General features: G+C 36.2%; 1 protein-coding gene across 7 annotated transcripts; it reads left to right on the top strand.

The window, feature by feature from the left end:
- Positions 1–30,456: 30,456 nt before the first annotated feature.
- On the top strand, positions 30,457–49,198 carry LOC137245621 (putative inorganic phosphate cotransporter). Of its 7 annotated transcripts, none has more exons than XM_067776577.1 (5): positions 30,457–30,736; positions 38,525–38,718; positions 44,914–45,050; positions 46,361–47,437; positions 48,718–49,198. In XM_067776577.1, the coding sequence occupies exons 2-5, from the start codon at positions 38,622–38,624 to the stop codon at positions 48,886–48,888; spliced, it is 1,482 nt and encodes a 493-aa protein (XP_067632678.1). In that variant the 5' UTR covers positions 30,457–30,736; positions 38,525–38,621; the 3' UTR covers positions 48,889–49,198. The 7 variants fall into 7 exon arrangements, with proteins under 7 accessions (XP_067632678.1, XP_067632677.1, XP_067632675.1 ...); XM_067776576.1 differs by having other exon boundaries at positions 30,457–30,732; XM_067776574.1 differs by having other exon boundaries at positions 30,457–30,598.
- Positions 49,199–72,089: the final 22,891 nt, after the last annotated feature.

Raw genomic sequence — 72,089 nt, forward strand, 5'->3', positions numbered from 1 at the left:
AACTAGTCCTTATACACACCAGAATCGTACCAGATGCCATACTAGTTAGTATATGCAACAGGGTCATACCATGCTAGTCAGCCTCTGCGTCAGCATAACACCAGATGGCATACTAGTTATTATAAATACCAATATCATAGCAATTGACATGCTAGTTAGGTGCCGTATCTCATCTTCCCGGAGATGTTCCCTTATCCCTCTGGGAGGCGGGGCTAGATCAGGCAGTTATTTGCTTGGATTCCCCGCCTTGTGACAATTCAGCAAGAACTCATTTAAGTTGAGCTCTTTGGCTTCACATGAAGACATGCCGTGGTAGTTCTGAGTGCAGTATATGGCACGCCTTCGGCGTTTTCCAGTGTCTCATTTTTTAGTCAGGCGATCAAACCGGTTACGTGTATCGCATGAGCAATCGTCTAATTTCTTTGTAAGTTGCGCTGCCGGCAAGCGACTTGAGGATGTTTTTATGGCTTTTTAGATTAGTGTCCAATATATACATCATCTGTTCCTTAAAAGTCTTAAACATAGTGGACGTGGTCGTCAATAGTTTCGGATCCCGCGAGGTGAATAAAACAGAAAGACTGGGTAGTTAAGTATTCATTTTGGAAATTTATTCGTGTATTGAGAGGCCAGGGCCAGTTGTCATTATCGTGTAGCCGTCGACAAAACATATGTTGGTATCTCGTTCTGGTGGTAAGGGAGCTTTGATATGTATACATTAAATAGAACCTGGGATAGTACCCCACCTTTTATTTAATGCTCCTAGGTTTCTAGATTTCGCTCTTAAATCGAACCCATGCTTACCGACCACTCAAATAATCTACGGTTAATGTTTTTAGACAAGGGGTGAAGCTCCTATGTTTTGGAGTAATGCGCGGTGGTTGGCTGTGTCAAAAGTTTCCAATAGGTCGGTAGTTATGAGTCACCATCTTTAGCTGAGTTTTCGGGTTTGATATTGGGATTATTTTTTCTATTCTTTATTATTCTGATGAATGACAAAGGCTTAAATGATAAGTAGAAAACATGCGTTAGGTAGTTAATTCCTTTATGAACAAGGTGTTTGAGCATCGGCATAGCTATTCCATCTGGCCTATTGATTTAAAAGGCTTGGCTCTTTTAATGGCTTCTTTAAACTGCAGAAGTAAAGGTGAGGTGGTATGTGCCCGTTATTTGTACGAAATCTTGCCTTGTTAATTGATGTATATATGCATTGCAAATTGCCCGCAGATAACATAAGCGCATTTCATCGAGTTCGACAGCCAAAATCCAAATGAAGTACTAACTCGTTCCAATAACGCCACAAAATTGTAGTCAATAAAATATTCAAAAACTGACCAGTATGAATAACCTCGAAAAATTTTAGTCAATGAACTAGAATGTTTGGTGGCTACTTTGGCTTTTGACTGAAGGGCAGTTCGCTATAAATTTGTGTGCATATTAAGGATTATATTATTTCTTAATATAAATGTAAACTTTGATGCCTATGTGTGTCAGAACAACCGTTCTCTACATCGCTATGTATGAGTTTTCATCATAGTATAACATTTAAATAACCTCTGTGGGAGAGGCCTTAGCCATCTCCAGTTGATGAAAATCGTAAATTGCATTTTTAATAACCATCCTAATATGTATGAAAACATATGTACAATAAAGTAATACATGAATTTATTACTTGAACAATAGAATTTATCTTAAACAAATAATGATAAAATTAATGCGTGTGTATTAAACAATAAAAAGTAAATAATTTTACGATTAAATGAAGTGCTAGATATTTATATATCTACACTGATTTTCAAATAGGTGAAGGTAACTTCAATATGCACATCAACATTAAGGTGTAGAATTGCTATAATAAATTCAGTGAAAGAATTAAAGATTAATAACTAATTCCCTCTAACTACCAATTAATACTACTTAACGGAACATGTCATTACTTAGTATACTTTTGCTTTTTTTATAAATATTATATCATTTTTTATGAAATGAAAGTGTTTAATTATACGTCATAACTTATTACCTTCTAATAAGCATTAGGGCGGGTTGATTTGTGGGGAGGCAAAAAATCGCCCATTGCTCTGTGAAAATCATATTCTAGGGATCAAAATAAGAAACTTTGCCCATGGAACCATACCTCTAAAACGAATACTGATGTTTCCCCCCCCCCCCCCCCCCCCCCCCCCCAATTTGGGTCGAACTTTTGGGTAGGGGCGAATTTTGAAAAATCCCACTTTGACCCATTTAGAGTGCTCCAAACGAGTCCAAATGTATAACTGACCCACACTAACTTTGGAGGCTCGACCCACCGATGCCAATGGCATACCCCCTGGAACACCTACAAAGATAGTGGGGGTCGGTCATACATTTGGACTCGATTGGAGCACTCTAAATGGGTCAAAGTGGGATTTTTCGAAATTTGCCCCTACCCAAAAGTTCGACCCAAATTGGGGGGGGGGGGGGGGGGGGGCATCAGAATTCGTTTTAGAGGTATGGTTCCTTCGGCAAAGTTTCTTATTTTGATCCCTAGAATACGATTTTCACAGAGCAATGAGCGATTTTTAAATCGACCCGCCCTAATAAGCATGCAGTGATTTATTTGCGTTTTTTATACTCAGTTGAGCAGAGCTCACAGAGTATATTAACTTTGATTGGATAACGGTTGGTTGTACAGGTATAAACGAATCGAGATAGATATAGACTTCCGTATATCAAAATCATCAGTGTCGAAAAAAAATTTAATTGAGCCATGCCCGTCCGTCCGTCCGTCCGTTAACACGATAACTTGAGTAAATTTTGAGGTATCTTGATAAATTTGGTATGTAGGTTCCTGGGCACTCGGACTATAACCACGCCCACTTTTTCGATATCGAAAATTTCGACAAATCGAAAAAGTGCGATAATTCATTACCAAAGACGGGTAAAGCGAAGAAACTTGGTAGGTGAATTGGACTTATGACGCAAAATAGAAAATTAGTAAAAGTTTGGACAATGGGCGTGGCACCGCCCACTTTTAAAAAAGGTAATTTAAAATTTTTGCAAGCTGTAATTTGGCAGTCGTTGAAGATATCATGATGAAATTTGGCAGGAACGTTACTCTTATTACTATATGTATACTTAATGAACATTAGCAAAATCGGAGAACGACCATGCCCACTTTTAAAAAAAAAATTTTTTAAAGTTAATTTTTAAAAGAAAAGTTAATATCTTTAAAGTATATAAGTAAATTATGTCAACATTCAACTCCAGTAATGATATGGTGCAACAAAATACAAACTCCGCCCTTTTTCATTTAATTTGTCTAGGATACTTTTAATGCCATAAGTCGAACAAAAACTTTCCAATTCTTGTGAAATTTGGTAGGGGCTTAGATTCTAGGATGATAACTGTTTTCTGTGAAAAAGGGCGAAATCGGTTGAAGCCACGCCCAGTTTTTATACACAGTCGACCGTCTATTCTTCCGCTCGGCCGTTAACACGATAACTTGGGCAAAACTCGACATATCTTTACTGAACTTAGTTCACGTACTTACCTGAACTCACGTTATCGTGGTATAAAAAATGAACGAAATCCGACTATGACCACGCCCAATTTTTCGAAATGGAAAATTACGAAAAATGAAAAAAATGCCATAATTCTACACCAAATACGAAAAAAAGGGATGAAACATGGTAATTGGATTGGTTTATTGACGCAAAATATAAATTTTGAAAAAAACTTTGTAAAATGGGTGTGACACCTACCATATTAGGTAGAAGAAAATGAAAAAGTTCTGTAGGGCGAAAGCAAAAGCCCTGGGAATCTTGGCAGGAATACTGTTCGTGGTATGACATATATAAATAAATTAGCGGTACGCAACAGAAGAAGTTCTGGGTCACCCTGGTCCACGTTTTGGTCGATATCTCGAAAACGCCTTCACATATGCAACTACCACCACTCCCTTTTAAAACCCTCATTAATACCTTTAATTTGATACCGATATCGTACAAACAAATTCTAGAGTCACCACTGGTCCACCTTTGTGGCGATATCTCGAAAAGGCCTCCACCTATAGAACCAAGGCCCACGCCCTTTTAAAAAACTCATTAACACCTTTCATTTGATACCCATATCATACAAAAAAATTCTAGAGTCAGCCCTTGTCAATCTTTATGGCGATATCCCTAAATGGCGTCCGCCTATAGAACTATGGCCCTCTTAAAATACTCTTTAATACCTTCCATTTGATACACATGTTATACGAACGCATTAAAGGGTTACCCTAGGTTCATTTTCATACATGGCGATTTTCCTTTACTTTGTCTCCATAGCTCTCAACTGAGTATGTAATGTTCGGTTACACCCGAACTTAGCCTTCCTTACTTGTTTATTTTAAATTAAAGCGTAGTTAAATCGTAGGCGAAATAATTAATATAGAAATAATAATAGATCCGAAATAATCTAGAGCGATGAAAATTAATTAGGAATAATTTTGTTGTTGTAGTTTTTGTAATTATACTTAAGACCGATTTCAGAAGAATATGTTAAATGCCACTCAACTTTAATCGTATTGTTATTTAAATGCTACTTTCTTTTTGTTACGTTATTCATGATCCCCGTTTAAATACAATAGGCCAAATACGATAAGGCCATGTCCGTCCGTCTGTCCTTCCGTTAGTACGATAAATGAGATAATTCAAAGACGAATACCACTAAGCTTATGAAATTAAGTGAGATGATTGGTTTTATAACGCAAAACATAAATTCCCACAAAATTTTAATTTGGGCGTGGCACCACTCACATTTAGGAGAAGAAAATTTGGAAATTTAAGAAGCTGTATATCAAAAGCCGTTAATGATATTACATTGAAATTTCGCCGAGATACTATTCTTGCCAAATTGTATAGACCGAGTGAAGATAATCAAAATTGGCTAAAGACGAAGCCCACTTTCCTAAAGGTTTGCAATAACTCTATGGTATTGAACTACATTTGACTCATATTCTACCACAGTAGTGATATGGTTGAGCCACTAACAAAACTTAAACAAATTTTGAAAATGGGCGTTACTCGCCTCTTTTTTGTTACTCTTTCCAAAATACTTTTAATGCCATAAGTCGAACAAAAATCTTCCAATCCGAACGAGAGTCCCGGACTTGTTCGACCCAAAAAAAGAAAATAACTTTCAAAATGGGTCCCTAAAAAACAGCATTGCGTACCTCAGAGTGCTCATAGTCTTATAAAATTGTTAGCTGTATATAGACGGTTATAGATAAGACATATACATTGGCCTTTCCAATGGTATATATAACATTTAAGCAAGCTTTTATTTTAATAAAAAATATTGATAGTTATCTGAAATGCGAATACATTGTAGAATGTCAACACTGGAGGTAGAACTCTCGCTCAAAAAACCGAAGGTCCTAGGTTCGGCTCCAGGGAAATGTTACATCACATAATCTAGAACAGTTTTCTAAAAGAGGTCGTCTATCTGCAATTGTTTAGCAAAACGTTTAAAGAGTATTTTCACATTGTTAAGCTTCTTAGCTAAAATGCAACTTCTTTATAGTCGGTTTAAGGTGCTGCCAAATGATATGGAAAATTTAAAAGAAGAACAGCCCACAAATGCACGGCCTAAATTCCCTCGAACAGCGCCAAGTTGTCATTTCTATATTCAAATTTGACGTGGTTTTTACCTAGTAAAGAGGATATCAATTAATGCAATACTGATTTCACGACTAAAGTTAGGGGCAGTCCAGCTCGTGATTGATAACACTCAATTTGTTGATATTTATCGATTACACTTGTAGATACTTATATGAGTTAACTTTTGACAAGGTTTATAGAAACTGTCTGTACAAATTTGTGCAATTGCTTTCGGTGGCACGTGATGTTGCTTTGCACACAGGTAACACAACATAACATTAACTTTGGTAACATAACGGTTGGTTGTACAGGTATAAAGGAATCGAAATAGATATATCGAAAAAAAATTTTACTAAGACATGTCCGTCCATCTGTCCGTCCGTTAACATGATAACTGGAGCAAATATTCATATATCTTCACTAAATTCGGTATATGGTCTTATCTGTACCGAGAGTAAATTGGTATTGAAAATTAGTGAAATCCGATGATAACCACGCCCACTATATATACACAATTTGGAAAACACAAAAAACTTTATTATTTAGTAAAAAATTTGTGTTGAACTGATATTGAGACTCTTGATACAAATTTTAAAACATTTTTGAAAATGGCCGTGGCACCGCCCACTTCTGATAAAATCAAATATTATTAATCGTAACTCAAAAACCGTTAAACCTATAATGTGTTGCCTTTACTATAAAGAATGTTTCGAAGAAAAATTAACGAAGTCGGTTAAAGACCACGCAAACTTTTACATAAAAGATTTTTAGTGGGGTCGTGGACGAATAAAATAAGCTAAAATTACAACAAGAATTGGGAAAAAGTTCTAAGTTTTTAAAATGGACGTGCTACAGCACCATTTATGACTAAGCAATTTTCTATGTTTAGGGAGCCATTACTCGAAGAAAAATTAACATATAATAAAATTGGGTATACATGTTCTTACAAAAGGAAATATTTGTAGTAAAAATGGAAGGGATCAATAAAAGGTAACGCCCACTTTTATAAAAAAGATGTTTAAAAGGGTCGTAGACTAGAAAAAGAAGCTATATCATAGCGAAAAATACACTCTAAATCAGTTTTGCTGAAAATTACGTCGATAATAGTAGGACACATTACCGAATATTATCGACCTAAAATTACACAACTCATTTTTTAGACATTTTTGTTGATTTTTAAACAAAATAAGTGTAAAATTTTACACAAATTATGTTTAATTTTGATTACCTTTTGAACATAATATGTTCAATTTTCTGCATTTCTTGTTTAATAAAAACAAATACAAAGATATTTATGTATATATACATATGCATATATACAGTACTGAGCAAAAGAAAAGTAATCAGCCTATTTTCTAAAGGTATATTTTCATTAAATATAATATAGTTTATATTAAATAGGATGATTGCTTTACGATAACACGGTAAAATTTATTTTTTGAAATTTTCTTTTACACTAATATAAGACAAACAAGAATTATAATTACATTTTTATATGTTCTTAGGAATAAGGAAATACTTTTTCAGAAGTTTCGTTACAGTTTTGGCTAATTTTGCCATACTAAAGCTTAAAAATTCAATTTTATAAGGAAAGAAAACTACATATATCTTTTTAGATAAAAACTAATATTCATTTGACAGTGCAAGATTTCTTGTGTTAAATAATAAAAAAGGGAACGCAATATTTACCGCCTTTGGCACTGATTTACTCAGACTTACTAAGGCTTTATTTAAATATAACTTATGGGAATTGTTTAGATAACTTGGTCTAGTTTTCTAATAAGTGTATTAATTTTTCTTAAATTGTTTATATGTAGTTTTTTTCCTCGCATTTGTGAGGGGTAAAATCTAAAAAAATATCTCATTAAGAATTCAAAAGTTTGTGATATTTGCTTAGGATGAACTACATTAAAAACATAATAGTAGCAGAGCAGCTGTAATACTACATCCACAATATTAAAATCATCCTCCTTAAATGTAATTTCGTTTTCAAACCAAATATAAGCTACGTGGGCACAGCTATCCAGTGGTGATGTCGCTAGGAATTAAAAAATATAAAAAAACAAGTAAGGAAGGTTAAGTTCGGGTGTAACCGAACATTACATACTCAGTTGAGAGCTATGGTGACAACATAAGGGAAAATAACCATGTAGGAAAATGAACCGAGGGAAACCCTGGAACGTGTTTGTATGACATGTGTATCAAATGAAAGGCATTAAAGAGTATTTTATGAGGGAGTGGGCCATAGTTCTATAGGTGGACGCCATTTAGGGATATAGCCATAAAGGTGGATCAGGGTTGACTCTAGAATGCGTTTGTACGATATGGGTATCAAATGAAAGGTATTAATGAGTATTTTAAAAGGGCGTGGACCTAAGTTCTATAGATGGACGCCTTTTCGAGATATCGCCGTAAAGATGGACCAGGGGTGACTCTAGAATGCGTTTGTACGATATGGGTATCAAATGAAAGGTGTTAATGAGCATTTTAAAAGGGAGTAATCCTTAGTTCCATAGGTGGACGCCGTTTCGAGATATCGCCATAAAGGTGGACCTGGGGTGACCCTAGAATTTGTTTGCACAATATGGGCATCAAACGAAAGGTGTTAATGAGTATTTTAAAAGGGAGTGGGCCTTAGTTCTATAGGTGGACGCCGTTTCGAGATATCGCCATAAAGGTGGGCCAGGGGTGACTCTAGAATTCGTTTGTGCAATATGGGTATCAAACGAAAGGAGTTAATGAGTATTTTAAGAGGGAGTGGGCCTTAGTTCTATAGGTGGACGCATTTTCGAGGTATCGCAATAAAGGTGGACCAGGGGTGACTCTAGACTTTGTCTGTACGTTATGGGTATCAAATGAAAGGTGTTAATGAGTATTTTTAAAAGGGAGTGGGCCTTCGTTTTATAGGTGTTCGCCTTTTCGAGATATCGCCATAAAGGTGGACCAGGGGTGACTTTAGAATTTGTTTGTATGATATGGGTATCAAATGAAAGGTGTTAATGATTATTTTAAAAGGGCGTGGGGCTTAGTTCTATAGGTGGACCCCTTTTCGAGATATCGCCATAAAGGTGGACCAGGGTTGACTCTAGAATTCGTTTGTGCAATATGGGTATCAAACGAAAGGAGTTAATGAGTATTTTAAGAGGGAGTGGGCCTTAGTTCTATAGGTGGACGCCTTTTCGAGATATCGCCATAAAGATGGACCAGGTGTGACTCTAGAATGCGTTTGTACGATATGGGTATCAAATGAAAGGTGTTAATGAGTATTTTAAAAGGGAGTAATCCTTAGTTTCATAGGTGGACGCCGTTTCGAGATATCGCCATAAAGGTGGATCAGGGGTGACCCTAGAATTCGTGGGCCTTTCTGGAGGGTGACTCTAGACTTTGTTTGTACGATATGGGTATCAAATGAAAGGTGTTAATGAGTATTTTTAAAAGGGAGTGGGCCTTCGTTCTATAGGTGTTCGCCTTTTCGAAATATCGCCATAAAGGTGGACCAGGGGTGACTCTAGAATGAGTTTGTACGATATGGGTATCAAATTAAAGGTATTAATGAGAGTTTTAAAAGGGAGTGGTGTTAGTTGTATATGTGAAGGCGTTTTCCAGATATCGACCAAAATGTGGACCAGGGTGACCCAGAACATCATCTGTTGGATACCGCTAATTTATTTATATATGTAATACCTGCCAAGATTTTAAGGGTTTTTTTATTTCGCCCTGCAGAACTTTTTCATTTTCTTCTACTTAATATGGTAGGTGTCACAACCATTTTATAAAATTTTTTCTAAAGTTATATTTCGCGTCAATAAAACAATCCAATTACCTTACCATGTTTCATGCTTTTTTTCGTATTTGGTATAGAATTATGGCATTTTTTTCATTTTTCGTAATTTTCGATATGGAAAAAGTGGGCGTGGTCATAGTCGGATTTCGTTCATTTTTCATACCAAGATAAAGTGAGTTCAGATAAGTACGTGAACTGAGTTTAGTAAAGATATATCGATTTTTGCTCAAGTTATCGTGTTAACGGCCATGCGGAAGGACAGACGGACGACTGTGTATAAAAACTGGGCGTGGCATCAACCGATTTCGGCCATTTTCACAGAAAACAGTTAACGCCATAAAATCTATGCCTTTACCAAATTTCAAAAGGATTGGTTGATTTTTGTTCGACTTATGGCGTTAAAAGTATCCTAGACAAATTAAATGAAAAAGGGCGGAGCCACGCCCATTTTTAAATTTTCTTTTATTTTTGTATTTTGTTGCACCATATCATTACTGGAGTTGAATCTTGACATAATTTACTTATATACTGTAAAGATATTAAATTTTTTGTTAAAATTTTACTTTTAAAAAAATATTTTTAAAAGTTGGCGTGGTTGTTCTCCGATTTTGCTAATTTTTATTAAGCGTACATATAGTAATAAGAGTAACGTTCCTGCCATATTTCATTATGATATCTTCAACGACTGCCAAATTACAGCTTGCAAAATTTTAAATTACCTTCTTTTAAAAGTGGGCGATGCCACGCCCATTGTCCAAAATTTTACTAATTTTCTATTTTGCGTCATAAGTTCAACTTATCTACCAAGTTTCGTCGCTTTATCTGTCTTTTGTAATGAATTATCGCACTTTTTCGGTTTTTCGAAATTTTCGATATCGAAAAAGTGGGCGTGGTTATAGTCCGATATCGTTCATTTTAAATAGCGATCTGAGATGAGTGCTCAGGAAGCTACATACCAAATTTCATCAAGATACCTCAAAATTTACTCAAGTTATCGTGTTAACGGACGGACGGACGGACGGACGGACGGACGGACGGACATGGCTCAATCAAATTTTTTTTCGGTCCTGATTATTTTGATATATGGAAGTCTATATCTATCTCGATTCCTTTATATATGTACAACCAACCGTTATCCAATCAAACTTAATATACTCTGTGAGCTCTGCTCAACTGAGTATAATAAAATTGGAAAAATGTATAACTAAGATCGTTTATAGAATGGAAATTTACCAACTATTGATATCCAGGGAGTTGGTTCCTCTATGTCGCTTTTTATTTCTTCGATTGTTGATCCAAACTATAAATAGAAAAATATATATTAAAGAAATTTATGATAGTCTGTAAGTTTAAAATTTCAATACCTTTTAATCTTTGAAAATAAGTGTATCTTTCTCCTTAAAAGAATTGCAAATAGCTTTCAAAATTAATTTTTCATCTGCATCTTGTTCGATACCGAAAAAAGATTTCATTTTGCTACAGGATGCATAAAATGTTTGCCTAAATGTTTCAACCTTCAGTCCCATAACTTTATTGAAGTGATCATAAAGGCATTCCTTTCGAAAAATCATAGGCCAGTCATTTAAAATATCTTTAACTGTTGGAGTTTGTTCCGAATCATTGAAAAAACTTCTTAGAAGTGAAAAGCAATCTGTCATGTACTTTTTAACAGTTTCATTTTCCACTGCACTCAAATTTTTCTTTTGATACATTGATATTAAATATTGTTTTTTAGTAAGGGCGTCTTTGTTATTATCGTCTGTTTCTAGTGGTTGTAAATTTACACAACTTCTGGATAATGCGTTTAAAATTCTTTTTTTGTGAGGCATACGAGAGTTTACAGATTTCATTTTTGATGCAGTGTTCAAAAAATTGTTACGGTTTCTCATAGTAGCGATTAATGAAACTGCGTAATGCGACATGACATTTCCTTCGCCATCTCTCTCAATAAATGAATCTGGGTATTTTCTTGAAGCTTTCTGTGCAATAGTTCTATAGACATTCATTGGTATATACCATGATATACCCCGCAGTTCGTCGACTAAAAAATTTGCGAATGACTTTAGGAGTTTGCCGAGCTTTTGCTTGCTGTTAAGTTTGCCAGTTATTTCAGGAGAAAGCTTAGCCCAAAGGATCTCAAAGTTATGGAATAAGTCGTTAACAGTTTTCGAATTATCAATAATTTTTGAACAAGGGCTTGTATTTTCGCAAGGTAAGCCTGCACTAGAATCATCAGCGAAAACGTATATTATATTCTGTGTCTCATTATTTTGGCAGCTGTATTGGTTAGGTGCAGAAATTTCATTTTCCAACAAAACTTCTTGTTGGTTAACTGAAGAATCAGAAAAATCAAGATGTTGCTTGTTCTGTTGTGATAATGGCACAAAACTTTGCGTAGGCCCTTCAAGTGTTAGATTTTGAGATTACGCTGGTGTTATTCTGCTATCATCATGATCAGAGATGGTTAAGACTGGGGATGATCCTGACGCTTCATCTAAAAACGCACTTCGTTTCGTAAAAGATATACCATTTGGACTCCAAATTTCATCGCGCTTCAAAATCATAAGAGTACTTTTATCTTTCAGAAAACACTCCAAAACTTCGTTGTCATCTATGTCTGTTCCATCAGATTCTAGGACCAGTCTACTACCATTAAGCGCATAGTGCTTTGCTGAAGTTATAAAAAAAATTAGCTTCAGTTTAAAAAGTACTTGACGTAGAAATAAAATCCTTAAAAAAATCACACTTGTACTTTTTTACTTACCTACTTCAATTATCAAACCAATATTTGGCTGGCATAAGAACGCTTTTTTCTGAGATCTATCAGAATTCCAGACTTTACATAAGTACTTCTCCATGCTTTTAATTAAACAAAGTGAGATTAACTCAAACTATATATGTCTAAATTAAGAAATTACATTAAAATAATTACAAACACAATAATTGATGGAAAGGTATATATAAATTAACTCATACTAAGTATATACTTTTAAATTACATTACATTACATTTTGATAATTATAAATACAGTAATTGATAGAAAGGTATAACTTTAGATATGTTCTACAAATGAACTAAACGGCGCAAAATAGTACTTTTGATTGTAGTTAAATAATTTTATAGGCTGTTTTATCAAAAGTTTGTTGTTATTAATAACGCCAAATTTTTTGTCTCCTTCAGACAAAGATTCAAATAAGTTTGTTTCAATATTATATTGCATTTTGAACATACCACCATAAAGCATAAATTCAGTATAATCCTTTTTTATAAAAATTGAATCTACATTAAGCACATGAATTTCATTTTGGTCGTTTATTGAAAATAAAACATAGTCCTTTGCCTTATAAGCTGTTCCAAGAAACGTTATCTTTGTTGACACATATGTAAAATTGTTTGGAATGCTTAAGTTAGAATTATATCTATTGTATTCATGAAAAGTTTCACATTTAACATCTGTCGCCAACCGGTTTCCAAAGAGACTTGATTGAAATAGTTGGTGCCTTTTTGACATAGTAAGAGTAATATTTTTAAAGTTCTTACACTTTTTTGCTATATTTTTGAAGTATTGGTGTTTGTGTTCAAAATGCATGGTAAACGTGTTTTTCAAGGGAACAAATTGCTTAATTAAATCTGGATAGTGTTTCAAGTAATGATGCTTTGGTCTTAAGTTCATATTCCGATTTCGCCCTTTTTCACAGAAAACAGTTATCGTCCTACAATCTAAGCCCCTACCAAATTTCACAAGGATTGTTAAATTTTTGTCCGACTTATGGCATTAAAATTATCCTAGACAAATTAAATGAAAAAGGGCGGAGTTTGTATTTTGTTGCACCATATCATTACTGGAGTTGAATGTTGACATAATTTACTTACTGTAAAGATATTAACTTTTCTTTTAAAAATTGACTTAAAAAAAATTTTTTTTTTAAAAGTGGGCGTGGTCGTTCTCCGATTTTGCTAATGTTCATTAAGTATACATATAGTAATAAGAGTAACGTTCCTGCAAAATTTCATCATGATATCTTCAACGACTGCCAAATTACAGCTTGCAAAACTTCTAAATTACCTTCATTTAAAAGTCGGCGGTGCCACGCCCATTTTCCAAAATTTTACTAGGTTTCTTTTCTGCGTCATAAGTTCAACTCACTTACCAAGTTTCATCGCTTTATCCCTCTTTTGTAATGAATTATCACACTTTTTCGATTTTTCGAAATTTTCTATATCGAAAAAGTGGGCGTGGTTATAGTCCGATATCGTTCATTTTTAATAGCGATCTGGGATGAGATCCCAGGAATCTACATACCACATTTCATCAAGATACCTCAAAATTTACTCAAGTTATCGTGTTAACGGGCGGACGGACGGACGGACGGACATGGCTCAATCGAATTTTTTTTCAATCCAGATGATTTTGATATATGGAAGTCTATATCTATCCCGATTCCTTTATACCTGTACAACCAACCGTTATCCAATCAAAGTTTATATACTCTGTGAACGCTGCTCAACTGAGTATAACAAGTAAGGAAGGCTAAGTTCGGGTGTAACCGGACATTACATACTCAGCTGAGAGCTTTGGAAACAAAATAAGGGAAAATCACCATGTAGGAAAATGAATCCAGGGTAACCCTGTGATGTGTTTTTATGACACGGGTATCAAATGGAAGGTATTAAAGAGCATTTTAAAATGGAGTGGGCCATAGTTCTATAGGTGGACGCCATTTCGGGATATCGCCATAAAAGTGGACCAGGGGTGACTCTAGAATGTGTTTGTACGATATGGGAATCAAAAGAAAGGTGTTAATGAGTATTTTAAAAGGGAGTGGGCCTTAGTTCTATAGGTGGACGCCTTTTCGAGTTATCGCCGTAAAGGTGGGCCAGGGTGACTCTAGAATGTGTTTGTACTATATGGGTATCAAATGAAAGATGTTAATGAGTATTTTAAAAGGAAGTGGGCCTTAGTTCTATAGGTGGACGCCTTTTCGAGATATCGCCGTAAAGGTGGGCCAGGGGTGACTCTGGAATGTGTTTGTACTATATGGGTATCAAATGAAAGGTGTTAATGAGTATTTTAAAAGGGAGTGGGCCATAGTTCTATAGGTGGACGCCATTTCGATATATCGCCATAAAGGTGGACCAGGGGTGACGCTAGAATGTGTTTGTACGATATGGGTATCAAATGAAAGGTGTTAATGAGTATTTTAAAAGGGAGTGGGCCATAGTTCTATAGGTGGACGCCATTTCGAGATATCGCCGTAAAGGTGGGCCAGGGGTGATTCTAGAATGTGTTTGTACTATATGGGTATCGGGTATCAAATGAAAGATGTTAATGAGTATTTTAAAAGGAAGTGGGCCTTAGTTCTATAGGTGGACGCCTTTTCGAGATATCGCCGTAAAGGTGGGCCAGGGGTGACTCTAGAATGTGTTTGTACTATATGGGTATCGGGTATCAAATGAAAGATGTTAATGAGTATTTTAAAAGGAAGTGGGCCTTAGTTCTATAGGTGGACGCCTTTTCGAGATATCGCCGTAAAGGTGGGCCAGGGGTGACTCTAGAATGTGTTTGTCCTATATGGGTATCGGGTATCAAATGAAAGATGTTAATGAGTATTTTAAAAGGAAGTGGGCCTTAGTTCTATAGGTGGACGCCTTTTCGAGATATCGCCGTAAAGGTGGGCCAGGGGTGACTCTGGAATGTGTTTGTTCTATATGGGTATCAAATGAAAGGTTTTAATGAGTATTTTAAAAGGGAGTGGGCCATAGTTCTATAGATGGACGCCATTTCGATATATCGCCATGTGGGCCAGGGGTGACTCTAGAATGTGTTTGTACTATATGGGTATCAAATGGAAGGTGTTAATGAGTAGTTTAAAAGGGAGTGGGCCTTAGTTCTATAGGTGGACGCCTTTTCGAGATATCGCCGTAAAGGTGGGCCAGCGGTGACTCTTGAATGTGTCTGTACTATATGGGTATCAAGTGGAAGGTGTTAATGAGTATTTTAAAAGGAAGTGGGCCATAGATCTATAGGTGGACGCCTTTTCGAGATATCGCCGTAAAGGTGGGCCAGGGGTGACTCTGGAATGTGTTTGTACTATATGGGTATCAAATGAAAGGTGTTAATGGTATTTTAAAAGGGAGTGGGCCATAGTTCTATAGGTGGACGGCATTTCGATATATCGCCATAAAGGTGGACCAGGGGTGACGCTAGAATGTGTTTGTACGATATGGGAATCAAATGAAAGGTGTTAATGAGTATTTTAAAAGGGAGTGGGCCTTAGTTATATAGGTGGACGCCTTTTCGAGATATCGCCGTAAAGGTGGGCCAGCGGTGACTCTTGAATGTGTCTGTACTATATGGGTATCAAGTGGAAGGTGTTAATGAGTATTTTAAAAGGTAGTGGGCCTTAGTTCTATGGGTGGACGCCTTTTCGAGATATCGCCATAAAGGTGGGCTAGGGTGACTCTAGAATGTGTTTGTACTATATGGGTATAAAATGAAAGATGTTATTGAGTATTTTAAAAGGAAGTGGGCCTTAGTTCTATAGGTGGACGCCTTTTCGAGATATCGCCGTAAAGGTGGGCCAGGGGTGACTCTGGAATGTGTTTGTACTATATGGGTATCAAATGAAAGGTGTTAATGGTATTTTAAAAGGGAGTGGGCCATAGTTCTATAGGTGGACGCCATTTCGATATATCGCCATAAAGGTGGACCAGGGGTGACGCTAGAATGTGTTTGTACGATATGGGAATCAAATGAAAGGTGTTAATGAGTATTTTAAAAGGGAGTGGGCCTTAGTTATATAGGTGGACGCCTTTTCGAGATATCGCCGTAAAGGTGGGCCAGCGGTGACTCTTGAATGTGTCTGTACTATATGGGTATCAAGTGGAAGGTGTTAATGAGTATTTTAAAAGGTAGTGGGCCTTAGTTCTATAGGTGGACGCCTTTTCGAGATATCGCCGTAAAGGTGGGCCAGGGTGACTCTAGAACGTGTTTGTACTATATGGGTATCAAATGGAAGGTGTTAATGAGTATTTTAAAAGGGAGTGGGCCATAGTTCTATAGGTGGACGCCATTTCGGGATATCGCCATAAAGATGGACCAGGGGTGACTCTAGAATGTGTTTGTACTATATGGGTATCAAATGAAAGATGTTAATGAGTATTTTAAAAGGAAGTGGGCCATAGTTCTATAGGTGGACGCAATTTCGGGATATCGCGATAAAGATGGACCAGCGGTGACGCTAGAATATGTTTGTACGATATGGGAATCAAATGAAAGGTGTTAATGAGTATTTTAAAAGGGAGTGGGCCTTAGTTCTATAGGTGGACGCCTTTTCGAGATATCGCCGTAAAGGTGGGCCAGGGGTGACTCTAGAATGTGTTTGTACTATATGGGTATCAAATGGAAGGTGTTAATGAGTATTTTAAAAGGTAGTGGGCCTTAGTTCTATAGGTGGACGCCTTTTCGAGATATCGCCGTAAAGGTGGGCCAGGGTGAATCTAGAATGTGTTTGTACTATATGGGAATCAAAAGAAAGGTGTTAATGAGTATTTTAAAAGGGAGTGGGCCTTAGTTCTATAGGTGGACGCCTTTTCGAGATATCGCCGTAAAGGTGGGCCAGGGGTGACTCTAGAATGTGTTTGTACTATATGGGTATCAAATGAAAGATGTTAATGAGTATTTTAAAAGGAAGTGGGCCTTATTTCTATAGGTGGACGCCTTTTCGAGATATCGCCGTAAAGGTGGGCCAGGGGTGACTCTAGAATGTGTTTGTACTATATGGGTATCAAATGAAAGATGTTAATGAGTATTTTAAAAGGGAGTAGGCCATAGTTCTATACGTGGACGCCATTTCGGGATATCGCCATAAAGATGGACCAGGGGTGACTCTAGAATGTGTTTGTACTATATGGGTGTCAACTGAAAGATATTAATGAGTATTTTAAAAGGAAGTGGGCCTTATTTCTATAGGTGGACGCCTTTTCGAGATATCGCCGTAAAGGTGGGCCAGGGGTGACTCTAGAATGTGTTTGTACTATATGGGTATCAAATGAAAGATGTTAATGAGTATTTCAAAAGGGAGTGGGCCATGGTTCTATAGGTGGACGCCATTTCGGGATATCGCCATAAAGATGGACCAGGGGTGACTCTAGAATGTGTTTGTACTATATGGGTGTCAAATGAAAGATATTAATGAGTATTTTAAAAGGAAGTGGGCCTTAGTTCTATAGGTGGACGCCTTTTCGAGATATCGCCGTAAAGGTGGGCCAGGGGTGACTCTAGAATGTGTTTGTACTATATGGGTATCAAATGAAAGATGTTAATGAGTATTTTAAAAGGGAGTAGGCCATAGTTCTATACGTGGACGCCATTTCGGGATATCGCCATAAAGATGGACCAGGGGTGACGGTAGAATGTGTTTGTACGATATGGGAATCAAATGAAAGGTGTTATTGAGTATTTTAAAAGGGAGTGGGCCTTAGTTCTATAGGTGGACGGCTTTTCGAGATATCGCCGTAAAGGTGGGCCAGGGGTGACTCTAGAATGTGTTTGTACTATATGGGTACCAAATGAAAGATGTTAATGAGCATTTTAAAAGGGAGTGGGCCATAGTTCTATAGGTGGACGCCATTTCGGGATATCGCCATAAAGATGATCCAGGGGTGACGCTCGAATGTGTTTGTACGATATGGGAATCAAAAGAAAGGTGTTAATGAGTATTTTAAAAGGGAGTGGGCCTTAGTTCTATAGGTGGACGCCTTTTCGAGATATCGCCGTAAAGGTGGGCCAGGGGTGACTCTAGAATGTGTTTGTACTATATGGGTATCAAATGAAAGATGTTAATGAGTATTTTAAAAGGAAGTGGGCCTTATTTCTATAGGTGGACGCCTTTTCGAGATATCGCCGTAAAGGTGGGCCAGGGGTGACTCTAGAATGTGTTTGTACTATATGGGTATCAAATGAAAGATGTTAATGAGTATTTCAAAAGGGAGTGGGCCATGGTTCTATAGGTGGACGCCATTTCGGGATATCGCTATAAAGATGGACCAGGGGTGACTCTAGAATGTGTTTGTACTATATGGGTGTCAAATGAAAGATATTAATGAGTATTTTAAAAGGAAGTGGGCCTCAGTTCTATAGGTGGACGCCTTTTCGAGATATCGCCGTAAAGGTGGGCCAGGGGTGACTCTAGAATGTGTTTGTACTATATGGGTATCAAATGAAAGATGTTAATGAGTATTTTAAAAGGGAGTAGGCCATAGTTCTATACGTGGACGCCATTTCGGGATATCGCCATAAAGATGGACCAGGGGTGACGGTAGAATGTGTTTGTACGATATGGGAATCAAATGAAAGGTGTTATTGAGTATTTTAAAAGGGAGTGGGCCTTAGTTCTATAGGTGGACGGCTTTTCGAGTTATCGCCGTAAAGGTGGGCCAGGGGTGACTCTAGAATGTGTTTGTACTATATGGGTATCAAATGAAAGATGTTAATGAGCATTTTAAAAGGGAGTGGGCCATAGTTCTATAGGTGGACGCCATTTCGGGATATCGCCATAAAGATGATCCAGGGGTGACGCTCGAATGTGTTTGTACGATATGGGAATCAAATGAAAGGTGTTAATGAGTATTTTAAAAGGGAGTGGGCTTTAGTTCTATAGGTGGACGCCTTTTAGAGATATCGCCGTAAAGGTGGGCCAGGGGTGACTCTAGAATGTGTTTGTACTATATGGGTATCAAATGAAAGATATTAATGAGTATTTTAAAAGGAAGTGGGCCTTAGTTCTATATGTGGACGCCTTTTCGAGATATCGCCGTAAAGGTGGGCCAGGGGTGACTCTAGAATGTGTTTGTACTATATGGGTATCAAATGAAAGATGTTAATGAGTATTTTAAAAGGGAGTGGGCCATAGTTCTATAGGTGGACCCCATTTCGGGATATCGCCATAAAGGTGGACCAGGGGTGACTCTAGAATGTGTTTGTACGATATGGGTATCAAATGAAAGATGTTAATGAGTATTTTAAAAGATAGTGGGCCTTAGTTCTATAGGTGGACGCCTTTTCGAGATATCGCCGTAAAGGTGGGCAAGGGTGACTCTAGAATGTGTTTGTACTATATGGGTATCAAATGAAAGATGTTAATGAGTATTTTAAAAGGGAGTGGGCCATAGTTCTATAGGTGGACGCCATTTCGGGATATCTCCATAAAGATGGACCAGGGGTGACTCTAGAATGTGTTTGTAGGATATGGGAATCAAAAGAAAGGCGTTAATGAGTATTTTAAAAAGGAGTGGGCCATAGTTCTATAGGTGGACACCATTTCGGGATATCGCCATAAAGGTGGACCAGGGGTGACTCTAGAATGTGTTTATACGATATGGGAATCAAATGAAAGGTTTTAATGAGTATTTTAAAAGGGAGTGGGCCTTAGTTCTATAGGTGGACGCCTTTTCGAGATATCGCCGTAAAGGTGGGCCAGGGGTGACTCTAGAATGTGTTTGTACTATATGGGTATCAAATGAAAGATGTTAATGAGTATTTTAAAAGGGAGTGGGCCATAGTTCTATAGGTGGATGCCATTTCGGGATATCGCCATAAAGGTGGACCAGGGGTAACTCTAGAATGTGTTTGTACGATATGGGAATCAAATGAAAGGTGTTAATGAGTATTTTAAAAGGGAGTGGGCCTTAGTTCTATAGGTGGACGCCTTTTCGAGATATCGCCGTAAAGGTGGGCCAGGGGTGACTCTAGAATGTGTTTGTACTATATGGGTATCAAATGAAAGATGTTAATGAGTATTTTAAAAGGGAGTGGGCCATAGTTCTATAGGTGGACGCCATTTCGGGATATCGCCATAAAGGTGGACCAGGGGTGACTCTAGAATGTGTTTGTCCGATATGGGAATCAAATGAAAGGTGTTAATGAGTATTTTAAAAGGGAGTGGGCCTTAGTTCTATAGGTGGACGCCTTTTCGAGATATCGCCGTAAAGGTGGGCCAGGGGTGACTCTAGAATGTGTTTGTACTATGTGGGTATCAAATGAAAGATGTTAATGAGTATTTTAAAAGGGAGTGGGCCTTAGTTCTATAGGTGGACGCCTTTTCGAGATATCGCTGTAAAGGTGGGCCAGGGGTGACTCTAGAATGTTTTTGTACTATATGGGTATCAAATGAAAGATGTAAATGAGTATTTTAAAAGGAAGTGGGCCTTAGTTCTATAGGTGGACGCCTTTTCGAGATATCGCCGTAAAGGTGGGCAAGGGTGACTCTAGAATGTGTTTGTACGATATGGGAATCAAAAGAAAGGTGTTAATGAGTATTTTAAAAGGGGGTGGGCCTTAGTTCTATAGGTGGACGCCTTTTCGAGATATCGCTGTAAAGGTGGGCCAGGGGTGACTCTAGAATGTTTTTGTACTATATGGGTATCAAATGAAAGATGTTAATGAGTATTTTAAAAGGGAGTGGGCCTTAGTTCTATAGGTGGACGCCTTTTCGAGATATCGCCATAAAGGTGGACCAGGGGTGACTCTAGAATGTGTTTGTCCGATATGGGAATCAAATGAAAGGTGTTAATGAGTATTTTAAAAGGGAGTGGGCCTTAGTTCTATAGGTGGACGCCTTTTCGAGATATCGCTGTAAAGGTGGGCCAGGGGTGACTCTAGAATGTTTTTGTACTATATGGGTATCAAATGAAAGATGTAAATGAGTATTTTAAAAGGAAGTGGGCCTTAGTTCTATAGGTGGACGCCTTTTCGAGATATCGCCGTAAAGGTGGGCAAGGGTGACTCTAGAATGTGTTTGTACGATATGGGAATCAAAAGAAAGGTGTTAATGAGTATTTTAAAAGGGGGTGGGCCTTAGTTCTATAGGTGGACGCCTTTTCGAGATATCGCTGTAAAGGTGGGCCAGGGGTGACTCTAGAATGTTTTTGTACTATATGGGTATCAAATGAAAGATGTAAATGAGTATTTTAAAAGGAAGTGGGCCTTAGTTCTATAGGTGGACGCCTTTTCGAGATATCGCCGTAAAGGTGGGCAAGGGTGACTCTAGAATGTGTTTGTACTATGTGGGTATCAAATGAAAGATGTTAATGAGTATTTTAAAAGGGAGTGGGCCTTAGTTCTATAGGTGGACGCCTTTTCGAGATATCGCCATAAAGGTGGACCAGGGGTGACTCTAGAATGTGTTTGTCCGATATGGGAATCAAATGAAAGGTGTTAATGAGTATTTTAAAAGGGAGTGGGCCTTAGTTCTATAGGTGGACGCCTTTTCGAGATATCGGCGTAAAGGTGGGCAAGGGTGACTCTAGAATGTGTTTGTACGATATGGGAATCAAAAGAAAGGTGTTAATGAGTATTTTAAAAGGGGGTGGGCCTTAGTTCTATAGGTGGACGCCTTTTCGAGATATCGCTGTAAAGGTGGGCCAGGGGTGACTCTAGAATGTTTTTGTACTATATGGGTATCAAATGAAAGATGTAAATGAGTATTTTAAAAGGAAGTGGGCCTTAGTTCTATAGGTGGACGCCTTTTCGAGATATCGCCGTAAAGCTGGGCCAGGGGTGACTCTGGAATGTGTTTGTACTATATGGGTATCAAATGAAAGGTGTTAATGAGTATTTTAAAAGGGAGTGGCCATAGTTCTATAGGTGGACGCCATTTCGGGATATCGCCATAAAGGTGGACCAGGGGTGACTCTAGAATGTGTTTGTACGATATGGGAATCAAATGAAAGGTGTTAATGAGTATTTTAAAAGGGAGTGGGCCTTAGTTCTATAGGTGGACGCCTTTTCGAGATATCGCCGTAAAGGTGGGCCAGGGGTGACTCTAGAATGTGTTTGTACTATATGGGTATCAAATGAAAGATGTTAATGAGTATTTTAAAAGGGAGTGGGCCTTAGTTCTATAGGTGGACGCCTTTTCGAGATATCGCCCGAAATGTGGGCCAGGGGTGACTCTGGAATGTGTTTGTACTATATGGGTATCAAATGAAAGGTGTTAGTGAGTAATTTCAAAGGGAGTGGGCCATAGTTCTATAGGTGGACGCCATTTCTTGATAACGCCATAAAGGTGGAGCAGGGGTGACTCTAGAATGTGTTTGTACGATATGGGTATGAAATGAAAAGTGTTAATGAGTATTTTAAAAGGGAGTGGGCCATAGTTCTACAGGTGGATGCCATTTCGGGATATCGGCATAAAGGTGGACCAGGCGTGACTCTAGAATGTGTTTGTACGATATGGGAATCAAATAAAAGGTGTTAATGAGTATTTTAAAAGGGAGCGGGCCTTAGTTCTATAGGTGGACGCCTTTTCGATATATCGCCGTAAAGGTGGGCCAGGGTGACTCTAGAATGTGTTTGTACTATATGGGTATCAAATGAAAGATGTTAATGAGTATTTTAAAAGGGAGTGGGCCTTAGTTCTATAGGTTGACGCCTTTTCGAGATATCGCCGTAAAGGTGGGCCAGGGGTGACTCTGGAATGTGTTTGTACTATATGGGTATCAAATGAAAGGTGTTAATGATTATTTTAAAAGGGAGTGGGCCTTAGTTCTATAGGTGGACGTCTTTTCGAGATATCGCCGTAAAGGGGGCCAGGGGTGACTCTGTAATGTGTTTGTACTATATGGGTATCAAATGAAAGGTGTTAATGAGTATTTTAAAAGGGAGTGTGCCATAGTTCAATAGGTGGACGCCATTTCGGGATATCGCCATAAAAGTGGACCAGGGGTGACTCTACAATGTGTTTGTACGATATGGGAATCAAATGAAAGGTTTTAATGAGTATTTTAAAAGGGAGTGGGCCTTAGTTCTATAGGTGAACGCCTTTTCGAGATATCGCCGTAAAGGTGGGACAGGGGTGACTCCAGAATGTGTTTGTAAGATATGGGTATCAAATGAAAGGTATTAATGAGGGTTTTAAAAGGGAGTGTCCCTTAGTTGTATATGTGAAGGCGTTTTCGAGATATCGACCAAAATGTGGACCAACGTGACCCGGAACATCATCTGTTGGGTACCGCTAATTTATTTATATATATAATACCACGAACTGTATTCCTGCCAAAATTCCAAGGGCTTTTGATTTCGCACTGCAGAACTTTTTCATTTTCTTCTACTTAATATGCTAGGTGTCACATCCATTTTACAAAGTTTTTTCTGAAGTTATATTTTGCGTCATAAACCAATTACCATGTTTCATCCCTTTTTTCATATTTGGTATAGAATTATGGCATTTTTTTCATTTTTCGATATCGAAAAGTGGGCCTGGTCATAGTCGGATTTCGGCCATTTTTTATATCAAGATAAAGAGAGCTCAGATAAGTACGTGGACCAAGTTTAGTAAAGATATATCGATTTTTGCTCAATGTATCGCGTTAACGGCCGAGCGAAAGAACAAAGGTCGACTATGTATAAAAACTGGCCGTGGCTTCAACCGATTTCCCCCATTTTCACAGAAAACAGATATCGCCATAGAATCTACCAAATTTCACAAGGATTGGTAAATCTTTGTTCGCCTTATGGCATTAAAAGTATTCTAGACGAATTAAATGAAAAAGGGCGGAGCCACGCTTATTTTGAAATTTTCTTTTATTTTTGTATTTTGTTGCACCATATCATTACTGTAGTTGAATGTTGACATAATTTACTTATATACTGTAAAGATATTAAATTTTTTGTTAATATTTGACTTAAAAAAAATTTTACTTAAAAAGTGCGCGTGTTCGTCATCCGATTTTGCTAATTTTATTCAGCACACATACAGTAATAGGTGTAACGTTCCTGCCAAATTTCATCATGATATCTTCAACGACTCCCAAATTACGACTCGCAAAACTTTTAAATTACCTGCTTTTAAAAATGGGCGGTGCCATGCCCATTGTCCAAAATTTTACTAGTTTTCTATTTTGCGTCATAAGTTCAACCCACGTACCAAGTATCATCGTTTTATACGTCTTTGGTAATAAATTATCGCACTTTTTCGGTTTTTCGATATTTTCGATATCGAAAACCTGGACGTGGTTGTAGTCCGATTTCGTTCGTTTTAAATAGCGATCTGAGATGAGTGCCCAGGAACTTACATACCAAATTTCATTAAGATACCTCAAAATTTACTAAAGTTATCATGGTTACGGACAGACGGGCAGACGGACGGACATGGCTAAATGAATTTCTTTTTTCGCCCAGATCATTTTGATATATAGAAATCTATATCTATCTCGATTAGTTTATGCAGTTACGGATTACCGTTATGGGAACAAAATTAATATACTCTGCGAGCTCTGCTCTGCTGAGTATAAAACAGTATGGTAATTCTATACGACAGCATGGAAGCCGAAGGCCGCCAGTTCTGCGCGAAAATGCCACAGATCACACCTGGGGTCACTTTTTTTTCCGTTTTCGGATCTACGATTCTGGGTCCAAAATGCATCTTTTTTGTATAAAAACTAGGCGTGGCTTCAACGGATTTCGCCCATTTTCACAGAAACTGTTATCGTCATAGAATCTATGCCCTTACCAAATTTCACAAGGATTGGTTTGTTCGACTTATGGCATTAAAAGTATTCAAGACAAATTAAATGAAGAAGGGCGAAGCCACGCCCATTTTGAAATTTTCTTTTATTTTTGTATTTTGTTGTACCATATCATTACTGGAGTTGAATTTTGACATAATTTACTTATATACTGTAAAGATATTAAATTTTTTGTTAAAATTTGACTTTAAAAAAATTTTTTTTAAAAAGTGCGCGTGTTCGTCATCCGATGTTGTTAATTTTTATTCAGCACACATATAGTAATAGGTGTAACATTGCTGCTAAATTTCAACACGATATATTCAATGACTGCCAAACTACGACTCGCAAATCTTTTAAATTACCTTCCTTTAAAAGTGGGCGGTGCAACGCCCATTGTCCAAAATTTTACTAACTTTCTATTGTGCGTCATAAGGTCAACCCACATACCAAGTTTCATCGCTTTATTCGTCTTTGGTAATGAACTATCGCAATTTTTCTGTTTTTCCAAATTTTCGATATCGAAAAAGTGGGCGTGGTTGTAGTCCGATTGCGTTCATTTAAAATAGCGATGTGAAATGGGCGCCCAGGAACCTACATACCAAATTTCATAAGATACCTCAAAATTTACTTAAGTTATCGTGTTAACGGACAGACGGACGGACATGGCTAAATGAATTTCTTTATTCACCCAGATCATTTTGATATAAAGTAGTCTATATCTATCTCGATTAGTTTATGCCGTTACGGATTACCGTTAAGCGAACAAAATTAATAAGCTCTGTGAGCTCTGCTCAGCTGCTTATAAAATTGTATCAAAACATGTAAGGGAATCTAAGTTTGGGTGCAACCGAATATTATATATTCAGCTGTGATCTTTGAAGCTCTTAGCAATAAAAGCGAAAGATAGCGACTGCAGCCTAAAACATTAACCATACCATGCCCAATTAAAATATTCTCTAAATGGCACAGTGGTCCCAATTGAAATTTGAAAAAACAAAAACTGTGCTTGTACCTTTGTTTATCGAAGTGGGAGCTTTTGTTGTACAAACATTTCCAACAAGAACCATATTTTCCTTTTATATTTCACTATAAAATACCCCAAACTTTATTGTAATAATAATTCTCATCAAAATTGAAATGAAATTAAATGAAAAAGCAGCAAGCAAAAATTGCTGCAACCCCCATGAAATAAAACCAACAAAATCTGCAAAAAAAATTTACGAAAACGAGGAATAATAACATTTAAGCAAAAGATGGGGGCAACAATTAAATTTAGTCAAGGAATTTTGCAAACATCCCGCTACGAGGACTACCTACATATTCACATTCATTTCACACAGAAACTTAATGAGACCACAATTTCGTTTAATGAAATAATTAATTTTTCCTTTTCGGACAGGGCCTTTTGATTCATTAACGAATATGTGTCATCAGCCCTAAGATTCATGATGTTGCACCTAACCAAATATGTGCGGGGATAATTTCCACCGGATGGGACATCGTCATGTTAAATTCGCCAATTGAAAGCATGTTAAAAAGATAGATGGTGAACAAATATTGGTTACGAATGTGCTAGAGGCGAACCAGTTTTGAGCTAGAGATTTTCCCTACAGGGAAGCATTCATTGTTTTAAGTTTTCACGAGTTTTATCAGCTATCTTATATATTATTTCTAATTGCTGTGCAGGTTCCTTTTTCGCTCTTATTTGGAATCCAAATCTATAAATAAAGTTTTGGTTGTAAAGATGGAGATTCGTGCTATTAGCGAGCTTTGGAAATTATTGGTCGTAGTGCTTTTGTTTGGCTATATTTTATTAAAATAATTTGTTAAAAATAAGCGATTGTGAGCACACAAAGAAATATGGCACTATTGTGAATATTTGATTAGAATATTAGAACTAACACTGAATTACCGTCAGTTGCTAACATTTGCCAGATGGCAGCGCAAGCGCATGTAAGTTTTTAATGATAGATAATTGATTGATAGAACAGCCGATTTCTGTTGTTATTTGATATGATACTTTTAAATTTGTTGCGCAAGATGCGCACGGGTCCGGCTAGTTTCATATAGAATCAACATTTTCCATTTACTATCAAAACGTTAGAGGCTTAAATACTAAATTAACTGACTAATATTTGAAAACCATTCACTGTAACTATAATATTATTGCTTTTACCGAAACATGGCTGAAACCCAATGTTTTAAATTCCGAAATTTTTTGCGGTGAGTATCAGACCTATATAAATGATCGCTTAAATAGGACCGGAGGTGGTGTCTTGCTAGCTGTACATTCTTCAATTCCATCTGAAGATGTTAATTTAGCCGAAGTTTATTCCATCGAGTTTAAATGCATCCGAATCTTACTAGGCCGGGGTCATATTTACTTAGCCGTTTGCTATATTCCACCGTCTTCTGATCTATCAGTGTATATGCACCATATTTCACTGTTACAATCAGTTAACTCGATGATAAAGCCCACGGACTCAATGATTGTTTTAGGCGACTTTAACCTGCCACATATATCTTGGAATACCGTTGAACACAATATTGTCCCCGTATCATCCAAGATGCATAACAATGACTTTTTGGATAGAATTACTGATCTTTGCCTTAATCAGATCAACTTCTTTCCGAATAAGTATGGAAAATTCTTAGACTTAGCATTTGTTGACGACATGTCTAAATTCTCTATAAATCGGTGTGAACCTCTTGTTTTGCCAGAAGATGTTTACCATCCTTCTCTTGAGATAACTTACGAAATCATAAGCAACGAAGTCGGCTCCACTAACAAAACACGTGTCTCTACCAGATGCTTTGATTTTTCCAAAACTAATTTCAACAATTTAAATAAAGAGCTTTCTCAGATAACGTGGCCTCGATATAAAGAGGATGTAGAGGAAAACGTTTTACATTTTAATAAAACCATTTATACTTTATTTGAAAAACATGTGCCCAAACGCACATGCTCGTACATTGAACCAGTGCAAGCTTGGTTTACTAAAGATTTAAAAGCTTTAAAAAATAAGAAATCACGTTTATTCAAATTATATAAGAGAACCGGTTTACATTCTCATTATGCACAGTACGCTATTTTCCGTCATAAGTATTTTGAACTTAATAAAAAGTGTTATAAAGCTTACATATGTAAAATTAAAAGAAACATTATTTGCCACCCGAAGTCTTTTTATGATTTCGTAAATTCTAAACGCAGAACTAACGGGTTTCCTTCTGCCATGAAGTTTAGAAATAGCATTTCCAGCGACGATCAAGAGATTGCAAACTTCTTCGCACAATTTTTTCACTCTAATTACTCTGCTGTGGTTGATTCATCACCTACAAATTATCCGTATGAGCTCCATTCTAGTAACTCAATATATACCCCACATTTGCTGTCTGAAGATGTTCTGCTACATCTAAAGACCCTAAAAGAATCCTTCAAATACGGTGCCGATTTGATCCCAACATGTTTTCTTAAAAAATGTGCGGAATACATTTACCAGCCCCTTACTGATCTGTTTAACCTCTCTTTAAAAAATGGCATTTTCCCGACGGCTTGGAAGGAATCTTTTCTTATCCCACTCCATAAAAAAGGAAGCAAGTCGTCTATTGAAAACTATCGTGGAATAGCAAAGCTCTCCGCTATCCCTAAGCTTTTCGAAGCAATCTTTACTAATCAGCTTACATTTTCGATTTCTACATTGATAGATAGTTCTCAGCATGGCTTTTGCAGAGCCAAATCACCCACAACCAATTTGCTTGAATTTACAACTCACGTCTTTAATGGGTTTAGAAACAATCATCATACCGACGTTATATACACTGATTTCAGCAAAGCATTCGACAAAGTACGCCACTCATTACTTGTTTATAAACTCGAATTGCTTGGTTTTCAACCTGGCCTAACTCGCGGGATCTCATCCTATCTTTGCGGTAGAACTCAAAGAGTCATTTTTAAAAACCTTTGTTCGAATGTCATCGATGTTCCCTCGGGTGTGCCTCAGGGCAGCCATCTCGGTCCTATTTTGTTTTTGATCTTTATAAACGATGTTTCCACAACTATAAAATTTTCTAAAATTTTAATGTATGCCGACGACGTAAAACTTTTTAAGTCATACGCGTCGGTTGAAGAACGTTCTGTACTCCAGGCGGATTTAAATCGTTTAGTTACTTGGTGTAATGCGAATTTTATGCCTCTCAACATAGAAATATATAAATCCATGTCTTTTTCACGTGGGAACATACAGCCAGCTTCCTACACAATTAATGGCCAAACTCTGGAAAGCGTTGATGTTTTTGTCGACTTTGGAGTTACAATGAATTGCAAACTTAGTTTCAACCCTCATATTAATGCCACAGTCAATAAAGCGAGAGGGGTTTTAGCATTTGTGAAAAGATGTGCAAAAGAGTTTGGTGATCCTTACGTTACAAAAACCCTTTTTACATAATTGGTGAGGCCGATATTAGAATATGGATCGATAATTTGGAATCCGCGTTATCAAGTTCATGTGGATAGACTAGAATCAATTCAAAAACAGTTTTTACTTTTCGCCTTGAGAAATCTTCAATGGGACTCTCCGTATAATCTTCCTCCTTACACTAATCGATTAAAACTAATAAATCTTCACACACTTGCAAGTCGTAGAGAAATGCTAGGTGTACTATTTATGGCTAGACTTTTAAATGGATCGATTTCAAGCCCATTTTGAACGAAGTAAACTTGAATGTTCCATGCCGAGTTTCAAGGCATTATAAACCTATAATTGTTAAACAATGCAGAAGCAATTTCCAACTACACGAACCTTTTCTATGTTTGTGTGGATATTATAACTCTCACTCGAGAATAATTCATGTTTCGGACTCGCTCTTTGCCATAAAAAAGACGGTTCTATCTTCTCTTAATAATTAACAAATTATATTTACTTTTAGTCTATTTTATTTATATTTCTCAGCTGATGAGTTTCTCTGTAGCTAAGTGGTTTTAGATCTCGGCGCTTAAGAAGCCACTGCCTCTCAAAGACTCGGTAACAAAAAAATTATAAATAACACATAAATAAGAATTAGGATACATAAAAAAAAAAAAAACAGTATGTATGAATTAAAAAAAACCAAAAACAGGATTAGCCTGGTTTCATCGGGCCACTTGAGGGCAGTGCGCTGCCACAACGTCCGAGATAAAAAAAAAAAAAAATGGTCATAAGAAGTATTACTCTAAGCCCTTTTCAACTACCGATGTACTGTGAACTATTTTCGATACGATTTAATATGTCGGTATATCTACATATTTATGTTTTATTTACGTTGCATATGTCTGACCGCATGTTTGTGTTAAAATTATTACCAATATTATGGCTATCTGTTGCAGCTTTTCTTCCTACTTTATCAGCTTTCGTATCTACTCATAAGTACTGTGTACTTACGTTTGTGCGACATGTTCAAGTACCGCTCAATGTAAGTATATACATATGTACTATTGGAACGAAGTAAATTATAAACGATATGATATAGCAAGTATAAATAAAATAGTTATATTACCGATCTGCTTAGTTGAGTTGAAATTGTCGCACGGAACGCGTTCATCAGTTTAAATTAATTAATATATGGCCTCACGAAAGGCTAAATAATGAACGCAATGTAACTATGCAAAAATAGTTAAACAAAAAATAAAAATCGAAACTATTCTAGCAAAGTGAGTGTTTGTTATAAACAAAGGAAATAAAAAGAATATAATTATATTATAAAAAATATCTAAAATGCTTTAAAAACCAAAAAGTGGATAAATAAACAAGAGCTTGTTAGTAACGAAATCGTTGTAAATTGTTAGTAGGTAAGAATACTGTTGGATCCATCCTGTTTTAATGAAACACTTGTATGACTAAGGAAAATATACTCACGGTGCAAACAAATATTTTGATCTTTCTTTTCTCAAAAGTGTTTCATATACAAAAATACAAAACAAAATCCCAAGAGAAAATCCTCTGGCATTCAAGTTGAAAGGACAAATTGCTTTGTCACTCAGAGAAAAAATCACTCTAAATGGAACGAACCAAGTATAGAAACCAAAACATCAGTTGACGAAAGTCTGTTGAGTACATTTTTTCCAAAGTCGTGAACCATAATCTTGTATTAAAACATATATTTCAAATCCATCGTTGGCAGTTTGTGAACAGTTTGATATTGACTGGTGCTCATTTTAGCTACGGTTTGTGCTTTATTTATTGATTTGAAGATTTTCCGTTCTCAATTAAAACCGTCTTATAAATAATAATATCAATAATAAAATGAAAAATTGTATAAAGCCATATGAGCCTGTCTTGTTTATTAAATATAATGCAGGTCAATAGCGATAAAACAATAATAAAAATTGTATGTAATTGTTGTTGTTGTTTAGTTGCTCTGCAGACGGTTACCGAAGCAATTGAAATATACTGGCGATCAAGAAAACTTAGTGTTTTATTGTTTTTTTTTGTGGAAACAAAATTTACCTCGAGCCAGATATACCAAATAAGCTTGCTAAAACATCACGATCTAAATAATAGTGGAATAATGATGAATAGCGAAAGCTTTCCTAATAATGTATCGCCAACGTTCAATGTCACTGAGCAAGCTCTGTTGAACGAGCCTAAAAATATTTCCACCAAACTGTGTATAAACGTAATAGGAACAAAAAAGGCAATACTTGGAATAAAATACAAAGCATGAAGAGGAGCATTCAAATGACTGAGTTTATGAGATATATGCCATAACACCAGTATGAATGCAGGTGATTTCGAGTTCAAAACTCAGCACCTGAAGACTTAACTGATAATGCAGTGAAATTCAGAAACATGTCGTAGTTACCATCGCCATATGAAAATCTTTTAATTTGTCCGATTGTGCTTGATTTAACTACGCCGGTTTTCTTTGAGTATAGTTGAACCAGTTATGCGTACTTGGCTGATGCCAATTGTGAGAACCAAAGGATATAATGTAAATTTCTTATCTTTTTCTATTTCATTCCCCCGCATAGCATGACGCAGCCAGTGAAACCTTAAGGCTTTTACTCGTTGTTCTATTTTCATATTTGTGTAGGGGTTACATACGGGAAGACCCTATATGTATATCCGGAGATCTTTTCTTGAAACATTAAAAAGTCAATATGTGGCCAAGGATGCCGCCCTCGAAATTATAAGTTGTTATCATTGCGTAACATAAGGGTGAAAATCGGATAATCCTCGGCGCATCTACATAATTTAATTTTTACAAGGGCCTGGTGAGGCACAAATTTGCAGACGTTTTGTGTTCCAAAGTTTGATTTCAATAATCTCCGTTAAAACAAAAAGATATTTTAGAATGAAAGTCGACCGATTTTAAGTTGAAAGATGTTAAGGCCTTGTTGTAAAGTGTAGGTGTTATTTAAACTTGGTTGATAGGTTATAATCAATGTGATTAACTCAAAGGGTGTTGAATGGTGAAGTATGAAAAGCAAAATTAACATTTTAGACGCTATTCTATAGTTTAGCAAATTATCAACAGAGTTTTGAATTTAAGGCAAAATGATTTTTCAAACCCTTTTCATACGTACATATATCTTCAACTTAAGTTTGGGTCGAGAATTTATTCGAAGGAGTATTTAACCACTGGAACCTACTTAATTAAGGATCTTGCATCCCCGATTTCGGTTATTCTTTTAGCCAATAGGGATATAGAATTTTCAAAGAAATCCGCACCTTCTTTGGATAACTTGCTTTTTTCATGACTTGAGGACCATTTGAAAACATGTTCGACTTGGGTCATTTTATTTGAATTCATATTTCTATATTGATGGTCACGTCATAATAGCTTAAGTCTAAAATCACGCCATCGAAAAGGTTGTATAAAGCGCTTCAAATCTCGAATATAAAAGTCCGATATACATAAATATCATTTGAAATACGTAAGTGGTCTTAATATGGACTGTTTAACGTTCTTAAAATCTATAATTGTTAAAAAATGGTATAAAATTATATCAAAAATTAATTTTGAGAATCATCCCATCTCGACTTAGGCGATTATAACTTGTGACCACAGCTATATTTTGAAATTATTTTTTAGAAAGCAGCACTGTAGAGAGCTCAGCGCCGGAATTGGTTTCTCCAAAATTCTCTAAAATCGAAACGTAGGAAAATACAGCAATATCTTATGTTATATACTTTTTACGTTTACGTGGTCGACTGCTCGACATTGCCTCCTAAAACTTCTTTGTAAGGCAAGCCTTATCTCGTTTGGGAGTTTTCCAAATGCATAATGAGATACAAAATATCTAATATAAATTTTGTATACTTTTGTGATTGGTTCGTGATTTAGTGCAGGGAATATCCACTCGACAGCCCTAGTTCACTTTATGATTCTTTCCAACAATAAGTCACTTTCATTCACCACAGATAGTAATAGCAACAGAATGCGTAAAGAAGTAGTTTTATTCAAGTTCGTACTTATGTTATTTCGTTTTTACATATATTCTCTTACTCACCATTAATAAAAACAATTGTACAAGTTACTAGCATATAAAACCAAAACAAAGCTCAAATTTGCTATTTCTCTGTGTTATTACTGGCTAATTGCACACACTCTTATTTACTATGCTCATTTGACCAAAATGATCAATAGAGTTAATAGTTGCAGTCTATTGGCATAGGTAAACATAGCATAAACAAACTCACCTATGAACAAACAAAAGATCTAACAAAAAACCTCCTAGCAGGGCTGCCGCATTCACCTCGGTCGGAAGATTTCAACCAGAAAAGAAAAGTTTCATTTCGTTAATTATCACAAAACCAAAAAAACACCAAAATATATTACGTTTTGTTGGATATCAAAAAAGTATAAATAAATATTTCGTTTCGTCAAAAATAAAATCAAAATAAAAGATGTAGCGGTCGCCGTGTTGTGGTGGTAGCGTCTACCACATCGAAGATCCTGAATTCAAGCCCTGACGAAACATTATCAAAAATCTAGACACGTTTTTTCAATTAGAAAAATTTTAACAAGCAGTCTGAGTGTATTTCGTCCATGAAAAGCTTCTCAGGGCAAACTCAGCTGCCGCTCGGAATCGGTGTAAAACACGAAGGCCCGTCTCGCCGATTTGTAGGAAAAATCAAAAGGAGTACGACGCGAATTTGAATAGAAGCTCGACCCAAAATCTCTCGCTATCGCGTCTTGCATTTATTTTTTAGTAGCATTTTGATGAAAATACAATATCTACAAGGACAACGGAGTATAGAAAAAAGTTTTCCACGTCTTTTAAGTCCGTAAGTTTTATACGATCCAATCTAAAATCTTCTGACCATTCTACAGGCCAATGGTCAAGTCATAGAACGTAACTGTGCAAGTTTTCCAAAGTATTTCAAATTTTCCTCTGTGTGCTTTACATGCAGGTACTTATATATGACAACAAGTTCTCCTTTGCACTAAGCAGGAAATCGAAAAGTTAAGATCTCCCTTGAGAAACAAAAATCATGCTCTATAATTCGTTCGACATATGTACCTGTCTTGATGTATGATTGTGCAACGCCTAAGAGCTGGCTAGATCATGTTATACGAATGCACGAATATACTCAGGCTAAGAAAGTATTTCAATCGACTGAGTTGGGAGAGGCGAGAGGAGAAAGTCTTGACGCCCCTTGGTGCGACCAATCGGCGTCAGTTTTTCCTAAACAGGGTTAGCTGGTGTGACTTGCTACGAAACGCTCAAATACGCCTAGGCGGTAAAGCGCCAAGTAGCCTTCACTGTGAAAGAACGACCGCGCATTTGCACATGCTTTTCTTCTACCCTTTTTAAACAATATAAATCAAGTAAACTTCAGTACGGGCTATCCCATCAAATGGTTGGTTCTTATTAATATTTTTCAAGCAACGCCTTGGTACAAAAAATCTCACTTAATCGAAATTAATGCTAAATTTCTTCTAATTTGACATTGTTCTACTTGTTAACCATACAATTTCGCCGAATGCTCCAAAACCTTTTTATGGTGATTGATATACTATGCTTCTAATGCTTTTTATTATATTATTCGATTTATTTGTAGATGGGCCCCTTACTTTGATTGCGAAAATTATAAATTTTAGGGTTCCACAGCAAAATAAATTAAAGGAATTCTAAATATCATAAGATACCTGTTGCAATTTATGTATATCTCGCCACATATGAAAGGGACATCTGTGATGGAAGCTTTGAGGGATGTACCCTTTATATCTAGCTCATTCCCTTTTCATTTCCATTTATTCCCATATGCCCGGGGACCAAGTGTGGATGGTTGTTTCTCCCAATCCAGATTTTTTCAAGGTTTTGCACTCTCACACACTTTTATATATTGTGCTGTGCGAGATTATTACCTTAATTGTTGTTGGCTGTCAATATAAAAGTTGACGGGGCTCTACTACGGCCATAAGATTTGCGCTCGAGCTGTCCTATGTTTTTCGTAACCAGGTATGTACATAGGTGGGATACATATGTATAATGACATACACTGCAGCTCCCGTTATGCTTTAGATATGAAAATTTGTTGCTTTAATTTCCCTACAAATATGATAAGTGTCGTAAAATAATGGAAGTAAACAACGCAAGCAACGTCGATCCGAGTAGGCTTGAATAACGCTTTTTTTCAGAATTCTGTTGTTGAAGGGCGCATTTCAAAACTTGTTTCAAAAACGTCCTATCTGAGCTTAAATTCAAAACATTTTGACATTGGCCATGGTGAAATCACCAGGTGAAATGAATAAAAAAAGTCAGAAGATGTACGCTATCTGAAATGGTAGGGATGTATTTTCGACGGTCAGAAGAGGGTACAATTTTTATCCGCTTTGAAAATATAGGAGTAGGAAAATAAATATCTTGCTGCGAAAGACATTACAGAAACTGATTTTTTCAACATATCAGTGCCACCTAACGCCAATGCAAAATTGAACACAAAGGACCAGTGCAGGTGAACTTTTCTGCCTTTTGCGGAGCTTAAATGAGTTTCAGGTTCGATGAAAAGTTTTACAGTCACACTTGGAAGTGATCGTGATACCTTGAATGTGTTTCCGTCACTTAAAATTCATTGACATATTCATCTGCTTTGATGATTTGTCGTTGAGAGTCAGGAATATAACATATGCCCTTCTAATATATAATAAAAAACTTAATCAGAAGATCCCCAAAAACTGTTCACAGTTGATTTCATGATGTATTACTAATGTTACCAAGTAGGGCTGGGACTATCCGCATATTCGAATATCCGGATATGCATACGGATATCCGTTGACACGGATAATATCCGGACGGCATGGATATCCGGTTAATATTCGTTTGTGAAACTATCCGGATATCCGAATTTATATATCATTATTTTTTTATTATTTATTTTATTTATCGGCTTATATTCTGGCGCAGATTTAGAGAGAAAAGTTGCGCCCATACCATTCTCGTGAAAATGGAAAACCCGAGTGGCTCCATAGACTTGATGTCGATCCTTTGTTTTGTAGCGTTTTTGTCAACATAAACAAATGCCACTGTTATTTTCACTTCTTTGGAAATGATCCCAAATCTTGCTGACCATTTTGGCACTCATTATTAGTTTAAATTGACGCTTCGCAATATTGTTGATGTTTGTAAAATTGTAGCTTTTCAATTTTTGACATAAATTTAATAATCTACAAACATATTTTGTGAACAATTTTTCGATGTTTGCTTCGTTCAATTCTGATATAAAGATATTCAACTTTTATATTCCAGTATCCGGACATACGGATATCCAGATTTCCGTTTACGTATCCGGATATCCCAACAGCGGATACTGCATTTCCCATTTACGAATCCGGATATCCGGATAGTCGGATTTTTTGCTTAGCTATCCGGTTATTCGAATATCCGGTTCCTCCGGATAGTTGAAAAATCTTGATGCAGTTCACAGCCCTAATACCAAGTTATTATTTACCAAAATATATCAAGGGATAGACTAGCCCAGCGGCAGTCGGCCTAGAATCAGAAGATGCTGATCTGAACCAATCCTTAAGTGTAACAATGCTCTCATCTTAGTAGTCAGCAACAGTGAGTTAATTTTTTTTTGTATATTTAGAATACCACTTTTTAGGTGAAGTTTTTTCAATATAAGGTATAATACGACAATTTTGGTGTTCTTATAAGAATGAGAAAACCATTTCTCGAAAGTCTTCAGTAGCACTGTACAGGGGAAGATCCGTGGTTGAATATGACGTGAATGCAAATAGTTTATTTAACAAAAACCTGTTTCAATATTTTTGGTAACAAATTAAACATATATAATGATAATATCAAAAATATGGACGTATTAGTTTAGCACGGCCTTACCTATGGAAGCCCACACCAAAGATACCAAAATGATGAATTTCTGTAATTAAATTCAGTAAAGGTCCATCGATATTCACCCAATAGTTTATGTGAAAAGGGTACTAAAAGTGGCATATTTTACAGGCATATTTTAAATGCAAAAAGCAACACTTTTCCGGGGACAATATTGGTGAAAATTTTTCAGGTAGCCGAATGACAGAACAGAGAAGAATTTAGAGCGAGACGATTGACGGCTTACTGCACCTGGTTATTCCACCATGGACATTGGCTTGGGCGTTTATGAAACAAATTCGGAGATATGGCGTTGTTAAACCGCATTCTGAGAAAGGGCATTTTTGAAAAATATTTTCAGATATGGCGTTTTCGAATAGGCAGCTGCAAATAACTTTCAAAAACTTTTTATTTATCCATTTTAGTTCAGTTAAAACAGATACATATACAATGCAATTTGTTATATATTTCAATTTGTTTCTAGTGATATTATTACCCACATATTCTTTTAAAATAAACTTGTAAACCTTTGTTTTAATAAAACATTAAAATAATTCGCCGAAGCAAAATAAATTGTATAGTTTGATGGAAGTACTTTCTTCATAGTGCTTCGAAAATTCGACCGACACTTCACTTCATTTCGACATTTCAATAAACTTTTTTTTGTGGTCCGACAGCCCTGCCTCTAAGTAAAGCAAACATAGCGTTTCAAAGAGCCAGAAAGTTAGGCACGCAAACATTTGGAGAGCGTAAACCAAGTGGCAAGTAACAATGTAAGCGGCCAAGTGTTTCCACTTGTCGCCAAAACTCATCTGCGCCGGTGTTCCGGTGCACAACCACACAATCGCGCTCGCATTAGAAAGTCGGCCTTGTTGTTTGTTGATTGGCGAGTTTGAGTTCGCGCTTTGGAAAATCGTTCATTAAGTAATTGCAAGTTACGATAAGCGGGCGAGCACGCTCATAACGCAAACGAAGCGAAGCAAAGAATTTTTTAAACAAAGTTGTAAATGTGTAATAAAAATATAAATAACAACAATAATAATTAGTTTACAGTTTTCATGTACATATGTAGGTATGCACTCAGATACTATTTTGATTGTGGAAAATGTTATTATATATTATGATATGTTAGACATTTTTATTGGCAGCTGCTTTCATCGTGTTTGTTAAAATAAATAATTCAATATTTCAGCTAAGAGAAAATACAAACAATATACAAACAATCATTGTACTTATATATTTTATTATTTGTAAATTTTATGTGCATACAGTTTGATAAATTATTTTCTATTACAGTTAATTTTAATAAATATTCAACAATCAGTGTTGCCGTGCCAATTTCAAGTGCTGCAACTACAACTTTAATAACGGAAAACCATAATCACAAAACAAAATGACAGTGAAGAAAATTTGGCCAACAAGCGGTGGCGCAAACGTGTCAACAGCGAATGAACACAGTAAGGATGGAAGCGAAGTGGTGCCAAGTGGGTGTAAGTAATTAAACGCAGAGTGGCATATTTTAATGTGTGAGTACAGTGTGAACAGTGTAAAGGCATACAAAATAAAGTTGATTTTTTTTTGTTCATTAAAAGGTTATCTGCGAAATTTAAAATGGTTAAAAGTTAGAATTTGGGCGACATATTTTGTTCGAAATGCAGTTAAGGTGCAAGCGGGGAAACGGCTACCCCTCTGGTTAAGGTTCGGATTTGTTCTTGGAATATAAAATATAAAAAATCATGCAAAATTAAAAATAAAAATAAGATTCTTACGGACCGCCGTAAATGTCATTTCTTTTATACAAAAATTAAGATCCGTAACGAAAAATAAATAAATGAAGCCAAATACAAATGGGAAGAAATTGTACAACTACAAGATAAGACTTTGGTCGGATGTGGCTTGCGACTGTCCGATCAGTTGTTGTCTTGTCCGTCTTGCGGTCGCGTTTTTTCAATTTTTTTTACAAACATTGAATTAATATTTAATAGCGTACATAAAAACTTTAATTAATATACATACAGCAGCAAGCACGAAAATAGCAGTGGCAGTTTTTAATAAATTTTGTCAAATAAATTATCTTTTTTTATTTTGTATAATTTAAGTTAAAAAATTTCTAGAGTTTTCGAAAACATTAGTTCTTATTTATCCATAAATTTCAGCAGCTGCGGCCAGTGCATATCGGTCTTCAATTTTATTATATAAAAAAAAAAAATTTACATTAAAAGTTGATTACATTTAATATTTGTTAATTTATCACTCTTGATGTGCAATGACACCTGAAATCTGTCAAGAAAGCAAAATAAATAATAGAAATAATTTAAGTGTATGCAACTATAAGAATGTTATCTATAACTATTTCTCAGACAAACTTGTACATAGACTGGCCATGTATAATTTTAAAATATCGACATTAAAACTAAATAGCTTTATTTTGAATAGGCCCACGTTATATACATATATACTTTTTAATACATGCTTATTAGTATTGTGTAATTGTTTAATTGTATACCACTATTAATATTTTCCTGCTTTGTTGTACTATAAAAGATCCATAATCTTGCTGTACTAATATTTCTTATCAATAAACATAAACATATATGAGTGGAATGCATACAATAGACAATAATGCACAAATGATATCTCCCCTTCCCTCTCCGACATTCAGCCAGAACCATACAAGGTAGTAGCATGGTGACATAGCTACAAACATAAATAAAAGTTCCAAGTACTTTGTTTTTGTAAATCGATGGACGAATGTCAAAATGTAATGCGCCGGTAGTTGATGTATCAAATCATATAGAACAATCAGCTGTCGCCGTGCTACCACCTTTTATAGTTCCTCCATAGCCAGAACAAACTTTTTTTTGTTGTAGAGGAGATGACAGCTGAAGACTTTGCATTACGTATACAGCCAGCTTGGAATAGTACCTATTTGAAGTTATTATTGAGTGCCTCCAATGGATCATATGTTGTCCCTGTGGCATTATTTTGCTGTTGTCGTTGAAGTGTAGTAACTGTCGATGTTTTCAGACCAACACATTTTTACATTCCGCACGGAGTACAAATTAGTCTTGTGCTTGATTATTTATTTATTTATTTATTAATCTAGTAACAAAATGTTTAGTACAGACACTTATGACTAAATTACAGAGACCAGCTTAAATTAAGCTAAGGTTGAATATCCGATCCCGACGATGAACTTGTCTGCACATTAGGATTCCCACCACTAGCAGTAACAGCACTAGCAGTAACATTTAAGTTATTAGGGTTAACAGCAACCGCAATAGGTTTTTCTTACGCCCCGATTCTAGTGTGGTAACAATATTCTTCACCACGGTAACGAAATCATGTGACAACTTTTACACCCTTTTGGTATTCTACCCGCGAAATTAGCCAGATAATTTTTTACCCACAAAAGTAGGTGGTTACATCGAAATAACAACACAACAGTTGTTGTTTAGAAAAAGGCAAAACTGAAAAATAAAGAATTGTAAGCGCAAATAAGTAAAGATAATAGTAAAATTGTTGCCTCTTGCTACGCATATTTGTTTATGTTATGTACTTTCACAGAATAAATTACAATATACCTATGTAGAAACTTATCATGCATAATATGCATATACACATCGTCCCGTTTATTCGTTAACCTCGTATCTACAAGTGAGACATTTTCGGTAAAGCGAACACGGTTGCCACACCATGATTTCATTTGGGACCAAAATTCATCGAAAAAAAAAAGGACCAAATTTTTGTTTTATTTTATTAGTATAAAATACAAAATTTTACTAAACATAGTTGTGACTTTCCTTTAATTCAAGCTGAACAAACAAATGTATGTGCATGCAACCAAAAATGGTACTATATTTTGACATAGCATAAGTCTATGTCTTTCACCAACCAAACGTTGTGAATATAGTTTTGGTCACAAAGCTCTTGGTTCTGGGATTATGTTGTTGATTGAAATGAAATAAAATGTATAGTGCATTTAGGTTTTAGTAAGAAACGGTTCAAAATTTGCGTTCTGGTGTTGCCGAACTATGTATGTGGAAAACTCATTAAATCATGAATTAAACTAGGCAATTTTGTTAGTGATATTTTTATAGATGCTTACTTTTTCCCTTAACGTTTAAACTTCATATCAGAGCCTAGATTCAGTAAGTGTGAGTTTTGATCCCAGGCCTTAGTGGTTCTGCTAGCCCTACGGGAATAATTTTATTTAAAACATTTCTTCCGAAATCAAATCTCTTCCTTCTGTCTTCGAGTTAAAATATTTCTTGTGCCAAGATACTTAGTTTTCTATTACCTTGCGTGGCTTAACACCACAATAGTCCTGGAATTCCTTGTACTCATTGAGCTGGGTGAGAAAGATTTAAATATCAACGTGCCAAACGAGAAGTAATGCATAGAATTTCTTTGTATAAGTTTTGAAAGTGTTAGGCTCACGGCAGAGTGCTCGCTATAAGCTATGCTAGGCGAGAAGCAATTTTCATTTTCATATGTTTTATATAGTGCTGTATACCCGATCGAAATATCTAGCCATTATTAATCTATATATATAAACAGAAGTGTATATTATGTATGAATTAAATGATCAGGAAAAAGTGAAGAGGGGTGCGGGAGGGCAGAGTTAGACGGAAAAAGCTTATTAAAAATGCAGATAAGCCAAATTTAGGGCAGAACAACGTCTGCCAGGTCTGCTAGTATTATTATAAAACAAGAGTTTTTTTTTGATTAGTCGGTTATTTCATCAACAATTAACGACAATGTGTGCCAACACTTTTCTTTTTAATGCCTGGCATAAATTATATCCTAGGTGAAATGTCATTGTTCTGGTACATTTTACTGACTGAGCAATTTTTTATGATGAGAGTTCCATTGAAGTACATTCAAAATTATATGGGGGCTAACGAAAGTGTGGCGAGTTTTTGGGCAATATTGTGAATTTTTACCTGAGTGAAAAGAAGGAAAAGTATCAATCGTGGCTACTGCCTAAAAAGGACCAAAATTGAAGAAAAGGGACCAGGGGACCAGATGTGGTTGGAAGGGACCATTTTTGGTCCAAATGGACCAAAGTGGCAACAGTGAAAGCAAAGAAAACTACCTTTCAAATTTCTCCAAAGACACTGTTGAGTTTTTCGGTGATGACAGCGTTACCACTCTGGCCAGAATCGCGGATAAAAGCCCTGGTAACAATATTCGGTTACATAATGTTCTGGGTACTATTTTACTGGTAACGCTCAGAATCGGGGCGTTAAAAGTGCATTTCTTTGTGGATTTTGAGGCTTTACCATTAGCAGTATCAGCAACATATGATTAACAGCATTAGTAGTAGTATTAGTAGCATTATAAACATCGTCAGCTGAAGAAACCGATGCATTCACACTGTAAGCAACAACAGAGGCAAACGATGGAGCACCAGTCGAAGTAATAGCAGTCCCACCGGCAGAAGAATTTTTACATTAGCATTTGCCGTCTTTCAGTGAGTTTTACAGCTCCGGCTCACGCTCAATTCTCACGGGAATGCTCTGGATCATTGAGACTTGAGAAGCAGATGTCGCCGCTGGTTTTCATTAAACTCATACGGCGAAATGCTAAGCAGCACCATCTATTTTTGAAAAAGTGGGTATATTAAAGGCCGCGTTGCCAACCTCAAAAGAAGTAATTAACAAATTATCTGGCTCACAAATTGAACCAGATTTCTATCTGGATTTATCTGGCTCAAGTCGTTGTTGTTGTATTTTCATGCAAAATTATTTATCTGGCTCACGATTTTGCCACCGGATGATAGCTATTATTAGCAGGCATTGCATGACCCTTAAGCTGCAGACATTGGTGCTTTATCGGTAACCGTATCGGTAACCTTATAACAGCTGATTCGACCAACCTTATGTGAATCAATGGAATCGATTATTGGTGCCGCTAAGGTCGTAACCGTATCGTAGCCAACCAATTGGCTTTTGGTTTACCGTCGTAACGATAAACAGCTGATTACGTTAGGGATACGACTACAGTGATACGACAAACCGCACCAATGACTACAGCTTTAGTAACATCTGTTAAGGGGCATGTATTTTGCACATTCACACTATTTGAAAGTACGGATGTCGAAGTGCCGTTGCCGCTGCCAAGAATAGGTGATAACATTGTATGTATAGGATAAACAGAAGACGGCAAGGACGAAAGCGCAGCTGTAGCAGAACAGTGGTTATTGTTGTTTGTTTTTTCCATCACTCTAACACAAGATGTACTGACAGCACTATGTAAGAATTGTAGGCCATTGTCATTGCTGATGTTGTTGTTATTGTTAAAACTTTGAGGTTGCTTATCTGATTTGATAAGCGATTTCAACCCCTAAACTTCCTTCATCAAATCCTCGAATTTAGAGCAGAACAGATCTATGCCAAGTATTTGCGAAGCGGCTATATAGTCTAAGACGGTTTAGCGCCAATTAAGTAAGTAAGTAAGTATATAGTCTAAAGAAGTAATAAAGCGCTCAGGCAAGTTAACACACCCTTGACACAAGTATACGATGTTACGATTAATCTTAAACAATTTCACATCATATTCTGAAATTTGGCCATCACAACAGCTTCTATGAAACCTTTTTTGACAAAAAACCGAACATGGCACAACCAATGAGTAATTTCTAGCAAAGCCTTTATTGCATTTAGCACAAAAATCATCCATTTAAGAAAAACTTAAAAGAAAATCGCGGAGCAAACGAAAACACGCCTATACGCGACGAATAACGTCGCCGATAAACGTATGATTAGATTGATATCCTTAGTAAAGAGATACGAAAAAACCTCAAATGGAGTAGCAGAGAAAAGTATCTCCGGTGGTAGCTTATCGCATCTATTGGTCCTAGGTATTGAGATGTTTCGGGTGTATCACATAGCACAGCGGTGGTCGTATTTATATGTGTTTTAGCAGCAATGATTTCAGTAGATCTTGCTAGAGTGGTAGTATCCGGAATATCGTTTTCCAGATCAGGTGGTAGGTTAAGTTCCTTCTCAGAAGTGCAATGATAGCTAGGTTCGATATTAAACGACGGATCAGCAATATCGTCATCATCAGAAAAATCAAGGCCATCACTGTCTGCTCCTTACTCATTTAACATGTGTTCCAGGTCACTGGTCGTCAAATTTTGCAATTTTTCACATTTCATTTTGATTCTTTGAATTTGAATATAACACTAAAAGTGTTAACAACAATGGCGGTGTTGCATATTTATATGCAACAAAGAAAAATAAGCAGAAAAAACACAGCTTTGCTAAGAAAATGTAACTAACTTATTTTGTTTTGTTGATTTTCCGACAGGGTGGATATATGATGTATGTACATTGGAACGATTTTCTGTCATGCCTTGTCAAATTTGGTTTCGAGACAAACCGGTTTCGGCATTGTGCCATCATCAGTGTCGATTTTCGTTCTCCGAACGCCGAAACCGGTTTGTCTCGAAACCAAATTTGACAAGGGATGACGGAAAATTGTTCCAAAATGTAATTGATTGTCAACATATATTCTCTTACCATTTTTTGACACGAATTTTAACCGCAATATATTTTTTCACAAATAAATCACAGATCGTAAATGTATGAGAAGTGTTCGATTTGACATTTTATTTTTATGGTACGTAAGCACTTAAGCTAACATTGTTTACAAAATGTAATTTTTATTCCTTATAGGTTGCTTTAGTCTTGGCATTCGCCATTTGCAAGCGCTTTTCATCTTCTTTGGACTTTCAGTCGCCTATGCTATGCGTGTAAATTTATCTGTCGCGATTGTTGCCATGACTGACAGCTCTGCAAACACAGACTTTGATGTAAGTACAAATATGTATGTATAACTTGACTCGAAAAAAATGGAATAAGCAAAATTTTATAGCAGGAGTTGTTTCGGCTACCAAAAATTAAAAAAATTCCTATGAAAAACTGGCAAACAATTCCTCTCTTCTAATGAATATTTTGAAAATTTGTTGGATATTTTGTGTCTGCGTTCCTTATATTATTCTAGCAGAACCTGCCCTAAATTTGGTCTAACTGCATACATTTTAATAAGCTTCTTCCGTCTAACTCTACCCTCCCCCGTCATAATTTTTTTCATAATCCTTTTATTCACTCCTCCCTCCGTCTTTTTCGCTTCATCTATCTCTATCTTCGTCTCACTATATCTCTTTCTAAGTCTCCTTCCCTATTTTCTCTTCTCTCAAGTTCTTCTCATTCTTCTTCATCCCGAAACGGGATATGGTATCTAAAGGCCCAACTTCGAAACATCGATACCAATAGCAGGAATGCATGCAATAGAAGTTTTCGGTAGGGAATGTTTACGGAGACAGGCAGCCTCGTGTGTCTTCCGGCTTACACAATTACTAATATGCAAGAGGTGGAATGTATTGGAGTCTCAATGATCTCAAATCCAAAAACAAGATTTTGTTAGGATGAGTTCGCGCACATCAATGACATGAAGGTAATGAACAGACTACCCAGCCAAGCAGGGGGCTATAGCAACTTTCTATAATTCAGAGCTGTTTTGTGGACTCATAGAAGGCGCCCACTGGGAAAAAAATCACTGCGGACAATACTAGACTTTGTGACAAGGGCAAAGACAGGCCCTCGCAGCAAAGAGGGCCTGGGAGAGTCTGCCCTATGTGGGCTCTATGTGGTGAAACTTTTATACAAGATACTTAAATACACTAAAAGCCTCGGCATACCGTTCAAAGGCTGAAAGGGCAATTACAATAGATGTTAAAAAAGGTTTTAGTGCATCGTGGTGTATAATATTAATGCTCATCTATAGTCTGAATTAAGTTGTGATATGAGGCGTTTTTGAATAAAATGGTGAGGTAGAGTGCGTTTCAAATTTTTCTGGATAGTCGAGGTAGGGTGTTACTCCATAAAGCAGTCGATATGATTATTTAAAAATAATGTTTTGTACTAGTTTCACACTGAAAGAACTAATTAGTGTAGTTTTCTATATTAAAACGCGTATAGACAGATTGAACCAAATCGGAAAGTGCGGTGTTTAATTTGATATCTCACTTAGAAAGTAATATACTGTTCCTATTATTTTATAACAAGAGACTCCTACGTAATTATAACTGTAATAATTGTTTTATTATTTTGCCTTGGTTAGGAATACGATTGGAACGAGAAGACTAAAGCACTTTTACTCAGTAGCTTTTTTTGGGGCTACATTATCACACAGGTACCTGGCGGAGCGTTAGCAAATAAATTCGGTGGGAAAAGGACGCTTTTTTTTGGCGTTTTAATATGCTCACTTCTGACTTTACTCACACCCATCTGTGCAAAAATCGGCGACTGGAAGTTAGTAATTGCATTGCGGGTTGTGCAAGGTCTCTGTCAAGGTATGATCTTTCCATCAACGCATACGTTACTATCAAAATGGACAGCTGTTAAAGATCGTGGAACTTTTGCTACATATTGTTATTCGGGCGCACAATTCGGAACAGTTGTTATGATGGGATCAAGCGGTTTGATAGCTTCTTCATCCATGGGATGGCCCGGTATTTACTATCTGTCGGGTAGTCTTGGCGTTATATGGTCTATTTTATGGGTTATTTGGGGTGCAAGTACACCAGCGGAATCCAAGTTAATTTCTCCTGAAGAAAAAAAATATATTGAACAATCGACGAGAACTAACGAAGGAGGAGAACAACTCGCCCCGCAACGTACTCCATGGCTAAAAATATTTACCTCACCACCAGTTTTGGTATTGACACTTGCTCATTGTACAAATAACTGGGGCTTTTGGACATTGCTTACCGAAATTCCTACATATATGAAAAACGTTTTTGGCATGGATATCAAAAGCAATGCAATGCTCTCATCACTACCATATTTGGCTATGTTTTTAATGTGTTTCGTTTTCTCGGCAATATCATCGGTACTCGATCGGAATAAATGCTTACCGCTATCAGTTAGTCGCAAAGTATTCAACTCGATTGGTCATTGGACGCCAGTGGTAACACTCATCATTTTAGGTTATGTTGGTTCAGATCAGACCACATTGGCTATTGTTTTACTCACCGTGACAGTTGGTATGAATGCATCCTGCTATTTGGGCTTCCAAGTTAATCACATCGATTTATCACCTAACTATGCTGGCATTATGATGGGAATCAGTAATTGTGCAGCGAATATAATGAGTATTATAGCGCCGTTGGTAGTCGGTTTTGTTGTAACGAATGAGGTAAGAACAAATATAATTGAACAAGTAAAGGTGTCTAAGTTCGGGTGTAACCGAACATTATATACTCAGCGTGAGCTTCAATTGTACATTTCATTTCAGATAAATTACTTTTCCACATAACACGTCGCACCGCCTGTTTAAAAAAAATGTCTCCCCATTTTCTCTTACAATAAAACTTGATAAGTGAATTATCATTGATTCAAAACTATTTTTTGCTAAGTTATAGCTAATTATTCTAGTCTACGACCCTTTTAAACTTGTTTTGTATCTAAGTTCCCGTGGCGTTTACCCGATTCCGATATTTTCTACTATAGGGAAAATTTGTGTACCCAATTTTATTACGATCCGTTAATCTTTCTTCGAAACATAGAAAATTGCTTAGTCATAAAAGGGGCGATGCCACACCCATTTTCAAAAATTTTAGTGTTTTACAATTTAATGTTATAATTCAATTAAAAAATTAAAATTCTATTGATACAAAGCTCTTTTTCGCTAAGATATATCTTGTTAATTTCATCCACGACGATTTTAAAATCTTTTACATAAAAGGGGGCGTGGTCGTTAACCGATTTCGTTAATTTTTCTTCAAAACATTCCTTATAGTAAAGGCAACCTCTTTGTCGAATTTTGTTAAGATAGGTTTAACGATTTTTGATGTATGATTAATAATATTTGTAAGTGGATCTATTCTGGGTCCAGATAAGCTCGTGCACCAAATTTGATCAAAATATCTCAATATTTACTCAAGTTATCGCGTCAACGGGCAGACGGACGGACGGGCGGACATTGCTCAATCAAATTTTTTTTCCACACTGTTGATTTTGATATATGGAAGTCTGTATCTATCTCGATTCCTTTATACCTGTACAACCAACCGTTATCCAATCAAAGCTAATATACTCTGTGTGCAAAGCGCGCTGAGTATAAAAATTATTGTTTTTCTCAGAGAACGTATAACTATAGAAAACCGCCAACATGTCGAATAGTGGAAAACAGTAAACCATCAAATCGCGGATAGGTAATTCATCATTGGGGAAATGTGGCATGAAATTCGTCAATTCCGACGCTAGAAAAATTTTACTTTAATATTTTTTAACGTTTTCAACAACTTTTTTGTGAAGTTTTAACGAAAACAGCTATTTTTTGCTATTATTCAAATAGGTAATGTGGTGCATTACCTACAGCCAGTTTTTATTTCTGTTCCTCGTTGGCGATCTCTTTAGGTTTATGTCTCTGGGTTTTCTTGAATTTATCGGGATGTTATTATTATAAACTTTTAGAAAGATCCAGAGCAATGGCGTATCGTGTTCTTCATTGCGAGCGGTTTCTACTTTTTCGGTAACTTGATGTTCATCCTATTCGGCCGCACCGAACTGCAACCATGGAATGATGCCGTACCGCTGCCCTCTTCTGAGAAACGTAACGGAACACAGTTGGAGTCGCAGCATTAGACCAGAGCGTATTATATGGAGTGTCCTAGTCTTAGCTCTTTTGTTATTATTTATGTTTTGTGTTCTCGTATGACAGAACGGTAACGGTATTATTTACTGATTGACTGGATTTTCTTAAGATTGTAACAAATAGGGTTTTAAAATATCGACTTATTAATAAATACTTGATGAAAGTAGATCTTTTACACCGAAAAAAATGTGTATCATAATTTAGACAAGTGATTAAAATAGAAATACCTAAATTGTATATAGTTTATGCTTAAGATTTGAACGTAAGAAAGTAGCTGAAATAAAAATTAAATAAATTTAATGCCTGTTGTACCTATGCACTTATAATAGAGTTTTGAAAAATTAGCTGGCAAAAGCAGGGGATTCAATTTTAAACGATTTTATCCTTCGAAATACTTAAATTTTTTCGAACCAGGGCTGTTAGTGTGGGGTAGCAAAGGGGGGTGGGAGTGTGAAACATTAGACACTGTTAATGGCTCTCCTCTAGTGCTAGCCCGGCTTAATACATACATTTGTCAAATTAAAAAAATGTATATGAGTATCGGTAGTGGTATTTATGGTGAGTTCAACCGTATAATTTTTTTTTTGGTGCAAATAATAACTATAGGGGTAATTCCACGTCAAGGGGTAAATTTTACATTTTTTAAAACAAAATATCTTTGAAACTATTGAGTCAATCTTGAAAATTGTAATGTCTTTAGATAGGTAATAAAACAAGGTTTTGTTTTATATATAAAACATCTATATTTAGAAGAAATTTCTATAATAAAATTATGTTTTTATGGGAAAATGATAGCTAACTTATCATAAATCGAATAATAAGTCGAAAAAATGTGTTATTGACAAAATACTTTAATACTATCGTGTTGAAGGTAATTTCATTACCTTTAATTTGGTATATATATCTTTATATTAGAAGGTATAACTTGATTATTTAGGGGCGAAAAACAAAGAAGGTGTTATATGAGTTCAAATTTTTTTATATATATGCATTGTATTAATTAATTGCAAAAATACATAATGTATAACATTGCTAATTTTTTATTGCTAAAATATACGTCAAAGGAAAGTTAATTAAAATTTTGCATTCGTTAACAAGCTGATATTACCTTATAACTCTTATGTTTATTGTTATGTTAGCCGATCCAAAACTAAACATAAGAGTTACGAGGTAATATCAGCTCGTTCACGAATGCAAAAAAGAGCTTTTTCTAATTTTTGGTAAATGAAGACCAGAAAAGTTAAAGATATGTATACATCAGATGAAAGGTATTGTTATAAGTTATTTTTCGATTTTTTAATTTTTGAAATCCATCCTCTAGTTTGGGAGATATTTTGATTTGAAAAATTCATAATTTCGCCTTTTGACATGGAATTACCCCCAAACCTTTCATTTGCAACAAAAAAGAAATATACCGTTGGAATCAGCATAAAAATCTCTATAAAGTCCGATTTTTTATTTTTTTTTCTGCACTTGTTCCGCTAGCCCTAGACGGCAATCATTCAATCTATTGATGATCCGCACATTGAGCCATGATGCTCAGTAACATGGTATAATATAGGTGGACTGAAGATGTATTTGACTCTGAAACTCGATCATCTGCCCCATACCCGCCTCAATTGTGAAGTTGATTTGGTATGGATTTGAAGACTGCAAAGCGAACCAACTCCAATTAAAAAAAAAAAAACACACATAAACACCTCTGAGCAGTGCAGATTTATCCTACGGGTTGATTTATTCTGGAGGACTAAGTACCAGAAACTTATCTTTTTGTGGAGACTTGTTTTACTACAAGTCACAAAAAAGAATGAGCATACGAGATACTATAAGTTCTCCGATGACGTGGTCACCGTTCCTGCCAAACATAAAAACCATTTCTATATCGAAGATAAGGTATTCTGTGTGCTTTATTATGTTTAGACCATTTTTTATTGAAGGAACACAGCCGGTGCTATCCAACAAGGTTAAGGGCTCTCTCCAAAGATGGTACATTTTCTGTAAGATATGGTAGACAAGCCGGCTATTTTCTATGACGATGTACCCGGTTGACATTGTGGCAAAAATGGACGCTGCCCGTGTGAAGACGCGACTTTGTGGGGCGAGATATAAGCTTGTGACCGACAACGACTTCATCCCTGGCAGTACAGACTGTGTGTCAGCTTCCGCTCCTATTGCCACATTTACCACTCGTTTTCCCTCAATGGAGAAACCGTGTGGGGATTAATATGGGACAGCAGTCTGGTGAACCTGTTCACAGATGGATCCAGGCTGACGGGAGGGTTGGTGTTTAGGCGAAATGCCAAACGATTTATGTTTTGAAGGCGCCTCTCCCAAATACGTTTACTTTATTAATTTATCTTCAGTCACCCACTTCATCACGCCCACGTGTATGTGCATGCATGTATATTCATGCAAGTTGTCAGCACCCATGCACGTACATATATCTCGGTGTGACTAACTAAACCGGACGATTTTTGTGGCATAGAGGCCGGCTGTCCTCTTTTGCGATCAACTGTCCACCACGTCACATCATCCACAGGATCACCGTCGTTTAAAAAAGGTAAAATAATAATTTTTGAATTGTTCCCATTTTGAGTTCACCTCAAATATATATGTGACCCGCCCAATGAAAAGGTGGCTTAGGACTAAAAAAAATTACTACTACTAAGAAACTGAAGAAATGCATTGTTTATCTTTAACAGCTGTTTCTCGCAATTTCTTTTTTGAGTCATAAGCTACCTTTTCATAGGCCGGGTCACATATATCATTATAATGGGGAAAACTTGTTGTGTTTTTTAATTTTCATTTTCGAGTGACCTCGAGCTTCGTTGCTGAGCCCACTGCCGGTTTAAGGCGCACTAGACCGTAAAGTTGGAGCATGAGCTCGGTATCAGCCGGAAATTTAGGCTGCCTGATGATTAGAATGCTAGCCGTCGATGTAAGTGCTCGGGAATCAAAAACTTACCCATACAGTCAGAAGGCCATCAAAGCACTAAGCTTTGTCACGGTAAGGTCGAGGGACTACTTGCCCTCACTATTTTGGGGAGTATCTATCGGGAGATTCCGCGGGCCTCTTGCCGTCTCCTTCTGGGCAGGGTTTAGAAAATATTCTATTTCCGTGGTTATTGAAGTTTCAACAGACACTGGGCAATGGGAGCCTATGCACCTTTATATACTGGACAGTCCCAGCTTTGGATTGAGGGTCCGACAAAATCGGCATCCAAATAGTTACGAAAAAATTTAATAAGCGAGATCTCGTCTCAGCAGTAGTTTGACAAACACTCCCATTGTATTTCTGGCATGAAAAGCTTTCAACGGATATTCATCTGCTTGCAGATGGCGTCCGGATTCGGTCTAGAAACTAAGTAATTTGAAAGAAAAATATAAATCGGAAGAGAAGCTCGCCTTAATCTGATCGGATGTACATTGCGCCAAGCTCTTATTTATTTTTCCCATACAATTTCTATTTAAATTTCTTCTTAATATATTCGACTTATACCCGTGCCCAAGTTTTTAGCAGCAGTTTTCACGAATGCACAATATTTTTTTGATTTTAAACCAAATTTGGTTTTTTATATACATACATACATAAATACGTAGTTCAAAAAGTTAAATATTTAAACTTGAGTCTTTACTGTGCAGCTAATTGAAACACAGCTGGCTACGACATGTTATGTAATAAAGGGAAAAGCTCTTGCTCATAAGGTATGTTTATCCCAACTGCCTAAAACACCCGTGGGAGAGGGAGACCAACTCCACTGGATGCACACGAAGAAAAATATAACAGTTATCTTACTTTGATGAGCTAGAAATACATAAAACATTATAGGTCTGCGCTTTTATATTCTATGTTTGTGCAGTGTCTTTTGTCCTAATTCCATCACATAGCGGAAGTCTCTTCACATTCAACTGCTTTGCCATCTGCCAAACCTAGAAAGAAATGGATTTCTTGATAGTAATAAGTAACAATTACCCATTTACGGTATAAACAAAAATTAACTTTTAAATGTGAAGTGCCTGCATAAACACTTGAGATAACACGAGATAACTGATATTCAGATACAGTATTGCCTGAAAGTTATGCAATGTTAACTAATGAGGGTACAAACTTCATTTATAAGAAAAAATTTCATATGGGTATACTTCTTAGAGCAAAACAGAAAACGAATGAAGAGGTTTCGAATATATTTTGTCGCATTACAAAAGCTTCTGACATTACAATAATTGCTCAGAGTATTATGTTTTCAGAGCTCAAAAAACTTTCGAAATTTTTCTCTACAGCTACATCGATGGATTTTTACAGATTGATTCCTGTATACATACCTATGTTTACCAGTCCACTCCTTCAATCGATAATAACCCTGTCTAATATATCACATATACATTTTTGGCATTGATTTGGGAATACCCTTTGTATTGCGCAAGCAAAGTTCAGATTTCTCTATGGAGACTAAAAAAATTTAATTTTAATTTTATCTCTTCCAATAGCCAGCCTTGATACTACTATAGTAGGCAAGATCAATGTATGTATATGTGACCCGGTCTATGAAAAGGTGGCTTATGACTCAAAAAAAATTTTTCCACTTTTTTTCTGGTTTCGGTAGTATTTGAGACGCTCTTTCACGTGGTGAAAACTAGAAAGTCCTAACTTGCCTAGAAGTGTACTAAAAATGTAGAGAAAGAAGAACACAAATGAGAGACGATGGAGCCTTTGGTTCCTTCGATGCCACTTTGGTGGCTGGTGAAGCATCCTCAGATTTTTTGATAGCATTTTTTTCGATGGCAATGGAGCCAAAATATCGGTCAGAAACTGGTTTGTGCTTTGCCCTTTGTGCATGACTCTTGATAATACAAAAGAAAAACTACCAAGAAACTGAAGAATTGCATTGTTTATCTTTAACAGCTGTTTCTCGCAATTTACTTTTTGAGACATAAGCCACCTTTTCATAGGCCGGGTCACATATGGTCCCAATTGGAAACGGTCAAGCCGTGTTGTACAGAGAATTAAGTTCAGATTAACCTATGAAAACTCAATATATTAAAAAATATTCTTTAACCATTGTGTCATTTCCAATCGGGAGCAAATCGCCTTTATTTTTTATTTTTTTTTTTTTTTTTGAGTCTCTATAGAGATATGATATCTTTGACTTTCTTATTCACGCTTGAAGAGGTGAGACGGGAAAAAGTATAAGGATGTATAAGGATCATCCTGATGTACATATGTACACACATACTTTTGGTTGACGGTTGCCCCGCGACTATCAAATAAAAAGCCATCAATCAACATTTGTATTGAGAAACCATAGCGTTCGGACGGGAATATGTCGTCATCGGATGAAGATTTTTTGTACTTGCAACTGCAGCAGTTTTATTAAATAAAAAGAAAAGGAAAAAGAGTGATAAAAAAAAATTGTGGATGAAAAGCTTGTAGAAAAATCGTTATATATTGATAATTTTCAATCAATTTTAATATGAATTGCTCTTCTTCCGCGCATTTGTTCATTTTGAATGTCAACACAAACTGAATACAACACTGCTGTTTTGTCAATCACACCCCGCGACTATCAAATAAGCAAGCGTCAAATGAAAAAATTAAAAATTTTTGATTTTCATCAACGTGGAGCCGACAACAAATACGTGTGTCACGAAGCCACCCGACTTCACTAATACACAGAAAATTCGTCAATGTCGTTGTTAGTCGCCGGAGCCCTTAACAAAAATAAATGATTGCATATGCCCCGATTCTGAGCGTTACCGGTAAATTTGTTATCGGAATATTATTTAACCGAAAATCGTTACCAGTTCATGTAACGCTGTTCTGGACTGCATGGTTACACTGTCAAACAAGTAAGGAAGGCTAAGTTCGGGTGTAACCGAACATTACATACTCAGCTGAGAGCTTTGGAGACAAAATAAGGGAAAATCACCATTTAGCAAAATGAACCTAGAGTAACCCTGGAATATGTTTGTATGACATGGGTTTCAGATGGAAGGTATTAAAGAGTATTTTAAAAGGGAGTGGGCCATAGTTCTATAGATGGACGCTATTTCGGGATTTTTCCGTAAATTTGAAAGAACTCAAAATCTAACGTTTTTCGACTTGTATAAAGAGTATGATAAGAAATTCGCGTGTCTGTATAAATTCTTATACAAAAATTATATTTTAAATTTTGAAGGAAACCTTAAATCTAACCCAAAATCATTTTGGAACTTTGTCAACTCCAAGAAATCAGTTTCGAATATTCCGTCCTCTCTTTTTCTTGCTGAAAAAGCTGTCGATACTCCGGAGGACGCTGCAAATCTTTTTGCTGAATACTTTATGAACAATTTCACTTCTGATTCTGACAATCATGATAATATTACTTTTAATATTCAGGCTTCTATTGACTTCGGTAATGTAGTACTGTCTAAGGAAGATGTTCTTAATGGGCTTATTCGGCTTAAGACGTCGATGAGTAACGATGTCGATGGTTCGTCTGCAATTTTGTTTAAACAATGTAATTCCCTAGTCTATCCACTGTTGTTAATTTTTAATAATTCGTTATCTACAGGTACTTTTATTGATGCGTGGAAATTAGCGTTCATTACACCTATTTTCAAGAGCGACAATAAAAATGATATTACTAATTATAGGCTTATTTCAAAACTTTCCACCATTGGGAAGCTATTTGAATGTACCATCCAAGATAATTTACGTTGCTTTCGTGTTAAGAATTTTGTGTGTCCAGACCAGCATGGATTTTTGCCAGGACGTTCAACTGTGTCTAATTTGACTATTTTCTCGGATGACTGCCTCGCAGCTTTTCAGGCAGGATATCAGGTTGTCGCTGTGTATACTGACTTTTCCAAGGCATTCCATCGGGTCTCCCATGGTATTTTGATAAAAAAAGTTAGCTTGTTTGGGCTTTCACTCAGTATTTTTGAGTTGGTTTGAATTCTACTTATTTAATCGTCGTTGCATGGTTGTAGTTGATGGTGTTAGGTCTCATACATTCGTTGCTTCCTCCGGTGTTCCACAAGGTAGTATCCTGGGTCCACTGTTTTTTGTCATGTTTATTAATGATATTCGCTCTTGCTTCTCTAAAGTAAGATTCTTGTGTATGCAGATGATCTTAAGATATACTTGCCTATTTATAGCCTTCATGATGCGGTATTGTTGCAAGAAACTATGGATAAACTTAGTAACTGGTGTAATAATAATCGGTTATCACTTAACCTAAAAAAGGGCTTTCAAATAACTTTTTCGAAGCGTGTCAACTTGATTGATACTGTGTATCAAATATCAAACTCGCCCCTGTTGCGGGTTAGTGAAATTAAAGACTTGGGAGTAATATTTGACTCGAAGTTTTCGTTTTCAAGCCATATTAATGTGTGCATTGCTAAGTCGTATGCCATGCTAGCTTTTGTTTGGCATCATAGCTTGGATTTCAGTGACCCGTATACGCTAAAGCTTTTATATTCCGCGTTTCTGCGATCAAAACTTGAGTACGCTTGTTTCATTTTGGTCTCCGTATTATTCCTGCCATGTTGCAAGAATTGAACGAATCCAAAAACTACTCTTACACTTTGCATTACGCAGTCTGCGCTTCTCGGATCCTATCCCGACTTATAAAGCTCGTTGCTTATTCATTAACTTAAAATCATTGCAGGACAGGAGGACAATTTTACCGCTGTCGTTCGTTTTCGATTTGTTACGTGGGGTTGTTGATTGCCCTGTGCTCTTGGAGAGGATTTTCATTAATATACCGGCTAGAGCTCTTCGTGCTTCTGAGTTTTTTCAAATTTGTGTTCAAATTTGTGAGATAGATTTTTCTTGTTCGAAAGATGGCTTTCTGAGTATTTTAAATACTTTTTATAAGTAAGGTAATAGACTTCTATATATCAAAATGATTTGAAAAAAAAATTCATTTAGCAATGTCCGTCCGTCCGTCTGTCCGTCCGTCTGTCCGTCCATCTGTAAACACGATAACTTGAGTAAATTTTGAGGTATATTGATGAATTTTGGTACGTGGATCGCTATTTAAAATGAACGAAATCGGACAACAACTACGCCCACTTTCTCGATATCGAAAATTTCGAAAAATGGAAAAAGTGCGATAATTCATTACCAAAGACGAATAAAGCGATGAAACTTGGTAGGTGCGTTGACCTTATGACACAAAATGGAAAATTTGAAAAATTTTGGACACCGGGCGTGGCACCGCCCACTTTTAAAAGAAGGTAATTTAAAAGTTTTGCAAGCTGTAATTTGGCAGTCGTTGAAGACATCATAATGAAATTTGGTAGGCACGTTACTCCTATTACTATATGTGTGCTAAATAAAAATTAGCGAAATCGAATGACGAACAGGCCCACTTTGAAAAAAAAATTTTTTAATGTCAAATTTTAACAAAAAAATTTAATATCTTAAAATTATAAAAGTAAATTATGTCAACATTCGACTCCAGTGATGATATGGTACAACAAAATACAAAGATAAAAGAAAATTCCAAAATGGGCGTAACTCCGCCCTTTTTCATTTAATTTGTCTACAATACTTTTAATTCCATAATTGGACCAAAAATTTACCAATCCTTGTGAAATTTGGTAGAGGCATAGATTCTATGACGATAACTGTTTTCTGTAAAAATGGGCGAAATCGGTTGAAGCCACGCCCAGCTTTTATACACAGTCAACCGTCTGTCTTTCCGCTCGGCCGTTAACACGATAACTTGAGCAAAAATCGATATATCGTTACTAAACTTAGTTCAAGTACTTATCTGAACTCATTTTGTATTGGTATAAAAAATGGCCGAAATCTGACTATGACCACGCCCAACTTTTCGATATCGAAAATTTCGAAAAATGAAAAAAATGCCATAATTCTATTCCAAATATGAAAAAAGAGATGAAACATCGTAATTGGATTGGTTTATTGACGCAAAATATAACTTTAGAAAAAACTTTGTAAAATGGGTGTGACACCTACCATATTAAGTAGAAGAAAATGAAAAAGTTCTGCAGGGCGAAATCAAAAGCCCTTGGAATCTTGGCAGGAATACTGTTCGTGGTATGACATATATAAATAAATTAGCGGTACCCGACAGAAGATGTTCTGGGTCACCCTGGTCCACATTTTGGTCGAAATCTCGAAAACGCCTTCACATATACAACTTCCACCAATTCCTTTTAAAATTCTTATTAATACCTTTAATTTGACACCCATATTGTACAAACACATTATAGAGTCAACCCTGGTCCACCCTTATTGCAAAGGCGTCCACCTATAGAACTAAGGCCCACTACGTTTTAAATAATCATTAACACCTTTCATTTGATAAACATGTCATACAAACACATTCCAGGGTTACCCTAGGTTCATTTTGCTAAATGGTGATTTTCCCTTATTTTGTCTCCAAAGCTCTCAGCTGAGTATGTAATGTTCAGTTATACCCGAACTTAGCCTTCCTTACTTGTTGTAACATAATGCTAATAGGAGCATACAATTACTGGTATTCGTTAATGATATTAATACTATTGACGTGAACAAACGCACTGTGAGTTTTGCCTTCTAGGGATGAGATAAAGAAGGAAAATTAGGTGAGTATTGCGGTAAGAGGGTACAAGATAAAAAACTGGTTGTCATCCAAGAAAGAATGTATTGCTCGAAATCATAGACGGTGTCGAGAGAAGATAAGATGGCTCTTGGAGTGTTCGAGAGGAAAGTTCTCCGGAATCTTTATGATCCTGTACGAGATGCTGGCGGCGAGTGTCGAATGTGGTAGTTTTTTTTTTCCTGCACATTTTTTCGAACCTCTGACATCACTTGAAGCTAGTGTATTTCCAAATATCGAATCTAATTATACAAACTTTAAATGGCTTCGAAAAAGGGCGATTTTGGCACCTATAAAGATGTTAATATCCTTAATGCCAAATCCAAGAAAAGCCACAAGAGACCGAGACAACTTATCGATTTATTCACACAGTCGTAGAAGAATCTCAAGCTGCATTATCCGGTTGAGTTTCTTAGCGCTTATGAGCCAATAGGAATTCATCCTCATCGATGGATCCTTAAAAAAGGATCCACAATAATTATGGTTGTTAATTAGGAACCTCCGTGCTTAGGTAACGGCACAAGGCTTATCATCACAAAACTTTACAGAATGTCATTGAAGCAATGATTTTGTTGGGACATTTTGAAAAAATATAAACAAAGTTTATTACCAAGGATTCCATTAATAGGTGTTCCGTTTCAAGCGCCTCCAATTTCCTATCAATAAAGCTCAAGCGCAGTTATTAGCTGTATCAGGAGTCATTCTTACCAACTCATGTTTCTCCCATGGCCAATTAAACGCAGCTTGCTGCAGAGTTGGCTCATCGAAAAATCTTTTTATGTATACTACAAATAATATTTATTACAAAAAACGTCATGTATCCTAATTGTTTCATTTATTTTGCATTTTTTATAGAAACCTAGTAAGCTAGTAAAATAATAAAATTTGGCCCTTTATTTTAGAAACATTTTAAGTCTCAAGGTAGTCTCATAAAAATAAGTTTATCCTATCCTTATCTATTTTAAATTTGTACCTCCTTTTATGACCATGCATGGTCGAAATCAGACCATAATTACGAATCTATATGTACCGTGGTGATCACCTCAATAGCTCACCTTTATTTTTTGACCTTATTTGCAACTACTTTTATCTTTAGGTCTCCTATTTCAAGTTTAAATATAATGGTATCCCTCTCCGATTTCCTAAGTATCGATTTCTTGAAGTTTGGCCCATAGATATCAGATCTCCTTCTCTCGTCATAAGATCCAACCAAACCTCTCCTCTGTTTCCAAAAGAGTTCTGACAACAATGGAAACGTCACAATTCCGTAAAATTCCCAGCGCTTTTATCATTTACTTTCATATCCATTATTATGGTTCGCTCTTTAGTTCAGAGATATATCGAAGTCTTATGGCGTCTTCTTTTCTGTATAAAATTTCTTCTCATCTTGCACTCTTAAATTCGAACTTTTAGTCCATATCACCTAGCGATATGAAAGTGGCTATATTTGTAGGTAATGGGACCCCGTATCTTATTCAGTGGAAAATATTAATTGAAAGGAACACACAAACTCACAAGAGAGAGGAGAAGAAACAAGAGTTTGGCATTAGTGCAACAAGTACAGCCTCTTTCTATATTAGAATAGGGAAGAGAGGTATTAGAAGTAATGTACTGAGTGCATCAGCAGGGGCGTTCTCGTCGCATGCGTTGTACCAAAACGATTGAGTCGATGCAATTTGCTTAGTATTGTTATTGATGTTCTTTGCGTGGCCTTTGGCCAGCAAACTAAGGAAGCATAGGCTTCACAACAGTAATAAATGTCCAGTATACCATTTTGAGAGATAACGTTCATGTTTTGCCACAGATTCGAGTGCAGGCGAAGAAAGCGAATGTTGCTTTGTTTATGGTAGCATTCAGAAGAATTCAAGTGAGGGTTCTGTATAACCCTCAGATATTTAATAAAAGAAATTAGTGTGAAAAAGTCTCGATTTCATTAAATTTACGAAGGCTATATTTTGTTAGTAAAACAGCCAAATTAGCAAAACCGATAAAGCATTTTTTTGAAATCATATTTCTCTGTCCAGGCTAATGGAAACAATAAACCATTTTATTTCCACATCATAAACATATTTAACATTTAGTACTAAATGACAGAAATAAAGTCTGACCACTTTTAATTTTCGGTTCATGGTGGACCTTTTTCGGGATTCGCCCATATAATGCAAAACTTAAAAACTTACATAAGTCAACTTCAACTACTGCTTCCCGTCACTTATTTTATAATTTTAAACGAGCAATTCTTGTATGTATGTATATTTGTATAGCCGAACGATCTCGGGAACGGCTCAACCGATTTAAATGAAATTTGACAGAGATAACGTATCACCTTCTAAGACTTTCTACCTAGGTGTTGCCACTCATAATGCTTCACAAGGTTGCCACCTATTCGAAATTTAAAAAAATTGCATGAGATATGCCAGTATGGGTATCAAACGAAATGTATTTCACTCGGCATTAAAATAGGGACATTTTGGAGTAGGGCTGCCATTTAGGGTTGCCACCTATTCGAAATTTAAAAAAAAATTGCATGAGATATGCCGATATGGGAATCAAACGAAAGGTATTTCACTCCGCATTACAAAAGGGACATTTTTGAGTAGGGTTTCCGTTTAGGGCTGCCACCTATTCAAAATTTTAAAAAAATCGCATGAGATATGCCAGTATGGGTATCAAACGAAATGTATTTCACTCGGCATTAAAATAGGGACATTTTGGAGTAGGGCTGCCATTTAGGGTTGCCACCTATTCGAAATTTAAAAAAATTGCATGAGATATGCCAGTATGGGTATCAAACGAAATGTATTTCACTCGGCATTAAAATAGGGACATTTTGGAGTAGGGCTGCCATTTAGGGTTGCCACCTATTCGAAATTTAAAAAAAAATTGCATGAGATATGCCGATATGGGAATCAAACGAAAGGTATTTCACTCCGCATTACAAAAGGGACATTTTTGAGTAGGGTTTATGTTTAGGGCTGCCACCTATTCAAAATTTAAAAAAAATCGCATGAGATATGCCGATATAGGTATCAAACGAAAGGTATTTCACTCCGCATCACAATAGGGACATTTTGGAGTAGGGCTGCCATTTAGGGTTGCCACCTATTAAAATTGCATGAGATATGCCGATATGGGTATCAAACGAAAGGTATTTCACTCCGCATTACAATAAAGAAATTTTTGAGTAGGGCTGACTTTTAGGGTTGCCGCCTATTCTAAATTTAAAAAAAATTGCATGAGATATGCCGATATGGGAATCAAACGAAAGATATTTCACTTCGCATTAAAAAAGGGACATGTTTGAGTAGGGTTGCCATTTATGGTTGGGGTAGTTAGACGAAATAGTACTCTACTTACTCATATTCTATTAAAGTTTTAAAGGAGAAAATTAAAGTTAAAAATCTTCGTAAAAAAATCTTACACATGATTCGACTTAATTTTCTACATTTCAAACACGCTAATAAAATGGAAATGGATTATCAAGGTACCGTGGCAAATTCTAGCAAAGTATATTTAAATGCATATTTTTGGCAAAAATTAAATGAATAGTAGCAATTTCTCACAGATTACTATTGGAAATATTTCTCAACATAGCAAAAAGATATTTCACCATGGTAATTTGCTACCGTTGAACACTAGAGGCATAAGTTCAATTTGAAAACGAAATCTAACCATTTAACTACTTACAAACAAATGGCGCTTAGGGTATAAAAAAAGTAGAGTTTGATTAATGATGACATTTAGAACCAAGCATGTTATGCGGCATACTCGCAGATTGACGAGCAAAGCTCGGTCGCCCAGGTACTACATATTTAATCTCGCTGTAAGATATATATATTTATTATTCTCCGCCAGAGGCGCTGTAATTAAATCGCTGAAAGTTGCAAAATTTATCTCAGACTGTAAGATTTCCGATCGCTTCACTTTATATTAAACGTTAATTATATTTTAAATCAAACGGAAGCAATAATATTTTTTTTTTTACAATTTTATAGTTAACAAGTAAGGAAGGCAAAGTTCGGGTGTAACCGAACATTACATACTCAGCTGAGAGCTTTGGAGACAAAATAAAGGAAAATCACCATTTAGCAAAATGAACCTAAGGTAACCCTGAAATGTGTTTGTATGACATGTGTATCAAATGAAAGGTGTTAATGATTATTTAAAACGTAGTGGGCCTTAGTTCTATAGGTGGACGCCTATGCAATAAGGGTGGACCAGGGGTGACTGTAGAATGTGTTTGTACGATATGGGTATCAAATTAAAAGTATTAATGAGGGTTTTAAAAGGGAGTAGCCCTTTGTTGTATATGTGAAGGCGTTTTCGAGATATCGACCAAAATGTGGACCAGGGTGATCCAGAACATCTTCTGTCGGGTACCGCTAATTTATGTATATATGTCATACCACGAACAGTATTCCTGCCAAGATTCCAAGGGCTTTTGATTTCGCCCTGCAGAACTTTTTCATTTTCTTCTACTTAATGTGGTAGGTGTCACACCCATTTTACAAAGTTTTTTCTAAAGTTATATTTTGCGTCAATAAACCAATCCAATTACCACGTTTCATCTCTTTTTTCATATTTGGTACAGAATTATGCCATTTTTTTCATTTTTCGTAATTTTCGATATCGGGAAAGTGGGCGTGGTCATAGTCGGATTTCTGCCATATTTTATACCAAGATAAAGTACGTGAACTAAGTTTAGTTAAGATATATCGTTTGTTGCGCAAGTTATCGTGTTAACGGCCGAGCGGTCGACTGTGTATAAAAACTAGGCGTGGCTACAACCGATTTCGCCCATTTTCACAGAAAACAGTTATCGTCATAGAATCTATATCCCTACCAAATTTCACAAGGATTGGTAAATTTTTGTTCGACTTATGGCATTAAAAGTATTCTAGACAAATTAAATGAAAAAGGGCGGAGTTACGCCCATTTTGAAATTTTCTTTTATCTTTGTAATGTAAAGATATTACATTTTTTTTGTTAAAATTTGACTTAAAAAAAAAATTTTTTTTAAGTGGGCGTGTTCGTCAAACCGATTTCGCTAATTTTTATTTAGCACACATATAGTAATAGGAGTAACGTGCCTACCAAATTTCATCATGATATCTTCAACGACTGCCAAATTACAGCTTGCAAAACTTTTAAATTACCTTCTTTTAAAAGTGGGCGTTGCCACGCCCATTGTCCAAATTTTTATAATTTTCCATTTTGCGTCATAAGGTCAACGCACCTACCAAGTTGCATCGCTTTATCCGTCTTTGGTGATGAATTGTCGCACTTTTTCGGTTTTTCGAAATTTTCGATATCGAAAAAGTGGGCGTGGTTGTTGTCCGATTTCGTTCATTTTAAATAGTGATCTGAGATGAGCGTCCAGGAACCTACATACCAAATTTCATCAAGATACCTCAAAATTTACTCAAGTTATCGTGTTTACAGACGGACGGACAAACGGACGGACGGACATGGCTAAATGAATTTCTTTTTTCACCCAGATCATTTTGATATATAGAAGTCTATATCTGTCTCGATTAGTTTATGCCGTTACGGATTACCGTTATGCGAACAAAGTTAATATACTCTGTGAGCTCTGCTCAGCTGAGTATAAAAATAAATTATTTACTATATAAACAATTGCCGCAGCGAATATATATTTATGTATAATGTTACATGAAATAAGTTCACGATTTCGGCAGAAATTGATAATTGAACATAAAGTTATAATTCGTGAAACTGCATGGTTGAGACACTGTTTAGTGATCACTTCCAGATGCAACGAAGTATTTTTGATCCAGCCAACGTTTTCAGTAGATTTCTTGGTATCAATTTAAAGGTGATTTCTTGCATAAAATCTTTCAAACTAGGGCAAATACCTAGTCACTAATGGAAAAAACCACCTTTCAGCCTGTAGTCTATATTTGTATACATCATCTAAAATATACGGAAACTTTCATAATAATGTTGACTTCAACTTATCGAAACATAGCTTTCAAGGAACATAGTCGTTGATATAAGGACTAAGCCCAACTCTTAGCTCCCGACTATATGTATGAGAGCTTTATAGCATTCCATCTACGCCATTCTACGTCATAGGAGGGCGACAGGATCTCGGTGACCAAGAACTGTAACTATTGGATGATTTGCAGCCAGAAGGCATACCTTGCGTTGATGACAAGGAGAAGATTGGGATAATAGATTCGCAAGCGAGAGAACGCAAAAAGAAATGTGTCGGCTTCGTGGAGAAAAATTAGCAAATATTCAACGATCTCCGTGATGAAAAGGCAGGTGAATGCAATCAGAGAAAAAAATTAGGGAAAGATCACCGGAAGTAAGATATCCCTCTCACGGTACCGTGATGCATTGAGTATTGTTTTTCGCTTAGACGCAGTGGTCGACCCAACAGACCTTCAGAGTTATCACTTGGCATGTTTCGTGAGGCGGTAGACATACGCCGCAGGCAGTTCAAGAGTCTTGTAACGCCGTTTCTACATTTCATGTTAATAAAAGTTTCATCAGTCGTATCGCCAAAGTTTAGGCTTTAAAATATGTTTCTTTCAAACTATAACATACGGATCTACTTAAATACTGTTGAAATTTTTCGTAAACCACTAACCGTCCCCTCAGAGCCCCCCTTATGATATGATTTAGCCCATTTCAGCGCACAAATCGGGTAAGGGACTTGAAAAAAGCTTTTCACAGATGTTAAATTGTGTGCCAGGTCGAAAAAGAATTAACTGTACGGTATGATGTTTGAAATTGAGTTTGCTGCAAAGTTTATACGGATTTAACAAATGAAATTGACCAAAATCCATTCCATACAAATTTTGAGGGACCTTTCCGACCTATCTGAAAATAAACGAGGCTTAAGAACAGTCGTATTGTATTTTGTATTTTTTGTGAAACGGTTTATTTAAAAAAAAATTATCGTTTACTACGTTTTGATAGGGACCACCTGTTACAAATATTTGATTGATATGTTTGGTGTCAACACGCTGTAACAGCTGACAACGAACTAATTACACGCTTTTCATTGCTTTCTTACATAAAATCGATAAAGTACGTTCGTTGACCATTTAATCGTAAAAAGATATATATTAATATAAAAGCCAAATGCTAATGTTTTGTAATACATATGTATAAGAACAGATTTATACGGGTAACAATAAGCGAAAACCTTCTGTAACAATTTGTTGCTGCCTGCACTTATATATATTAGGGTGGCCTTCGTTGTATGGAGAAAAAAAGTGTTTCTGATTTTCGATATCACCCCCTAGAAAAATACGAATAGCGCAAACACGAATATATACAAAGTCTTATGCCAATCTATAAAAATTTGGAGGTTGCGCAAGGAACTTGAAGTCCTGAAAAAGAACGGTCTTTAAACATTTCAAGTGTTCATATTCCTTTATTCCAGAAACGGTTACTCTTTTTCAAAACAATTGTGAGTATATAATTCATTTTGTTTTTAAATGACCACAATAACAAAAAAATAATTTAAATGAAAACAGTTTTTCTTCATTTATTGTATAGAAGAAAATAGCCAACAACCATCCCTACAAATTTGTCAAAATTAAACAGAAGTCGATAGAGTTTTGAAACTTGCATTTCGTTAGAGTCATAGTGAATGAGTTGAAAATTTCTAAAAATTCATAAATGTTGAAACTATAAATGTAAAAATTCGCCCTTATTATGATTTTAAGCTCCTTGATTGGCCCAAATTTTAATTATAATCTTTTTTGCGCTAATGGGACACCGGTGTCCCAAAAACTTTTGCTTATATAGCAAATAGGCTAGCAATATTTTATGCGTTTTTTCGTTAAGTACACTGAATGTGTACATCTATATTTGCCAAGTTATCACAAAATAAATAGAGAGAAATACGTTTATTTCAGACATGGAATTCGGGGTTTAGAATCATTTTTACTTGAACCGAATTTTATTTAATGTATTTATTATAATAACAAAAGGAACGTTAATTCTAATTTATTAAATATAAAATAAAACAAGTAAGGAAGGTTAAGTTCGGGTGTAACCGAACATTACATACTCAGTTGAGAGCTATGGTGACAACATAATGGAAAATAACCATGTAGGAAAATGAACCGAGGGAAACCCTGGAATGTGTTTGTATGACATGTGTATCAAATGAAAGGAATTAAAGAGTATTTTATGAGGGAGTGGGCCATAGTTCTATAGGTGGACGCCATTTAGGGATATAGCCATAAAGGTGGATCAGGGTTGACTCTAGGATGCGTTTGTACGATATGGGTATCAAATGAAAGGTGTTAATGAGCATTTTAAAGGGAGTAATCCTTAGTTCCATAGGTGGACGCCGTTTCGAGATATCGCCACAAAGGTGGACCAGGGGTGACCCTAGAATTTGTTTGCACAAGATGGGCATCAAACGAAAGGTGTTAATGAGTATATTAAAAGGGAGGTGGCCTTAGTTCTATAGGTGGACGTCGTTTCGAGATATCGCCATAAAGGTGGACCAGGGGTGACTTTAGAATTTGTTTGTATGTTATGGGTATCAAATGAAAGGTGTTAATGAGAGTTTTAAAAGGGCGTGGGCCTTAGTTCTATAGGTGGAAGCCTTTTCGAAATATTGCCATAAAGGTGGAGCAGGGGTGACTCTAGAATGCTTTTGTACAATATGGGTATAAAACGAAAGGTGTTCATAAGTATTTTAAAAGGCAATGGGCTTTAGTTCTATTCGTGGGCGCCATTTCGGGATATCAACATAAACGTGGACCAGGGGTGACTCTAGAATGCGTTTGTACAATATGGGTATCAAACGAAAGGTGTTGATGAGTATTTTAAAACGGAGTGGGCCTTATTTCTATGGATGGACGCCTTTTCGAGATATCGCCATAAAGGTGGACCAGGGCTGACTCTAGAATTTGTTTGTATGATATCGGTATCAAATGAAAGGTGTTAATGAGTATTTTAAAAGAGAGTGGGCCTTAGTTCTATGGGTGGACGCCTTTTCGAAATGTCACCATAAAGGTGGACCAGGGGTGACTCTATAATGTGTTTGTACGATATGAGTATCAAATTAAAGGTATTAATGAGGGTTTTAAAAGGGAGTGGTGGTAGTTGTATATGTAAAGGCGTTTTCCAGATATCGACCAAAATGTGGACCAGGGTGACCCAGAACATCATCTGTTGGATACCGCTAATTTATTTATATATGTAATACCTGCCAAGATTTTAAGGGTTTTTTATTTCGCCCTGCAGAACTTTTTCATTTTCTTCTATTTAATATGGTAGGTGTCACAACCATTTTAAAAAGTTTTTTCTAAAGTTATATTTCGCGTCAATTAAACAATCAAATTACCTTACCATATTTCATCCCTTTTTTCGTATTTGGTATAGAATTATGGCATTTTTTTCATTTTTCGTAATTTTCGATATCGAAAAAGTGGGCGTGGTTATAGTCGGATTTCGTTCATTTTTCATACCAAGATAAAGTGAGTTCAGATAAGTACGTGAACTGAGTTTAGTAAAGATATATCGAATTTTGCTCAAGTTATCGTGTTAACGGCCATGCGGAAGGACAGACGGACGACTGTGTATAAAAACTGGGGGTCACATCAAACCGATTTCGCCCATTTTCACAGAAAACAGTTATCGCCATAAAATCTATGCCACTACCAAATTTCAAAAGGATTGGTTAATTTTTGTTCGACTTATGGCGTTAAAAGTATCCTAGGCAAATTAAATGAAAAAGGGCGGAGCCACGCCCATTTTTAAATTTTCTTTTATTTTTGTATTTTGTTGCACCATATCATTACTGGAGTTGAATGTTGACATAATTTACTTATATACTGTAAAGATATTAAATTTTTTGTTAAAATTTTACTTTAAACAATTTTTTTTTTTTAAAGTGGGCGTGGTCCTTCTCCGATTTTGCTAATTTTTATTAAGCGTACATATAGTAATAAGAGTAACGTTCCTGCCAAATTTCATCATGATATCTTCAACGACTGCCAAATTACAGCTTGCAAAATTTTAAATTACCTTCTTTTAAAAGTGGGCGGTGCCACGCCCATTGCCCAAAATTTTACTAATTTTCTATTTTGCGTCATAAGTTCAACTCATCTACCAAGTTTCGTCGCTTTATCGGTCTTTTGTAATGAATTATCGCACTTTTTCGGTTTTTCGAAATTTTCGATATCGAAAAAGTGGGCGTGGTTATAGTCCGATATATTTCATTTTAAATAGCGATCTGAGATGAGTGCTCAGGAACCTACATACCAAATTTCATCAAGATACCTCAAAATTTACTCAAGTTATCGTGTTAACGGACGGACGGACGGACGGACGGACATGGCTCAATCAAATTTTTTTTCGATCCTGATTATTTTGATATATGGAAGTCTATATCTATCTCGATTCCTTTATATATGTACAACCAACCGTTATCCAATCAAACTTAATATACTCTGTGAGCTCTGCTCAACTGAGTATAATTATCAATGAGACACTGAAAACTTGAGCTGGCGGCTTGCGGACTCAGTTTCTTTTAGTATATACGGGGACTCTGCGTTCTGGCGGTGTGACATTTTTATGTGGTTTAAAAACTTGTAGCTTTAAGACTTACGAGCGTGCGTATACTGCGGCTGCTTCAATCCAAGTGACAGAGTTCAATTCCAAATGTTCCGTTTACCCCCAAAGCTAACAGGCCTTTGGCGGGGTAACTTAACGAAATGTCACTTTTTCCCTTAGTATGAGTGATAACGGCCGTAACTAATAAGCGGTTTTGTATCAGTTTACATTAGGTTGGCCGGCCCTTAATTTTCCTGTGCTTCGAGTTCAGTCACACAGGGACCCGATTTCTTATTGGATCTGTAAGAGAATGACATTTTTTTACGCTGAGTTGTTTAATTATCTAAAAACAAGTATTAAATTTAACTACGACGTTCATGACAGAAATACGAGGCTAAGAAATGATTTTAAATTACCTAATTACAAAACGAAGGCTGGAAAAAAATAGTCTTTTTTACAAAGGGTTAAAATGCTTCAACGATTTACCTGCAAATATTAACAATTTTGATAATAACTTATTTAAGAAAGATTATATGCTCACGTGAAATCAATGAATATAAAATAAATATTAGGATTCGAATGAATTTGCGTTACATGTTTCAAATTGAAAGACATGTTTCAAATTTAAATACTAATTTAAGTTCAATTTCATACATAGTATATATTGTTAATTAATGCAATAATGCTTTTAAGTGTTGACCTAGCCTCTAAGAGTCGTAATAAATAAATAAATGAATAATTCATGTATAGACGAAGCTAATTAAGTGTTTAAAACATTTGTGCAGGCAAGAAATTAATTATGAACGTGAAAGGAGTATACAAATTTTAAGGCTATTTCAATATTTCTGGGGGGTGAGATCGACAATCGGAGCACTTTAGAAAATAAGGGCCACCCTAATGTATATATGTATGTACAAATGTCGCTAATATAACCTAGGGGTGATAAATTCATATTCGCTTTATTTTGTCTCGAAAATTAGGGTTGGCAGCAACAATTATATTAAAACATGCTTTTCTAAAGAAATTATTTATACATAGTGTAAAAATTAAATCATTTGCACAGGACGAGTACGAAATTCGTTTTTTAAATTTTGGTATTCTCATCTGCTTTTCAAAAAAAAATTTATGTAGTCTTCATGCATAGCAATGTTCGTGCATGCAACGTTACTCCTGTTTGCTTTTATTAGATTCCCCGGCAGAATTTGAACTGGCCGAAAATTGGTTTGCCTACATTTTAAAAGTGATACACCCTTTACCTCTCCACCCACGATCCTATTCTCTTCTACTTTATCTTTAACTTACTTCTTTTTTGTCCACATAAACACATTTCCACTCCCACTCACACTCCCATTCCCACACTCATTCCTACTCCCATACCCACTCTTACAATATAAAACTAACGCATGAAAAGTTTGGAAAAGCGCATACATTTTTATATCTTAGATATACTTAGATAAATAATTGAGACGTTCTTCCGCCCGATAATACTCCTCCCTGCGATGTAACTACTGTCCCACTAAACAGGGGCACTTGTTAAATTTTAGCTACTGTAAAAAAAAATGTTTGTATATACATACATATATGTATGTCATACCTCGCCTTCTTCTGACTGAGGTTTGGCTCAAATAACTAAGTTTATGGTGAATGCTTAAAGAAAGAGTCGAGAAACTGGTTGCTCAAAATTAAAAAAAATATTTTGTACTATCTCTCAGACATTTCTATTCGTTAATGAACAGTCGTATAATCATTATCCGTCCAAATTTTTTTTGGAACAACCTTCGCTCAATTTTATAATCTAAGTAAAGCAATTGCCTTTTATCGCAGCTATTTACGTGGTACTAATTGTTTTCGTTTTTTAATTAAGAATTAAATGCATTATTCACATAATTAAGTTCGTATTTAATTGACTACATAAACAAAATCAGTTGAAGCGTGTCTACTTGTAAATATGAATTTCCAGATTTTATTTCATCTCTCTTATTATTAGAGGTTTACGCCGATCACTATATCGGCGGCGGCGGCGTGGGCGGCGCGCCGGTGTACGTCATTGTTCTTCCTTCAAAAAGCTTTTTTCTATTTAAAAAAAAATATTTAGGAAAGGTTTTGTTTATATGTATTTACGGAAATCAACGTATTGGCGATTTCGGAAAGATCCAGGGGTTCTGCCTCAAAGTTTCGCGGGTCGTTCAAAAAATTTCAAGAGAAGCTCCTTGCGGAGGGCCTGTCCTTAATTAACTTACTCCAGATAGGTTTCGAACCTAGCCCCGGTCTAAGCGACTGGTACTGCTGCGTCTGCCGAAAAAAATTTAAGTACTGTAACGAATTTACTTGCAATTCCCCTTACTTGCAATCTTCTACTAAGTTCGAATCACTAAACTGTTGAATAAATAACTCCAATATTTAATAAAGCAAAATGGCCTTTATTAAAGTACGTCACAATAACACTGATAGCTTGCTTAAATGAAACTAATTTTCAAAATAATACTGCTAATGCTCGCCAGATAGCGTCTTAATCAAAACTGAATTATTGCGCCTCTACCATTGTTGTCTTTTATATTCTCTGATTTCCTCGTTCGCATCTTCTAGGCGCTTCCATTTCCAGAATCTACTAGTTGGCCATCAGCTATCAAATTTCTCAGCTGTAACTACAGATGCACGATTTTATAGCTTCTCTCATTGCATACTTTCGGGAGTATCTCAGATATATGCAAGTGGTTGTGCGTTGCCTCTCAGCTGCGTATACGTACATATGTGTAGAAATTTTTTTATTTTTTTTGAGATTTGGATTAATGGCTGGGTACTATGACCATAGCGCCAGGTACAGAATCAAAATGGGCTTTCAATATTGTCGTTTCATTTCACATGTTCCTCCGTGATTCACAGAGCTCCGTTATTCGATATCTAAGTTCCGTTATTTCTCGGAATGTTAATTTCTTAATGGAGTTTTAAAGGCTCCACGCCATGCACAAAATCAAGAATAATTTGCTTTTTTTAAAAGGCATCAAAGCCAAGCACAAAATCAATAGAAATTAGGTTTTTAAATGGCA

This window comes from Eurosta solidaginis, chromosome 3 (genome assembly GCF_040869045.1).
Source record: "Eurosta solidaginis isolate ZX-2024a chromosome 3, ASM4086904v1, whole genome shotgun sequence".
In the NCBI taxonomy this organism is placed as follows: domain Eukaryota; kingdom Metazoa; phylum Arthropoda; class Insecta; order Diptera; family Tephritidae; genus Eurosta; species Eurosta solidaginis.

Coding starts and splice junctions, on each gene's coding strand:
- LOC137245621 (XM_067776577.1), top strand. CDS start 38,622: ATGACAGTGAAGAAAATTTGGCCAACAAGCGGTGGCGCAAACGTGTCA. Junction 45,051..46,360: donor CTGCAAACACAGACTTTGAT/GTAAGTACAAAT, acceptor TGCCTTGGTTAG/GAATACGATTGGAACGAGAA. Junction 47,438..48,717: donor GTTTTGTTGTAACGAATGAG/GTAAGAACAAAT, acceptor ATAAACTTTTAG/AAAGATCCAGAGCAATGGCG.